The sequence below is a fragment of the Pistacia vera genome, unplaced genomic scaffold (genome assembly GCF_008641045.1).
Source record: "Pistacia vera cultivar Batoury unplaced genomic scaffold, PisVer_v2 Contig21, whole genome shotgun sequence".
Classification (NCBI taxonomy): Eukaryota; Viridiplantae; Streptophyta; class Magnoliopsida; order Sapindales; family Anacardiaceae; genus Pistacia; species Pistacia vera.
Window position 1 is genome coordinate 470,539 of NW_022196013.1, and position 72,089 is coordinate 542,627.

General features: G+C 36.9%; 1 protein-coding gene and 1 non-coding gene across 2 annotated transcripts; both read left to right on the forward strand.

Annotated features, from left to right (window-relative positions):
- The first annotated feature begins 8,552 nt into the window (after positions 1-8,552).
- LOC116129250 (protein HGH1 homolog) lies at positions 8,553-34,992 on the forward strand. Its single transcript, XM_031415000.1, has 12 exons — positions 8,553-8,606; positions 9,174-9,296; positions 9,981-10,178; positions 10,362-10,440; positions 10,932-11,077; positions 11,797-11,910; positions 12,958-13,089; positions 13,676-13,789; positions 32,978-33,086; positions 33,171-33,520; positions 33,810-33,870; positions 34,634-34,992. Exons 1-12 carry the CDS (start codon positions 8,553-8,555, stop codon positions 34,990-34,992), a joined length of 1,839 nt encoding a protein of 612 aa, XP_031270860.1.
- Positions 30,279-30,385, forward strand: LOC116129272. Its single transcript, XR_004127880.1, has one exon. It is a non-coding gene; the product is annotated as a small nucleolar RNA R71 (small nucleolar RNA).
- Positions 34,993-72,089: the final 37,097 nt, after the last annotated feature.

A 72,089-nucleotide genomic window follows, 5' to 3' on the forward strand; every position in this document is an offset into this window, starting at 1 on the left:
CCAAAATTCAGCCAGGAATCCTTCTGCGAGGGGGATTTCAATTTCGGTTTTGTAACAACTAATAGGGCCCAAACGACTCGGATTCTTGCCCATAATACCTTCCTAGAAAGCTTGATTTGTCTACTTTATTTTTTTTTAAGAACACTTTTGTAATCGAGAAATCTGACTCCATGAAAAACCTGAAAAAACGCAGCATTGGTCCAATAACAGAAATCTGAAATTTCCTAATCTTTTCTCAATTATTTCATAAAGTCTATCCAAATATGCCAAACTTACAAATAAAATCTAATCAACTCAACTAGGCATAAACATAAAAAAAACATATATGGAGAAATAAAAATATATAAATATACACTCTTATTAGCGATCGACTGGAGAGGGTGCAACACACAGGGAGGGAGATCGAGTGATGGTGCGATAGATTGGCAAGTTGGGCATCCCGGAAAATGGCAGATCGGTGTGGAAGTCAAAGGTCGGTGACTTTTTTGGAGATGACTTGGTTCTTTGAAGATGGCAAGGGACTTGGGAAAGGTAGATCGGTGCTGAGAGGCCTCTCGATGTCGAGAAGGTCGATGCGCGGAAATGGAAGAAAATTATTGGACGAGAAACATCGCACGGCGGTGGGGAGTGAAGTGTCACGCACTGAGAAAGTCAAAAGGTGTTTTCGACACAAGGAAGGTGGAAGTCTCGGAAAAGGGTTCATCGTTGATTTGCATTTGGCAGAGTGTGTTTGTTAGATTTCAAACCTTCAGGGCTGTTTGTATTAATAGGGGTGTTTCAAGATTTCAAACTTGAAACAAGTTGAAAGTGTAACCCGACTCGGAGGAGGCCTCGGGTCTCGGTTCAACCGGTTAAACTGGCCAAGCTGGTCCGGGTTTTAAAACCATGCTTGGAGGTTGATTTTCTCTAATAAAAATAATATTAATGAGACAACTTAGTAAATTCTTTAAGCATATTACCATCGGTTCCCTATTAAAAAAAGCAGCAAGCCTCTTTCTGGGTAGATTATGGATTTAACCTTATGGAGTTTACGTATTACAGCCTAGCAACTTGCTATTAACAGTATCACCACCTCCTTGTAGTGACGGAGTCACGGAGCCAACTATTTGTTTCAGTGGGAGCAAATTAAAAGAAATAATCGATATGTTAAAAATTAAAGATTAAAAGTAGGAAAAACTGAACATAAAATCAAACTTGAGGCACCAATTAATACTTCTATTTTGAATAGGTGAAGAATTTAATTATTAGAGAAAAATAATAATTTGAAATTATAAAATACAATGGTTGTTTTATTGATAAACTCTATATTCAATCATAAGAGAAAATTGAATCGTTCTTTCTCTTTATTATTATTATTATTATTTTGTTTGTATTCATTTCTTGCTTTTCTTTTAAAAAGGAGAATGAATGATACTACCATCAAGGCATGGAAATTGTTGACAAACTTTTTGGAATGAAGAAGAAAAATACAAAACATATACATTGACATGCGAGTGCTTTATAATAGAAGAGTTGAAAGAAAATCAAAGGTTAATAATATTTTATATAATCCAATCTTATAATTGTGTGAGGTTGTACTAGAGAACTGGAAAATAAATGGTTATTAAGACATTGAATCTTAAAATTTGTAAGCAGTTGAATGCGAAGAGGCCAAAAGTTAGGTCCAACGAAATCCGTTGTTTTTTTTTTTTTTCGGCCTATACTGGGTAATAAGGGGTGGGCGAGTTTGGGAACCTAGCCCAAGCCCTTCGAACTGGAATCGGTCCATTCCAGGTACCCGACCATGTTCCATCAAATTACAAATACACCCTTACTATTCAGAAAAATAATAAATATACCCCATACTATTTACATAAATTTATAGATATACCTGATAAACCAATATTTGTCTTAGTATTTTGTTATGTTTTTTGCTTTTATTTGTGTGTTTTATCGAGAATATGTTACTTTGAGGTGGTTTTTACCATTTTTTAGGTACAGGGGCTTTTGAAATGCATTTGGAAGAAATCGTGCAAAACGAGTCGAGAATTGAAGTCGAAACGTGGTGTTTTGAAGATGAAATTTGAATCTTGGAAATTTCTTCAATCGTGTACGTGCTTTAGTATTTTTACCATAACTTGAGCTTTGGACCTCGGAATTGGATAATTCTTGTGGCATTAGAAATCTGATTCAAAGATCTACAATTTTTATGTTGATGACTTTGTCTAATTTTAAAGATATCGGGCTCGTTGGATGAAAAGAACGATCATTGCAGCAGCCATTTTTGTTGTCGCAGCGAGCGTGTTTTGAGAAGTCAAATGTGAAGCCAATTGAGTGATCGCTGCAGGACAATTTTAGTCGCTACAGTGAGTGTCCAGAAACCTTAAGTGGGCATATTTTGTTAGTCTTTACCTGATTTTTCCTTTTGTTTTATTCCTAATCATACTCTTAGAAAACCCTAGGCTATAAATACATACTTTTAACACAAGAGGGGACGTGTGTGGATTTTTTTTTGGATGTCTTTACATTTTTGAGAGTGTGTTCTTAGTGTGAAAAAATTGTGAGTTTTCAACCACAGAGAGAAGGAAGAGGATCACTCTACTTCGATTCCTAGGTGACTTATTTTCAATTTTATCTTAATTTGCAATATAATTAGTTCTTCATTCATAATTCATTGGTTTGAGTTTAATTATGAGCAATTAAATATATTGTGGGTGTTTAGTTTGACTACCATGATTATATTGAGTATTTGGTGATTTGTTTTTTGAAAGTTTTAGATTGTATCTTGTTTAATTGTACTTCATGATCTTAATTATAATTTGTTGACTGGCCGACTACTTTTTATAATTAAAATTGAGAATTAAGGTTCTAGTGATCATCTTGTCTTAATTAAGTTTCATTAAACAAGAGTTCAAATTGAATACATGATCAGTGTTTTGATTTGGATTGTTGTGTGATTTCCTTGTGCAAATTAATTACGATTAATTAGTTAACAACTTGATCATAGAAGTTAATTAGTTAATTATAAACGGAAAATAAACATGATCATTGGAATTCTCTGTGGCTTAGGGGAAAAATCAACAATCTGAACTTAGGATTTAATTGTTTTATTTGCCAAATATTCCAATACATGATTGAGAAGTTAGCTAAATCCCCACTATCGCTCTCATAGATTTAATTTGCATTCAGCATATTGCATTTGTTAATTTAATTAATTTACAATTTTATTTTAGATTAATCTAATCAATTTTTTGGTCAGAGTGTTTAGGATTTAATTAATTGTTTATTTTGGTTGTTAAAGAAAATAAATACAGAATTTTGACCATTGCAATTCTGCGAGAGATTGACCTTGGGAGTATATTTATCACTAGCTATTAGTGATTTGTGGCTTGCGAGCATTAAATTTGCACATTAATACCCCTAAGTGCTTACAAAAATTACAAATGTAGAATACAATGGATCCCTAAATTCAAAAGCTTGTTACTACTTTGTAAATCCAATGTCATTCTCGGCCATTTCAAGTCGTTACCCAAAAGCAACTCCATATACTCCACACTTTTCTAATTCGGCCATGAATCATCAACCGACGTGTTACCACCTCTTGAAATCCATCTCACTTTCGCTTCATCGGAACATAGGTGTTGTAAGGTATAATTTGATCAAAATATGCAGCGGAATAGTCTTTTAAAATTTTATTAAACCTTAATCCCATGATCCGGGTATTGATTTAATTATTTTACATGTTAATTCACATACAAGGTAGTGAATTACTTACTTTCGTTTGGAGGCTCCTTCTCTTTGATTCTTCGCAACTCGATTCAAGGGCAGAATCACATTTCAGTAACCACACAGAGAGCCTTCCAGATTAATCAAAGGAAATCCCAATTGCTAGGGTCTTTCTCTCTAAAAAATTCTCTCAATTTTTGATTGAATGAATTCTCTTATTAAACCTACTTTTAAGTTGTCTTATATAACCAACTTAAAACCCTATCCAATTTGGAATATGATACTATTGGTTGTGTTTGGTAGAGTATTTAGAATAGTATTTTCGAAAAAGTTAAGTTGGGTTGTTATTATGAGAATAGGATTTGAATTTGAAAATGTGTTAGGTAAATTTTTGGAAAAAAATTTCTGAAAATATTTATATTATTTTTACTCCCCTACATTTGATAATTTAGCTAAACACCCTCTACAATAACAGTTTTAAAATTAACAAAAACACCCCCACCCATCCATTAAATGTCGGTAGCCGGTCACCACCATAGGATGGTGGTTGGAAGTCATCGGAATGGTGCACGATCGGTTGAATCTGGCCAGTAGTGCGTTGATCTGGCCGGTAGTGTGTCGATCTGGCATTTTCTAGTCAAATTCACCATGGATCTGGCCATTGATGACAGCCATATCTTGGCCGTCGTTTAGCCGTCAACAACGGCCAAGATATGGCCGTCGTTGACGACCACATGTGGCCAAATCTAGCCATCAACGACTAGATCTTTGGATGTAGATCTGGCATTTTCTGGTTCAAAAAAAGCCAGATCGGTGCACAACCAGCCACATCCAGTCGGTCGTGCACCATTTTGTCAGATTCCGATCACCTTTTGGTAGTGGTGGCCGGCTGCTAGGAATATGTGGGTGGGTGGGGGTGTTTTTGTCAATTTATAAACTTTTATTGTTAAGGTGTTTAGTTAAATTAACAAAACCTAAGGGGTTAAAAAAATCTAAATATTTAGAGTTGGATAGAATAGGATTGGATTTTGAGAATATTGAAACAAATATGTATTTTGATAGGATTGGATAAGACAGTATTTTGAATAGGGAAACAAATATAGCCATTAGGGTCTGTTTGTTTAAATATTTTTAACTATCCTATTCATACTATTTCCAAAATACCAGTTTGTTTCCCTATTCTGAAAATACTATTATATTTTCTTCAACTGCATTTTAAACCCCTTAAATTTATTAATTTAACTAAACACCCCCTAAAAAAAGTTTAGAAATTGACAAAAATACCCCCACCCACCCACATTTGTCAAATTCCGACCACCACCACTAGAAGGTGGTCGGAATCTAGTATAATAGTGCACTACCGCCTGGATTGGGCCTGTAGTGCGCTGATCTATCATTTTGCTACCAGATCTACCGTGGATCTGGCCAGAAAGGGCCAGATCCAAGGCTAAAGATCTGGCTATTGATGGTCAAATCTTTAGCAGTAGCTAGTTGTCAACGACGACCAAGATATGGTCATCAACGGCCAGATTTGGCTATAGATCTAGCCTTTTTCGGTCAGATCCACGTTGGATCTTACTGGAAAAGGCCATCTCAGCGTACGACCGACCAGATCCAATCGGTCATGTGCTGATACGGCAACTCCGGCCACCCTCCAACGGTGGTGGCTGGCTGTCGGAATTTAATGGGTGGGTGGGGAATTTTATAATTTTTAATGTTTTTAGTATAAGGGTGTTCAGTTATTTAACAAACCTAGGGGGGTGTTTTTGTTAATTTTTAAATCCTACCTCGTTATTCCCACCCAACTCTAAAAATATCAAAAATACTAAAACAAACTCACCCTTTGGAATTGATATATCAATACCACATGGAACAACACATCATTTAAAATACAAAATTTCAAACATTTTTAGAAAAGAGTAACATTACTGATTACACTAAACTTTATTTAATTAACATTAAGTATTCAAAAATTGGTTGACACAAGTCATTAGCAAGAAATGCCTCCAAGGACTTAACCTTGTGGTTTTATAGCCACTTTTAGGGATGATAAAAACCGAGGTTAAGGTTGAGACCACTATCCTTGAATTCAATCCTAGTGTATTGTATTACTCTATGTATCTGGGAAATTATCCAGGGTTTATTTTTTATGGTTGGGACCAAGTATACCTAACCTTGACTTTAATACCCAATAAGGGTATGCAAATTTGTAGGGTAGAACCAAAATCGACGGGCACCCAAGGTGTCGATTCTAGTTCCTACCCGAAATTGACCCTTTATAGGGTCAATTCTAGTTCCATATTTGGTGGAACTAGTACTATGCAGTTTCGGTACAGTTCCACCACTTCAAGAACCGAAACCTAGAACTAGGGGCAAATGTAAGTTTTGTAAAAATTGGGGTTTATTTTGTAATTTTACATTTCATATAAATTAGGAATTCAATTTCATTTGTTCTTCATCTTCCTCTCGGATCTCACATTCTCACAGTCACATCTCCTTTCTTAGAATCTCTGCATCCACCTTTTCTTATCTTATTGATTTCATTTGTTCTTCATATTCCTCTCGGCTTTCACCCTTTTTCTACTACAATTTCATTCTCAAGAAACCTAACCCTAGTCGTGCCCTTTTTTGTCAATAACAGTTCCCTTCCCGATATTCATCTTTCCTCCCTTAATTCGATTTGTTTTCTTCTTCCATTCTTCAAATCGATCACTGATTTGATTTTTCCTCTCTTATATCTGTCGATTGATTCTAGTATCGGCTCTGGTCATGGCTTGAATCAAATTCTAGGGTTGGGGATTAATTGTTAACCATCATCGTTATCATTTCTCTCAATTTAAAATTTGAGCCCTCATTGGCCCAAACGATCATGACTTGCCATTTAGCAATAGCAACTCTCGCACTCCCAACTTGCTACTAGTGTATACTAGGTTTTCACATGACACACTTAAAAAAAAAAAACCTCCAACGAATTATTGGCCTTAGCTAGTGCGCACTACACATCACTTTAGCACTCAAGCTCAATAAAGCTCTCACATTATACATTACTATCTCTTTCTTTTTCACTCTCTGTACCTAAAATGGCGAATCATCTAGTTATGTTGCTAGTCTCGTTGTTTAGTTACTTGTTGTTCGATAGGTCGGCTATTGTCATGTTTTCTTCGAAGCTGATACACCTATTAGAGTAGGTGACCTAGAGCCAATCAATTTATTATAATTGACTCTAATGTATCATGTTTATATATTAATAAAGGCAATATTTATATTATGTAATTCGTATCTCATGTATGTTATAATATATATCCATAGGATGGTAGAACCACAACGAGGGAATCAACCGTTTTAAGTTTTGATTGTGAGATCCCTATAAGCACATATGGTGGTCGTTCTACAAACGTCCATAGCCTAGTATTATTTTGACCTATGGCATAGATAATGTGGTAAGACTACTACAGTGTTGAACGGCCCTATTGAAAGGTAGTGACAGGTCTCATATGTCAAAGTTGTTAGGTGACAACTTGGTGCAACGCGTGGGTGTTTGCTAGATGCAAGTTCTCTGGACTGACCCATTAGAGAACTCCATGTAGAAGGTAAACCTAATATCTATGGAACAAATCCTCTTATGGATGGTGGTGCATGTGATCATAAGATTTAAGATCATCGGAGTGTCATGTGTACGTAGTAGTGTGGTTTGACACTAGCCTAGCATAATCCTTTTTAGGGTTACCAATACGATGGTGATTGGCTACATCATGACATATATCATGGCTATGATGGATCAACAAAGGATTCATCACTCTTAGTTACAGGAGAAGTTATCTCCTTGCGTAGTTTGATTATATGGCAATGACCATAAATCCGTGACCACAATGGAATTGAGTTGTTGCTCAAATCCAATTTAATTTCGATTGTTAGTTCGATAACCAAACACCAAATATATCAAGATGATCAGAGGATGACATTATTTTTGTACCTCCGCCTTGATGAGATAATGTATGATGAAATGGTTGATTGCATGGTAACCATACTGTTGACAAGTATCAGCTCTTCGCTGATCTCTACCTGTTGAGTGGTCGTGACGTCTTGGTAGATGCCAATCTTGGCCTATAAATAATGAGACGATCAATTGGTGATTAATCGCGATATTACTCATTATCAACATAATAAGGAACCTACGGGTCACACACATAAGGAGAGTTTGATTGTAGAATGTGTATTTAATCAAAGAAGGGTTCAAATGTATTTTGATCTTTTCACAAAGACAAGGGTGATTTGGTAATTCTAGCCTATGTGTATTTATTGTGTAATAAATAAATTACCAAATTAATAGTTAATATATGTATTAAATATATTAGTATTAATTATATTAATTAAATTACCCTAATTAATATTAAATGTTTATATTTAATATTAATTGAAAAATTTGATTAATATATTTAATATATATTAATGCTATTAGGAATCCTAATTAATAATATTCTTATTTGGTTTAGAATTAAAACCAAACAAGGAAAATAATTATCACTATATAGTATAATTGGATTATACATAATTTTGTATGAGTTTTTTTGGCATCTATATAAAATGAGTAATATTATAGAAAATTTATAAGTGAATAATTGATTATTTTAGTTGCTTTTTTTTAAAGTATAAGGGAATATTTTACTTTTAAATTTGGATTTAGTTCACCTCGTTTCATTACTTCATTAGTTCATTTATCAAAATTGTGTAAGGACATAATAATTGAAACGCTGCGTTTAGCTGATTGGACGTAGCAACCAACACGCAGTCGTTTTGACGATCGATAAATACATGTAAAATTTGCACACAGCGCCAGAGGAGCAGCAATGGCCACCGAGATGGAAGAGTTGCTGGATTTTCTATCTTCTCCATCTCCTCCAGTAAGTTTCTTTCACTCCTCTAACACTCTGTTTGGTTTCTGAGAAGCTGCAGTAAAGTAGTTGTGAAAAAAAAAATTATATAAACTGATGTAGCTCTAGTTTCTTATGAGGTTTTTTTTTTTTTTTTTTTTTTTTTTTTTTTTTTTTTTTTTTTTAATTTTTTTGGCATTGGCTAGGGTAGAATTTTTGTTCTGGTGTCTAATTAATGGAATTCATGTGTAAAATCCTCCCTATATAAAGAAGGTTCTTTGATTCACTTTTAAAATTTTTGGTGATTCTTATATTAATTTGTTAATTCTCTCTTTTTAATTTAATTAATTCTGCCTTATGTTTTCTTTTGTGGTTGCTTAATTTGTTAAAATTCATGAGTTGGATTCTCTTTGTCTGATCATATTGAGATTCATACGGCTGGGTTGAGTCACTAGTAGAAAGAAAAAGAACTTATTTATTGATCTTTTAGGAAATTAGCTTACTAATATTTTCATGATTATTCGATATCAATAATTGTTTCTTGATTTTTGTTTGTAAATTTTGTAATGAATGTGTTGTTTTATGCAAATAAATTAGTTGAAGAAGGCAGCTGTTGATATTATTCGGGGATTAACCGGGTCTGATGATGGCCTGCAGTCGCTTTCCAAGTATGCCAAGATGGCGTTGCCACCACTGTCTCGGCTTTTGAGTGAAAATAAGGTATTCTCTTTGTGAAAATTAATGTTACTTTAATATTGATTTACAGGATGATGCTTCTAAATCTCATTCTCATCAACAAGCTCTAAACTTTTGAAATCATTGTTTCATTTATATTTTTTTGAAATTCTGTTGATTTTGGTGGAATACTAAGCACATTTGAAGAAATTGATAGTGTTATTTGTATTTACAGCATTAAAATTTGAAATTCTGGTGGATTCTATTTTTTGAGTCTTTTGGTGACAAAAAGTTAGAAGCAGGAAAAGGAGTATCTAAATTTATCAGGACTATCCAAATATGTCATTTTTTAATTGAGATTTTGTTCATATAGTAAGACTCCTCCATTTTTATCAATTTAGAGTGTTTGTTATTCAACTTGGATAAACGGTGAATTTCATGGGAAAAATATTAAAGATCTAATGAAAAACTTACAGCAGCTTGCCAAACAAAATAAGAGCAAAAGGAAAACAAATATTGCTGGCATAACATCTATTGGATATAGAAAATTTTAGGCCTGTGGCAATTTTGGCATATAAAGAACTGCTTGAATAAGGAACAGAATTATGGAAGATATAGATCAACTTAGTTTTGGGAGTTTGGTTTCATGAATATGATGCATAGCATTGTGTTGTTGTTATCATTATCCCTTGGGTAGGATTTTGGATTAATTATTTGTTAATATTTCAGGAGGTTTCAGAACCTGCAGCTGAAGCACTTGTAAATCTATCCCAGAATTCTCAATTAGCTGTGAAGATGGTTCAAATGGGTATGATTAAAACGGTTATGGATTTGTTATATAAGCCAGACTCAAGTATTACACGATTGCTGGTTATGCTTTTAGTGAATCTCACACAGTTGGATGATGGCATCTCTTCCTTGCTTCAGGTACTTTCCTTCATTTTATGCAAGTGTCAGTTTATCACTGATGCTTTTGTATTTTTTCCAATTTAAAAGAGCATTATCTTTTAAGTAATCATGATCTCGTATATGCCTAAAGATAGTGAATAATGATTATGTATTTTATGCCAAACATTAATTATTGACAGTGTGAATTTGCCTGTGTAGTAGACTGACGATGAGCGGATTCAAGGATTGTATCTTATGAAGCTTGTAAGATCTTTCTGTAGATCCTCCGGTGAAACTAGTGGTAGGTTTTTCTTCTTTCCTGTTATACTGAATTTTATCCTGTTTTGTAGCCTCAAAAATAGAGAAGGTTATTTTTATAAAAAATTTAGTGTTTCTGATAACTGGATTGAGTCCTAAATGTATCCTAGTTGGTGAATGACACCTTATTTGTTTCTACTTTACATGGTTGTTCTATTAGAGATATTTAGGTGGTTATGGGACTGGCTTTGAATGGCGGTCTTAGCCTTCTAATTCTGTGGAATGTTCAGAACTTTTTTTTTGAGATTTTTGATAAAATTATAGGCTTCATCTGGTAGGAGTCCCAATATCTGGCAGTTGATAGGCACCTTGTTTTGAGGTTATTTCCTGAAATTTACAAAAGCATGAGTTCATTCCTTTTTTTTGTGTGTGTGTGTGTGTGTGTGTGTGTTTTTACCCTGCACTTACAACTCTATTAATCTTTTACTTATCCACAATTTGGTCTAACATTTTATGTTTCCTCTTATGAACCAGATGATCCATTTGAACATGTTGGTTCCATACTGGTAAATATTTCGAAGAAAGAAGCAGGAAGGAAGATTTTATTGGACCAAAATCGAGGACTGCTAAAGCAGATTATTAGACAATTTGATTCAACTAGTCCGTTGCGAAAGAAAGGGGTATGAACGAAAGATTACTGCAAAGTATTAAATTTCTTCCAGAGGACTGTTAATCAGCAAAATTTTCACTTATGTATACGTTTTTTAATTGGATGAGCAACTTAATAATGGAAGAAAATAAACCTAGCAAGTGAAGTTCACAAATTGTAGGTCTCTACTTGTTCTTCTTTCAACTTTAGGTTCTGTTATTTAGGCTTTGTCTTGTTATGATGCTTAGCCAATATATAAAATTTGTTGAACAAAGCCATTGTTCTTTAGATCATCCATAGTGATGTAGGGGTTTATAATCTCTTTGGCTGCTGTGAAATTTGATAACTATTGGCCCTTACTAGGACAATGTCTGACTTTCTGCCCTCTGTAGCATTTTCTTTTATAAGAATGGCTCTGAGAAGCTTTTCAATGTATTAACCATACTTGATGTTGGCATTCAGTTGTGAGAGTGTCTCGTGATGAGAAATTTAATGAAAGATAGGACTATAGTATCAGAAGTTAAAAAGAATAGTGCACGAGGAAAAGAGATATGTAAACTTTTGGTGATTGCTGGATTGACTGATTACTTGATGTCTTGTGAAGATTCCTTGCTCAACAAATTATCTAGTTTAAGGCTTACACTAGTTAAGCTTGAGTAGTAAAGCTCAAGATAGATTCAACTAAATTAATTGTGATTAGCCCATTGCTGATCTGGCTTGACTTTTTTGGTGATGGTCCTTTGCTTGCAGGTTTCTGGAACAATTCGGAACTGTTGTTTTGAAGCTGAGCATCAGTTGCAGAATCTGCTTCTGATTTCTGAGTTTCTTTGGCCAGCTCTACTACTTCCAGTTGCTGGCAACAAAGTAATGTCTTTAGCATTTTCTTGATCTTGCAGTTAAAATTATAAGGGCGTGTTTGTTTTATTATTTTGAGTAGTATTTTTGAAATATTATTGGTAAATAGAGTTGGGTGATTATTACGAGGTAGAATTTAAAAATTAACAAAAAAAACCTCTAAGTTTGCTAATTTAACTAAACACCCCAATATACAAAAATTTTGTAAAATGACAAAAACACTCCCACCCACCCACAGTTTCCAGATTCCAGCCACTACCGCCGAAATCTGGCCGAATTTTGGCATTATGGCGCACAACCGGCCGGATCTGGGCAGTTGTTCGCCAATTTGGCCTTTTCCGGCCAGATCTACCACGGATCTGGCCGTCAATGACGGCCAAAGATATGGCCGTCGTTGAAGGCTAGATCTAGGAAAAATGGAGCTGGCCGGAAAAGGCTAGATCAACCCATTACCGGCCGGTAGTGCGCCGTTGTGACAGATTCCGGCCACTACCAATGGTGGTTTGCCGGAATCTGGCAACTATGGGTGGGTGGGGGTGTTTTTGTTAATTTATAAAAAAAAAATTGTTGGGGGTGTTTCTGTCAATTAACAAATTTAGGGGGTTTAAAAAATTTCTTAATTTAGGATATGATTTTGAAAATAAGAAAACAAACACGCATTTGTATTTGGAATAAGGATAGGATAGTGGTGAAATAATGAAACAAACGCAGCCAAAGCTCTTTCTTCAAATTTTTTTTTGGTGGGAAATATTTGCTTCACTGAATCTCATTGGCTGTTAGGTTATGTTCTGCTTACATATTATGCTATCTGGTGGTATTATTCCAATTATCACTTTACAGAGAATGTAGCTGCTAGTCTACAGCTGCATTAGTGATCTTAGAAGATACTTTCATTCTTTGATTTGATCTGAAAATTGTATCATTGGATTCCTATGTTCTTAATTTGAAGGTAGTTTATTGTTTCTGCCAATATTCTGCAATCTTGGATGTTTTACAACCTTGTTTCTTGTTTCTATGCAACACAATAACTTATGAGATCTCGCTGCTTCTGGCCAGATATATAGCGAAGAAGACATATCGAAAATGCCACTTGAACTTGGAAGTGCTCTAAGGATTGAGCGTGAACCAGTTGATGATCCTGAAATTCGTGTTCAAGCACTGGAATCTATTTACCTTCTCACATTGCAGGTTGTTCAGTGACTTCTTTTTTTTAGTAGCTGTTTAGTTATTATTTGATATCAAGAGGTGTAGTCCACCTCCCTTTTTATTTTTATTTATTTATTTCCTTCTTCATTGTGATCAAGGATAATCAATCATATTACAGATAATTGGTTGTTTAAATCTTTTAGTCTTTTATGTAGATGTAGGATAATGAAACATGCTATGTTATTGGTTTTACTGTCAAGATTTTCTGGGCTTAGGTTATGTTTTGCAGTTTAGTTAATTTTTAATATCAAGAGGTGTAATTTACCTCTTTTTTCTCTCCATGGTGACTTAGGGTAATCAATGATAACAGATAATTATGTCGATATCATCAAATCGAACCAATAAATTTGAAAGTGGATAATTACTTTGGATGTAGTGCTTAGTGCTTACTTATGTGGGCCACTGAAGCTGTGTTCTCAAGAGGACTCTCTCGTGTTGAGTCCAGGGAGAAGCATAATTTTTTCCTGAATAGAATTATGTTGTTCTTCCTGTCTGCTTTCTGTTGTATTGACCTTCTTGGAGAAATCTTATCTTGATGATAAGTCTCATGTCTTTTTTTTTTCCCCAGGAGGCAGGCCGGAGAGCCTTTTGGTCTTTAAATGGACCAAGAATATTACAAGTTGGCTATGAGGATGAGGAAAATCCAAAAGTTATGGAAGCATATGAACAAGCTGGCTCCTTGGTATGAGCAAATTATTCCTCTGTTGTATTTATATTTTGTGTTCTTCATTTGACTACAACTATTAATTGTCTTCACCATTTCCCAGCTGGTTCACGGTGGTGAAACAGAAGAAACATTGACAGAGACATCAAAGTAGCATTAATTAGTTGTAGATTCAAGCAATTCCTCACCCTGAGGCTGAAGGGGCAAACTTATCATTGTGAAGTTGTTAGCACTGAAGCTTCTGCTTTTTTGGTTATTACCTTACTGCTCTATTCCCGTTCAGCAACTCCAGATCATTATTTATAGGTTGTTTTGTGGTAGAACAACGTTTCTGAAATATATCTGCAATTTCCAGTCTACAGTTTAGCCAACATTCTAATGTAAGCCCATGTATGATGTATCCGAGAGAAGAAACGGAAACAGGAAAAATATTGTTATTTTTTAATGAGTAAACGACATATTCCCACTTGAGGTTTAACGAAATCCTAAATTGGTACTCGTTCTATTTATTCTAGATTCTCACCCGTAAAGTGATGAAAAATTGTTGAATATAAAGGTTAAAGGGTAAATTGGTCATTTTGTAGGAGGAGACGTATGTTAGCAGATCGTTGCTCCTAACAGTGCTTTGACACACGTTGGCTGACGTCACTGTTGACGTTTTTCGCCTTTTTGCAATGATTCTTCCACCCAAAATCACCTTTGTCACTACCATTCGAACCCACATCCTCCCCTTTACAAAACCATGCCCTTTATAACCCCTCATCACTCGTCGATCGCTAACCACCACTTCACCAAAAATTAAGATGAACACGAACTCTTGACCGGTGAACGATGATTAAACGGTTGCTAGGAATATAGGGGTTTTGTAAAGTTGGAGACGCTGGTTGCAATGGTGATGTCCAATTGGATTTTCATTGTTGGAATCGATCGGAATCCAGCAAAGAACAGTGAAACCCTAAGCCTAATGGCACCGACGATCGAAGAGGCCAATGAGTTGGGAACCAGAGGGGTTTTGGACGACGGACGATGGGGAAGGTGATGGAGGTGACCAGGGGGTTTAACGCTATCGAAAACAACCCAGATCTGGCAAAAACCGAGAGAATACGCAGTCACCGAGTGTGTTATTGAAGTAATTTAAAAATAAGATGGTTAATTTTACAATTTTAGTAATTTAGGGGTTATAATATAATTTATTAATTTATTTGTTAAGGGCATTATGATAATAGCACCATCTGTAACTTAAAAATTGCTAATAGTATTATTTTAAGGGTGTAAATCTTGAATAAATGGAAATAAAGGTACCAACATAGGATTTTGTCAAACCTTGGGTGAGAATATGTCATTTACTCTTTTTTAACTTGGATTTTGTTTTGATTTGTGCTGTTGGATTGAGTTGCATTGCTATACATATTTTATTGATTAATTTTATTAATTTCATTGGATGTGGTTAACGTCCTAATTAAGTGATGATCAGATGCACTAGAGATTGTCAGAAAGAGCCACTCTGAATTTTAGATACATTTTATTACTTTAGTCTCAAATGCATTTGTTGGAGAGATTTGTCGGTTGATCATTCTACGAAAATTTTGTTCATAATATGTAAATTTGAGGCATGAAAATAAAAAAATAATTGTTTCTTTCTTAATAATTGCTTTTTTTTTTTTTAATAGAAAAAAAGCAAATTACAGTTAAGAGATTAACTTTATGAAACTATAAGATTATTTATTTTAAGCACTTTTTCTATTATTTTATGGTTTAAGAGATTCATATATATATGCGTTGTAATACGGGGAGGAATATTAATTTTAAAGTTAGTTTTTAAAATGAATAATATAATATGGGTTTATTTTATTTACCATTGTTATTGAAAAGTATTGGATGTCCGTATCATAATATTGATACAATTTTTTAAAGGGATATTTATGGAAAACCTCTATATATTTGCCACTTCAACGGTAATACAGAAAACAAAAATGATTACTCATAACCCCCATTTCTTAATAGTTATTAACTCTTAGAATGACTTTTTTTTTACCCTTTAATTAACCTATAATAGATTGCCCTAAACTAATAAAATTTACAAAATTTTCTTTTTCATCCTCCCACACTTTTCATCGTCACCCTGCACACTTTCTACAGAATTTTAATTAACTTCTTTAAAATTTCTTTCAATCCAAACAAACTTCATCACCAACAATCCAAACAATATAATCCCAACATATTCTATAAAGTATTAACCGATCTAATATGTTTAATTTGAAACTGTGAACACCCACATGGAGGTACGTAATTTAATTTATGCTCTTATACCTTTAGTTGATTTTTTGCTAAAGTTATTTTGAGAAAATGTGAAGAAAATACTTTAAACTTGCGTTAAGGGTAAAATAGTCTTTTCACTCAAAATTAGTTGAAATTGTGGGGAGCGAAAAGAGATAGAATTTCCTGGAGAATGCAATAAAATGAGGGCATTGTGGTAATTGACTAAGGGACATAGATGAAATTTTAGAGAAAGTGCAAGGGCAAAATGGGAACACATGCTTATATTAATTGATATAAGGCTTTATTTGAAGAAACCCTAACCCATATCCAGCCCTTGTTCACGCCACTGTACCCCATTTTTCTCTCAATTTTCTTCACTAAACTTCAAAGGAAAATTATAGGATTTGGTCTAGATTTTTGGAGATTTTCAATCTTCAAGCATCCTAAGGTGAAATTCTAGCAAAAAGGAGTGTGATTAAACTTTAAAGTTTTAAATTCTTATGGTTTTTATATGATTTAGGTCCAAGAGAAAGAGATTTGGAGAAAAAGGGAAGTGATCTCACATATTCAAGGTAAGTAAACCTACTTTGAAACTTAATTTGAGCAAAACATGTGTTGAATGAATTTTTGCATGTTTGTATGTGATGGTATAAGAGAATTATGGGCTGTTTTTGATGTTTATTGATGTCTTAATTCTAGCCATGAGAAGTAGTATATGGTTATGTCAAAGATTGGTGAAGTTGTGGAAGATTTGGTGTTGAAATTTTTGAAGTGTAGAGAATTGTGAAAATGGACAGGTTGATGCATAATTAGTGAGTTTTTGGCTCACAATTTGGTTGAATTAGAGAGTTGTGGAAGTGTAGCCAACAAGGTAGTTGCATGTGCATATGAAGTGTTTGATGAAATCCAAAGAGAAATTGCATGCATGAGTTGGCTAAACCCTAATGAGGAAAGGGTTAGAGAAAGGAAAGCTTGAAGTTGAATGTATTTTAGTGATCTTTTAACCTGTTTTCACAGGGTAGAATGGTTAGGAAAGGTTAGGGAGTAAGTAGAGGTAATAGGTATAGAAAAGCCTTAAAGTAGGCATGTTACCAAGGTTGCCCTGTCAAACCCGTGACCTTCTGAGTGATTTTTGGGTATCTTATCTTTCGAACTGGGTTGAGTCATAAACATAAAGTTGTAGCCCTTTCTCTAAGCTTTAAAATGGACCAGATCATAGCAATCCTATGTGTTAACTGGAGATATGCCTTTTTGAATATGACATGTGCAGAATGACTATTTCAAGAGTGCTTCCACTTTATTAGTTTATTTGTAGTCTAATAATCTATAATTGATTCCAAATACGAAAATGATGCTTAAAGGGTGTGAAGCATGTTTGAATGAGTGGTCTTTGTGATTATTTAATGATTGTATGAACATATATGTTTGATTGAAGAATGACCATGGAGGCTATGCTCATATTAGAAGTGTAGTTTTTTTTTTTTAAAGAATGCAAGTGTAGAATTTCATAGCTTGGAAAGTCATGTTGAAATGTGCATAGTATCTCTTTCTATTATGTTTCTATATTATACTATGATATAAGGTTTTTGAGATGGGGAACCCGTGAGTGATAGAGATGCCCACATACACGCTGCCACAAGCGAGGGCATCAGTAGAGAGATATAGTATTTGTCAGTCCGTGAGTAGTGTATGTGGATGAGGACTGTACCCAATAGAGCATACCTACATGCACGCTGCCACGAGCGAGCAGCCACAGTAGAGAGTACAGTACTTGTACAGTCCGTGAGTAGTGCATGTAGATGAGGACTGTACCCACTTACATGGCCAGGGTTCCAAATCCATGCATCAACCTAGTCCGATCGGCAAACTAGAAAGAAGAAATAAAAGAAAGAGAATCAGAAAAGAAAAGAAAGAGTACGCATAAGAGAAAGAGAAACAGAAAAGAACGAAGAGTATAATCAAAGTATAAAGTGAGAAAAGAAAAATCAGAATATGAGTAAGGAGAAAACAGTAGTGTAGTTTGGTTACTACTGAGCAATTAGTGCTCACTCCGTTAATTTACTGTTTTGCAGGTACTAGATGATTTGCGATCGGGTGGGACATCAAGAAGTGGTGGAGTTTGCGGCACTGGTCAAGATTGCCTTATGTTACTAACGTATATCAATGTTATGTGTATATATATATATATTTATGAATTAAAAATTAGAATTTTTGGATTTACATTATGTATATATGTTTGTAAACGTTATCTAGTAAATTTTATCTTATATTTCTTACAGAATTACTAGTTATATAGTATATTACAAACTGAAAAAAAAAATTGATAATAAAAGAGTATACTAAAATTTTGGTGGGGTGTTGAATGCCGGTTGGAATCCGGCCTAAGCAGCGGCCAAATTGAAAGGAAAGAATGCACTAACAAAAACCTTTCCTACTTGAATGAATCTGTGAGAAGCAAAGCCTTTAGCAAATATGCTTGAAAAACAACCACCAAATTCACAAGGGACATAAGCAATTTACGTGGAAAAACCTCTTCAATATGAAGAGATTAAAAAACCACGGGATCTAATGATCCACTTTAGCCCACTATCATAAGAAGTGTTTACAACAGCCACAATCCACCAAAAATATTCCACACAAATTTTGAGTTTTATCCTAACTCCAACAAAGTGAAATACACAAAAGAGTTACAAAGATATGAAGTAAACTCACTAGGAAAGCATCTGAACCGCATGTTGTATAACTCTAAACTTAGCTTTTAAAATCGAAAACGAACCGTCCAAATTGAAGGGCCAAACATCCTCTACGTGTTGACCGAAAATCAGGTTGATTAGATTAGAGATGACCTTCTGATCGTTAGGCTGAAGAAGGACAAACATAATGAAATTTTGTAATTCAAACTCTTTGATTTGACTATCTTTCTAGAGGCCAAATTCCACAAAAATGGCTAACAAGAAATTGACAGAGCAAGATTTACCATTGGATCGTCGTCGGAATAACCTTGTGCGGCTGCCTCTCTCGCACTTATGCTAATGTTGTTTTTGTGAACAATACCCTATTTTTTTACTATTCACCCACTCTAGAAAAATGAGTGACCACTTACTGCTACTCTACTCCACTCTTTTCTTTTCATTTTTCTTTTCAATTTTATTTTGGGCTTTTGGGTTTTGGGTGATCCTCCACATGAGGGAAACTCGAGCCCAACAAATCTCCCCCTTTCCTGACTATGTGGGGGAACGGACCATACCGACGATAGTGCAACAAACCTCAAGCTTTTCCCTTACTAAAGCCTTTGTCAACATATCTGAGCCATTGTCATCTATATGGATTTTCTCGAGTTAAAATAGGCCATCGTAAAGAGCATCGCTTATCTAATGATACCTCATATCAATATGTTTAGATCTCGAATAGAATGTAGAATTCTTCACAAGATGAATAACACTTTGGTTGCATAAAACAAAACATACCGTTGTTGCTTAACATCAAACTCTCTCATGAACTTCTTCATCCATATCAACTCCTTGCAAGCTTTCGTTATTGCGATAAATTCTGCGCCTGTCATAGAAAGTGCAAAACACTTTTGCAATCTCGACTGCCAAGAAACAGCTCCACCAGCAAAGGTAATCAGATAACCAGAAGTAGACTTATGAGAATCCATGTCTCCAACCATGTTAGCATTTGTGTAGCCAACCAAAATTGGTTTATCACTTCCAAAATAAAGTTTTAATTTGGAAGTGCCTCGAAGATACCTCATAAGCCACTTAATTGCATCCTAATGCTCTTTCCCGGATTTGACAGAAATAGGCTAACAGCCCCAACTACATAAGCTATATCTAGTCTTGTACACACCATTCCATACATCAAGCTTCCTACGACTAAAGCATAAGGAACTCTTTCCATTTCCTCCTTCTGACTATCTATAGAAGGGCTTTACTTTGCACTTAGCTTGAAATGTTGTTTCTAAGCCTGATTTTGGACGTTCCTAATGTCAGAAATTCACACCCCAACCACAGTTAGAAAGCTATTAAAATCCTCTTTTTATTTGTGTGCTTCACGTCACTGTTGGTCTTGCTGTTTGCCAAAAAATTGCACTTCTTGTCACAAAAATGGTCGTTTTTCAATCTCTTTTTCGGTCAATTTTGCAATCGGAAACGACTGTGGTTGATACCATTCAAACCATCTTGGATTGCTCTTCAAAACTATGGTCTCCAATTGCCTTGGTTGTTCACAATTTGCCAATGTCAAAGGACTGTTTTTGGTAAGGGACAATCCCTTTTTGGCCATTGACATCTAGGTTTTTTTGGATTTTTTTGTTGTTTTTTGTTGTTTGTACAACTTCTTGAAGTGTGTGGATAGTGTTGGGTGGTCCAAAATCCCTACAAAATTGCCTAGGCTCCATTGCACCCCACCTGCTCACTGCTTTTTCCCTACAGTAGCACTAGTGCGCAATGCTCCTTGTCCACGTTCTGCACGCCCAGCGTCTGCTATAGGCAGTTTTCACAAACTGCTTGCTTTTTCACCTCCAGCCTTCCCAACCTATTCCCACTACCTCAAACGCAACACCCCTAGCCTCTAAACACTCACCATTTTTTCCACCTTTCATTTTGCCTAAACAACACTTTTTTTTTGGCCGGCCACCACCTGCTCGACAAAATGCCTGAACCAATTGCATCACCCCCAAACAACCCCATTTCTCCCCCTATCACATTGACTAAAGGAAGGAAGAAATGGTTTAGAGGTCCTCCCGCAGGCTCGATAGAATCCTGGAAGCAGCTTGCCTCATTGTTCCTTCAAAATTTTCAGGTGAGCAGACAATTTTCCATGTCTTTGAATTACCTCATTAACATTTGACAAGAAAAGGGTGAGCCATTAAGATCTTACCTAAAGAGGTTCAACCGGGAAAAGAGCAGGGTCACTAATGCCTTGCAAGAGTTAATCCAAACACTCTTCATTGTCGGAGTTTGTTTGCAAACCGACCTATGGAAAGAATTACAAGCCAAGGATAATGTGTCTCTACCTCGCTTCTAAAAGATGGCGGAAAAGCCCCTGCGAGTTGAAGACTCCCTGGTCGCTCTAAAGCAAGGCGACGACAGGAATTCGAGTGGAGCCCCTGCTTAAGATGAAGATAGAGAAAAGGGAAAAATGATAGACAACCGAGATCGAGGTGATAGGGATAGGCACCAGTCCTCAAAGAGGTAGTGCACAGAACACAGGGGAGAATGCAGGAAAGAGCCAAGAAAAACTCCAACGTTACTCCCTAGATATGGTGAGTATACTCTTTTGGTCGCACCCCTCGATCATGTCCTTGCAATGTTAGAAAATGTTAGGTTACTCCCAAACCCTAACCAATGGTGGGACTGTGAGAGTAGGTGCCCTAGAGCCAATCAATTATTGTAAGATTGACTCTGTAATAAATGTTTATTTATCAATAAAAAAGGCATATTCTTTTATATCGTGTATGTAATTATATATGTCATTAGGATGGTAGAACCGTGACGAGGGTATCAGTGTTTCAATCTTGATAGTGATAACCTTATGATCACATATGGTGGCCGTTTTAGAAACATCCATAGCCCCAGTATTATTCTGACCAAGGACACAGATAATACGGTAAGGCTATCATAGTATTGAACGACCCTGTCGAAAGACAGTGACTGATCTCACTTGTCAAGGTTGCTTACTGACAACCTGGTGCAACACATGAGTGCTTGCTAGAGGCAAGTTCACTGGACAGACCCACCAGAGGATTTCATATGGATGGTAACCCTAGTGTCTATGGAATAAATCCTCTAACGGATAGTGGTGCATGTGATCCTTAGACTTGAGATCACCAGAGCACCTTGTGCACCGATTAGTGTAGTTTGACACTAGCCCAATGTAGTTCTATTCAGACCTGTCAATATAGTAGTGATTGGCTGCATCAAGGAGTGTATCAAGACTATGGTGGATCGATAGAGGATTCATTACTCCCGGATACAGGAGAAGTTATCTCACGGTGCAATTCAGTGAATGACAATGACACTAAAACTGTTGCCATAGTGGGATTGAGTTGTTGTTCAATCCAATTTATTATTCTGGTCATTGGTCTAGTAACTGAATACAAAGATATCGAGGATAGCTGAGGTTGACTCTATTTCTGTACCTTAGTCTCAATGAGATAACTGATGATGAAAGGATTGGATTGCACTATATATTAACATTTTATTAATAATTAAATGTTATTATTATTATTATTAATTGATTTTAATTATATTAATAATCAATTAAAATTAAAATACCATAAAGGGTGTGTTTGGTTGCAAGGATGGATTAACTTAAGAGTCCATGGCTATTCTTATTGGGATTAGGGTTTTTAATTAAGTGACACTATATAAGTGAAACTTAATTAAAAACATAAAAGAATAATATTCATTGATTGATTAAAAAGAAAACCCTAGCCACATTTTCTTCTCTCTTTCACATTTTTCATAGTGTGTGAATCAAAGAATTTTTCTTTGATTCACTTGATTCTTGAAGCCTTTTATTAGTTCTAGCAAAACTATAGTAGGTTCTGCAGATTATCTTTGTGTGGACGACGTTCGTATGATTCTCTTCTTGAATCGACAAGCGAAATCAAAGTATTGAAAGAGCTTCCAAACGTTGGTAATGTGTTCTTAATCCTTGTATGGATTATTTACTATGATTTATATTGCACATATTTTTCTGTTTATTAAAATGTAAGCAATTTGATCTATTCTCGGATCTGGGCGTAGAAAGTGATTGATTTTTGTGTTTTTTCCTGTGATTCCTAGAACTAGAAGGCTTTTTCATTTTGAGGAAATGTGGGTAGGGGCTAAGTGATGTGTGTTTCCTACAACATGCAAATGTAGCAAGTATACTAGTCGCACAAGTAATAGAGTGATGAGTGAGTATCGTTCCCATGAGGATTGTTGCTAAGCACTAAGTTTTCTACCGTTTTCAAGTTGAAGCAATCGAATTCTTTTGGATTCAAGGGAGCAATTAAAACTAAGACTAAAACAAAATATACTAAAATAAAAGTAAACTATGAAAGCAAGATTTAAAATATGGATAAAATCAATTCAAACAAACGGGTAGGGTTTTGACTTCATTCGGACTCTATGGGTTCTTTCTAAAGAATTAAACTAAATTCATATTCACATGCATTGATTGTAAATCAAACTCTCTAAAGTGTCAAACATACCTTCTTAGGCTATGTTTTCCTACTCTTCCCTATTAACCTTCCGCACCCAACAAATTGAAGGATAATAAATCTAAGCTCATTAAGCACAAGAATCCTAGATTGATTTCATTGGTTCTTGAATCTATCTCTAGCATCCAATACTACAATGGTGATTACCCAAGAAGCCTAACATGATTCATTTCTCAATCTCATCATGTTCATCACATAAAAGCAGTAAATTCCGAGTAATCACACAATCAAGCAAAATCATATGAAAAGAAAAACAATCTATTACTTAACCCATGAAATTCTGAATTACAATCAGAACCCTAACCCAAAATAGGTTAGTTCATGGCTAAATCAACAATACAAACAAAAGAAACGAAAATACCAAAGTTCAACATAATGTAAACAAGAGAAAAGAAAAGAACTCTCCCCAAATGACGAATCCACTGGTTTAATCTCGAATCTTCACCCTTTTTCAATCTCAGTTCGCTCAAAATGAATCTAAGAAAATGTAAGCAGCTACTCTCTCTCAAAAACGAACTCCCCTTTAACAAAAAGACTAAGTATTTCTTTTACACCTCCCCCAAAATCCTAAAACTTAGCCTAAAAACGAAACTGTGCGTTTTACAAAAACTGGAAAATGCAGACTTCGCCGCGGCGAAGAAGGAATCTCGTCGCGGCGACAAAACAAGCTAAATTTGGTGCGTGACTGACTCATTTCGCCGCGGCGAAGCTTCATGAAGAATTCTAAAATTACAAAATCACCCTCCGCTTGCTTCTTTGCTTGAATCTTTGCTCTTTGGTGCTCTCCCTTGGGAACAAGCTTCATAGTGCTTTACTCTGCTTCAGACTCTCCCATCTTCTGAGATCCACTTACTTCTGAGTCCAGACTTTCCAATTCTTTCTTTATTCGCTCAAAATGTCCATTTAAACCTGAAACACGAAATGTAAAGAATTAAGTAGCAATTCAGGCATAAATGAACTAAGAAGTATCTAAAATCCGACTAAAAAGTCTAATAAAAACAGTATAATCCACGGATTATCAAATACCCCCAAACTAAAGATATGCTCATCCCCGAGCATAAGGTACAAAACTCACAGAAACAAAAACAACAAACAAACAAAACACGAAACACAAACACAACAAAACTGAAAAGTGAACAAACACAACAAGACTCAAACTCAACATATGAATTGCCTAGAATTTACACAAGTCTCAAAGGTTGTTGAAAAATTATTATCAGAAAATGTTCAACACTCCAAGAAGTTATAAGCTACATCGACTGTCTTCCTCTATCGGTCCACCGAGTAGGTGATCCCCACTTCAATCCACATTCCAACTTCCCGGATTATTTTATGCAGAATGCAAAGTTTATCAAATGGTGGCAGACTCCATAAGCCTAAATATCGAACTACTCTCCACTAATGTGGACTAGATATAGATAAGAATCAAAAAGTCTTTATAAGCTTGTAACGCTAGGCTCAGGTAGTGGGTTCCAAAAAAAAGGATAGGAATAACAAAGTAAGAGAACTCGGTTTTCCTCATGCAAACACTAAACTCACATCAATCTCCACTTCTTCTCAACCACCAATCAACGTGTCCACCCAATTACAACCCTCAAACTTGTATCTTTCTTATTTCTGATTTTGACTTGAACTAATTTTTTTTTTTTTTTTTTTTAAGAGAAAAACAAATCAATTGAATTGAGGTGAACTACCTCTTTTGTTTTTATTGCCCTTCTCACAACCCCCAAACTATTCTTTTAGTTTATTCATACAACTCTTTCCGTTCTTTGTGTTTGCATTAAGACCGAATTCTCCTAAGGGTACGACAAAGTGTTTAGGGTATAAGGATCGGGCAATTTTTGGTTTGCCAAGAAAAATAAAGCAATAATAATTCAAAAGGCTCAAATGGTTGGCTAGGGACAATTTCATTCATGGGTCGGCTAGAAAGGCTCAAACGTTCTGAAAAATGCCTAAATCATTTCCTCAACAATGTCTAATCCTAGAATTTCGCCTCAAGCACTTCTCTACTAGGTTTTAGAGTCCACCAACATTATCAAAACTTTACCTAAGTATATAAAATGAATCTAAGCATGCCGAAAAAGTGAAAATGGTGGTTGAACCACTTAACAAACCTCAATCAAAATCCAGTCAATAAACCTAAACTTGAAGAAATGCTTAACATTTCTCAACAATAAAATCGCAACAATCCAATTCTCATCATTGATTTATACAATTCATCATCGGCAAAAACAATCAAACCAAAGTAAAATAAACAAAATCAAAAATTTCTAATTTTTCCTACCCCCAAACAAAAGATGACATTGTCCCCAATGTCCCATTACGCATAAATTAGGAATAGAAAAACAAAAATAACAAAGGTACGAGATAGTTCCCTGATTAATCCGTGAAGTTTTGCTCCATAGTGCACACCCGATCTGTGACTTTTTCATCTCCCAACATCTGTCAAAACAATTGAANCCCAATGTCCCATTACGCATAAATTAGGAATAGAAAAACAAAAAAAAAAAAAAAAATAACGAAGGTACGAGATAGTTCCCTGATTAATCCGTGAAGTTTCGCTCAATAGTGCACACCCGATCTGTGACTTTTTCATCACCCAACATCTGTCAAAACAATTGAAACCGTGGTGTCCATTGCTTTAGAATAATTCACTCACGAAATTGAAATTATTACAACCTAATCTCGTCCTTGCAACAACTACCACAATCCAAAACAAAATATAAACTGAGTTTACTGTTTGAAATGAAAAAAAAAATCAACTAAAAACAAGTAAAAATAAAGAAAAACAAAAACAGGTGCTCCGGTGCTCATTCTTCGCCCTCCTCGTCTTCCTTGTCGTCGTCCTCTTCTGACTCAAAGTCCATCCACTCATCTGAATCCTAGTCAGCCTATTGGAATTCTGTAGTGTCAACGTTGAGCTTGTTGAAGTTACTCTTCTGCATATCATACATCATCTGGGTCTGATCAGCCAACCAATCCTGACGTTTTGCCATACATTTCATCATACCCATCATCTGCTGTATCATCTCCTTCTGTGTAGCTGTGGAGCTGGAGGATGTGACAGGGCCTTGTGTGGTTCTTTGCCGTTTTGTTCCTGCTCTTGGTTGCTCAGCTTCTGGACGTTCAAGATGCTTTTGAAAATAATCTGAATCGGGGATTGGGGTAGCATGAATACGTTGCTCATCATCATACGCCTCGGCTCCAGCTTTAATGCACAAGGCTGTAATGAGATGTGGGAAAGAGTAACTTGATTGCCCTGGTTTGGCGGCATGATGAATGTTGTTCAAGATAATTCGTCCCACATTTATACTCTTTCCTGTGGCAATAGAATAAAGCAATAATGCCTTCTCGTAAGTTACCGTGCTATAGTGCGTTTCCCGCATCAACCTCGCACTAACAAAATACTGCCACAGTCGAGCCATCGGTGTCAAATAAGTTCCCTTAATGGTCTTCTTTTGTTTCTTCGACACTGCCCAAGTTGCATCTGGTTTTGCAATGACCGGAAGAATGATACTATCCTGAAACTGTGACGTCCTAAAGCTTGCGTACTCATCCTGATCAATCCTAGGCAGGGTATAATACTCATTGATCACGTCTTCCATAAATGGCACATCAGCCTCTCTTACAAATGTAGTACCCTCTTCACAATCCGGGAGGTTGGCATAAAACTCCCTTACTAGCGGCTCCACAGCCGGTTGTGCAGGAGCACTCATAAACAGTTCCCACTGTCTCCCTCGACTCTAGTCCAAAGCCTGACTCGCGGTCAATCCGCGCTCAGGAATAAAGCCCTTATCTTTTCTTTGGATAGCCCCTTGATATCGTTTCCGGGCCTCCTCACTCACGAAGCGATTGTCCACTTTCTTTCCTTTTCCCTTGCCCTTGGATGGAACCTTAACTTTGAGCAGCATGTTTTCAAAAACTATATGTTAACTCAACAATGCAACCCCACAAATTCAAACCTAGGTGGCCTATGACAAATAATCCAATCCTGCAAAAATTTACAACACTTCCAAAAATTCGCACTTAGACCCCCAAACTATGATTTCTCCAAATTCAACAAAACACTCCAAAACTCAAAATCCACACTCCTCAATGTCACAACATGCACAATCAACCCTTCCTCAAACAAAATCGAACTCACAAGCATCCAAAAATTCACAACTCAACCAAACTTTTTCAGATCTACAAATCAAAACTCGAAATTGTGCGAAAAAAAAAAAGCTTAGGGAACTTGAGATCTTACCAATACGAAGGATTATTCACCACAAATTTACCCAGAATCAGCCCAAATTGGAAAGCCCCAAATTTCTTGAACCTAAGAATTTCGTGAAATTTTCGCAAAAATTGTTGTTGAAATGAGTTGTTTTGGTGTTTAGGAGGGTTAAGGAGTGAGAACTTTGGTTGGGAAAACACTTGGAAGGCAAAGAATTGAAATTGGAAAATTTTTCTCTCGATTGGATTTGAAAAGTCGCTTGAAGAATGAAGGAAGAAAGTGGGTATTTATATAAAACAATTGTCACTGTGGCGAAGAACAAGCTTCTTCGCGGCAAAGTTCTTCGTTCGAAAACCCTAAATTTAAACCTAGGTTTCGCCGCGGCGAAGACAAATTCTTCGCCGGGGTGAAAACTTACAGTGGCTACTCGCCTTGGCGAGGAAAACTCTTCACCGCGGCGAACTTGCCTTAGAGAAATTTCGTCCAACCTGCTTCGCTACGGCGAAGATAAATTCTTCGCCGAGGCGAAAACTTACAGTAGCTGCAACATATTATTCAGGTTGCTTTGCCCCGGCGAAGAATAATCTTCGCCGCGGCAAAGTCTGGGACTTTTCAAAACTCATTTTCACACAATGTGCTTCGCTGCGGCGAAGAATTCTTCTTCACCCCGGCGAAATCTGGAGCATTTTCTTTCCTTGCATTAGTTGAAAACTTCACTTGAAACACCCAAAAACACACAAATTAAAAATCATTCAAACTCATAAGAAAATCAAACACATTCAAACACAATGAAATGAAAAATAGAAAAAAATTAAAACACTTGGGTTGCCTCCCAAGAAGCGTTTGTTTATAGTTGGTAAGCTCGACTCTCTCGGTTTTTCACGTCAGTCTGGATTATCCAAGTACATCACATCCCGAAATTTTCCCTTGTGCTTGAGCTTCTTTTGTTGATGATCTTTTTCACGTAGGGTCCTTGTTGAGAGTTTCACCACCCATTTCCATCCCTTAGTCATTACTTTGGTGGTTCGACTCTTCTCACCGACTGCTTTCCGTTTTCTTGACTTTCCCTCACCCTTTTTGAGCTGAGAGATCTATTCCTTGTGAAAACACAATCTCGACTGTGGTTTATCTCGGAATTTTGTGCAACCCTTTTCGTTATGGTCCTCATTCTCGAACTGATTCGGTTTGACAATGCAGCTCTTAATTTCCACCTTAGGATTGTTCAGTTGGAAGGTTTCAATTTTTGCCTGGTCCACCACTTCGATTTTTAAACATGACTCTTGTTTAGGTGGAGCTCTCATTGATTCAAGGACTTTAAATGTTATTTCTTCATCTTGCATCCTCATGATCAACTTCCCTTCTTGAGCGTTGATTAAAGCTCTTCTGGTAGCCAGAAATGGTCGTCCTATGATAAGAGGAATCTCTTTGTCTTCTTCCATATCCAACACAAAGAAATCCGCAGGAAAAATAAACTTGTCCACCTTAATCAACACATCCTCTACAATGCCCCTCAGATGCTTTATTGATCGATCTGCAAGTTGCAAGCATATGGTTGTCGGCTTCACTTCACCAATTCCTAATTTCCTGAAAACAAAAAAAGGCAAAAGGTTAATGCTAGCACCTAGGTCACATAAAACTCAATCAAAGGTGATATCTCCTATAGTGCAAGGAATAGTAAAACTCCCTGGATCTTTAAGTTTCGGGGGCAGCTTCTTTTGTAAGATGGCACTGCATTCCTTCGTGAGCATCACCGTTTCCTCATCTTCTAACTTCCTCTTGTTTGATAAGATTTCCTTAAGAAATTTTGCGTAGCTCGGCATCTGTTGCAATGGATCTGCAAAAGGAATGTTAATATGCAGTTTCTTAAAAACATCAAGAAATTTAATAAACTGCTTATCCTGATTTTCTTTTCTGAGTCTTTGAGGAAAAGACACGGGTGGTGTGTGATGCGCCAACTCTGGTGGTATCTCAGGGAATGGCAATTTCTCTTTCCTTTTCTTTTTCCCCTCTTCCTACTTCTGTTAATCTTTCCTTGATTTTTCCACCTCTTCTAAAACTGTCCCACTTCTCAACGAAATTGCATTTACTTGCTCACATGGGTTGGTCACCGTGTTGCTTGGTAGAGATCCCTGCGGTCTCTCATTTAACTTCTCGGTCAATTGCCCCATCTGTACCTCAAGATTCCGAATGGATGCCCCTTGATTTCTAAAATTCGTCCTCGTCTCATTCATAAAACCCGTGGTCTCTTGCATGAACTTCCCAAACATGTCCTCCAACTTTGTCACTCTTGGATCTCCCATTTGATTATTCACCCCTGGTTGGTTATTTGGCAATGTTTTCTGGTTCCATTGATTATTTTGCTGGTTCTGATTGCCCCAAGCCAGATTTGGATGATTTCTCCACCCTGGATTGTATGTGTTGGAGTACGGATTGTTTGGTTGCCTCTGATTTCCTGCCAAGTAGTTCACTTGCTCCGATGATGAAGTTGACACTCGCTGCTCACATGGTTTCCTGTACAAAAATCACAAGTTAGTTGAGGTGCTTGAATAGAGTTTACCTGCATACTTCCCAACTGTCTCTGAAGTGCCGTGAGTTGGGCTGAGATGGCTGTGAAGGCATCAACTTCATGAAGACCCGTAGATTTTCTTGATATCGCTCTCTCATTTAGTCTTTGATAGTTGTTGCTTGGCAAAACCTCAAGCAACTCATAAGCCTCCTCTGATGTCTTATTCTGCAAGGCTCCTCCCAATGTTGCATCCACCATGGTTTGCACGTTACCCATCAGTCCATTGTAGAATGTTTGGACTTGAAGCCAAACTGGCAATCCATGGTGTGGACATTTCCTCATTAATTCCTTGTACCTCTCCCAAGCCTCATACAATGACTCGGATTCATCTTGTAGAAATGATGTGATATCATTTCTCAGTTTTGCTGATTTTGTTGGAGGGATGAACTTTGTCTTGAACTTCTTTGCTAGATCATTCCATGTTGTGATAGTTCCCGATGGTAGTGCCATTAACCACCCCTTTGCTTTATCCCCTAATGAGAATGGGAATAACCTCAACCTAATGGCATCATCTGACACTCCGTTCGACTTGAAGGTGTCACAAATTTCCAAGAAGTTCGCAATATGCTGATTCGGATCTTCCTTCAAATCACCATTAAACCTTACTGACTGCTGGATCATCTGGATGATTGCCGGCTTTATTTCAAATGTGTTGGCTTGGACCGCTGGTCTCGTAATGCTCGAACCACTGCCATTAACCGTGGGAATTGAGAATTCCCTTAGTGTCCTGTTTTCTGGTTCTGCCATTTCAACAGCTATTTCTTCTGATTCAAGCACTATATCCTCTCTTTCTCTTCTCTCTCTGTTAAGTCGTCTGGCGGTTCTCTCAATCTCAAGTTCAACAGGAACCACTGGCTAACGTCTCACTCTTCGTATATACTGCACAAAATAAAACAAAAGAAAGTGAGATCACAAACCAACTGAAAATTAAAAACAAGAGTAAAACAGACAATGATGAAATCAAAAATTAAAACTCCAATCTAGCTAACTATAGAAAAACTCAATGTTAACTTAAAACTTAATCCCCGGCAACGGCGCCAAAAACTTGATACGTGTTTCCTACAACATGCAAATGTAGCAAGTATACTAGTCGCACAAGTAATAGAGTGATGAGTGAGTATCGTTCCCACGAGGATTGTTGCTAAGCACTAAGTTTTCTACGTTTTCAAGTTGAAGCAATCTATTCTTTTGGATTCAAGGGAGCAATTAAAACTAAGACTAAAACAAAATTTACTAAAATAAAAGTAAACTATGAAAGCAAGATTTAAAATATGGATAAAATCAATTCAAACAAACGGGTAGAGTTTTGACTTCATTCGGACTCTATGGGTTCTTTCTAAAGAATTAAACTAAATTCATATTCACATGCATTGATTGTAAATCAAACTCTCTAAAGTGTCAAACATACCTTCTCAGGCTATGTTTTCCTACTCTTCCCTATTAACCTTCCTCACCCAACAAATTGAAGGTTAATATATCTAAGCTCATTATGCACAAGAATCCTAGATTGATTTCATTGGTTCTTGAATCTATCTCTAGCATCCAATACTACAATGGTGGTTACCCAAGAAGCCTAACATGATTCATTCTCAATCTCATCATGTTCATCACATAAAAGCAGTAAATTCCGAGTAATCACACAATCAAGCAAAATCATATGAAAAGAAAAACAATCTATTACTTAACCCATGAAATTCCTAATTACAATCATAACCCTAACCCAAAATAGGTTAGTTCATGGCTAAATCAACAATACAAACAAAAGAAACGAAAATACCAAAGTTCAACATAATGTAAACAAGAGAAAAGAAAAGAACTCTCCCCAAATGACGAATCCACTGGTTTAATCTCGAATCTTCACCCTTTTTCAATCTCAGTTCGCTCAAAATGAATCTAAGAAAATGTAAACAGCTGCTCTCTCTAAAAAATGAACTCCCCTTTAACAAAAAGACTAAGTATTTCTTTTACACCTCCCCCAAAATCCTAAAACTTAGCCTAAAAACGAAACTGTGCGTTTTACAAAAACTGGAAAATGCAGACTTCGCCGCGGCGAAGAAGGAATCTCGTCGTGGCGACAAAACAAGCTAAATCTGGTGCGTGACTGACTTATTTCGCGCGGTGAAGAACAACCTTCGCCGCGGCAAAGCTTCATGAAGAATTCTGAAATTACAGAATTGCCTTCCGTTTGCTTCTTTGCTTGAATCTTCGCTCTTCGGTGCTCTCCCTTGGGAACAAGCTTCATAGTGCTTTACTCTGCTTTAGACTCTCCCAACTTCTGAGATCCGCTTACTTCTGAGTCCAGACTTTCCAATTCTGTCTTTATTCGCTCAAAATGTCCATTTTAACCTGAAACACGAAATGTAAAGAATTAAGTAGCAATTTAGGCATAAATGAACTAAGAAGTATCTAAAATCTTACTAAAAAGTCTAATAAAAATAGTATAATCCACGGATTATCACTAAGGATTGTGAAGAAATTATTAAAGCACAATGGGGAAGGAGTACTACTCAGTCTACTATGGTGGATGTTGTGGGTATGATTAGAGAGTGCGGGTTAAAACTGGATGCATGGAATATGACTACTTTTGGTCATGTTCAAAAGAAGCTTCAGCAAGCTAAACAATAGCTTAATAAACTCTATGAAGCTGATTGTGGTTCTGATGTCTCTGTGTTGAATAAGGCAAGAGAAGAGGTACAACTTTGGCTGGAAAGGGATGAGGTTATGTGGCGACAGCGATCAAAAGCATTATGGTCAAAAGAAAGTGACTAGAATACTAGATATTTTCACATGAAAGCATCGTAAAGAAGTAGAAAGAACAGGCTGGTGCGAATTCAGGTTGATAAAGGACAGTGGCAAGAGGGTTCGAGTAAGGAGAAGGTGATTCTTGATTATTTCAGTGATTTGTTTACATTAGCCAATCCAAATGCTTCTCTGGATTTTCTCATTGTTTTGCAGGGGAAGGTCACTTTTCAGATGAATGAGGCGTTATGTAGGGAGTACACTGAGGTGGAAGTGAAGGACGCTTTGCAACAAATGCATCCTTCAAAAGCTCCGCGACCGGATGGCATGTCTCCAATATTTTTTCAAAAATATTGGCATGTGGTAAGGTGTTTTGTTACTGCTATTGTCCTTCATGCTTTTAATTCAGGTTCTTTCCCTTCAACCCTGAATCACACCTTTATTACTTTAATCCCCAAAAAGAAAACTCCCATCAGAGTGGCTAATTATAGACCCATAAGCTTGTGTAATGTAGTTTACAAATTAGTTGCTAAAGTTCTTGCAAATAGGCTGAAAATGGTGCTAAATGATATTATTGGGGAAACTCAAAGTGCGTTTGTACCGGGGCATCTAATTATTGATAATGTTTTGATAGCCTATGAGATCATGCATTTCTTGAAGCTGAAGAAAAAAGGAAAAAAAGGTTTTATGTCGTTGAAGTTAGATATGAGCAAAGCATATGATAGGGTCGAGTGGGGTTTTCTGAAAACTATTATGGAGGTGATGGGATTTAATTAAGGTTTTGTTGATTTGATTATGCTGTGTTTTAGTTATGTGTCCTCTGATGTGCTAATAAATGGTGAGCCTAAGGGGCCTATTATTCCATCTAGAGGACTTAGACAAGGGGATCCATTGTCCCCTTATTTATTTCTTCTATTTACTAAGGGGTTGACTACTTTGCTGAAGGCTGCTGGTGGAAGAAATGATATTTCAAGAATTAAGATATGTAGGGGGACCCCCAAAGGTCACTCATCTGCTATTTGCAGATGATAGTTTGGTTTTTTGTAAGGTTGAGATAGAGGAGAATAGAAGAGTTCAAGCCCTTTTGGAGCAGTATGAAGCTGTTTCTGGTTAGCGTATTAACCGAGAAAATTTTAGTGGGAATGTGCCAAGAGGAGTCTAAGAAGGGATCAAGCAGCTGTGGGGAAATTCTTATGTTCAGCAGTATGAAAAGTATTTAGGTCTTCCTCCAATTGTTTGGAGGTCACGAGCTAATGCTTTTAGATCTATTAAACAAAGAGTATGGCAAGAACTTCAAGCTTGGAAGGAAAAATTGCTCTCGCAAGGGCGAAAGGAAAGTGTTGCTTAAGGATGTAGCTCTCTCAATACCCTCTTATTCTATGAGTTGTTTTCTTCTTCCTTCGAGTTTGTGTGCTGAATTGGAAGGCATGATGGCTAGGTTTTGGTGGGGGCAAAGGAAAGATGAGAGGAGAATCCATTGGCTGAGTTGGGATAAAATGTGTGTTAGGAAAGCAAGCGGAGGGCTGGGGTTTAAAAATTTGAGAGTTTTTAATTTGGCAATGCTTGCGACACAAAGGTGGCGCCTGCTCAAGGAGGAAAATTCTTTACTACACAAGTTATTGAAGGCTAAGTATTTTTCGGGTTCTGATTTTTTTCAAGCAGGGTTGGGTAGATCTCCTTCTTATACTTGGCGAGGCATTTGGGTGGCAAAAAAATGGGTTCTAGAGGGGTGTAGATGGAGGATAGGACTGCTGTTAATATTTGGTTTGATAATTGGATCCCGAGTCACAATGCTTTGGTGAAGGAAGGGTATGTGGTTAGTGACGGGAATCAGAATGAGTGTGTGAATTCTCTTATGTGTGAAAATTCTAGACTGTGGGACTTTGGAAGGATATTCAGAAAAAATTGTTTTGTGTGATGGGAATAGGGCTGATAGGCAAATTTGGGGTCGTGAAAGGAATGGGGTGTTTAGTGTTAGAAGCTATTATAAGTTTATAATGGCTCAGCAGACTTCACAAGTTGCTAAATCCTCTTCTTCGCGTGTTCAAAGTGTGGTCTGGAAAAACATTTGGAAAATGCCGGTGCTTAATAAGATCAAAATATTTGCATGGCGTGCTTGTAATGATGGATTTCCTACGAAGGAGAAGTTATTAGGAAAACAAGGCCCTACCGATGTGCGATGTAATCTGTGTCATGGTGAACCTGAAGGGCTATATCATGCTTTGGTGTAATGTGTGGATGTGCAGAAGCTTTGGACCGATTATCTTCCTATACTTGAGAGAGATAAATTCTTGAATGTGTTTGAGTTGGCTTTTCATTTCTGTACAACCAAATAATTTGAAACTTTGTCTACTTTTTTTGTTTTGGCATGGGGGATATGGTATAGGAGAAACAAATTTATCCATGAACAAGCTCTAATTTCTATCCATCAAGTTGTTGTACACGCTCTCTCTTTGCTGAAATGTTATAAAGGGGCAAAGCGACAATTGTGACAACAAGTGCGAGATGTCTACAAATGGAAGCCACCGGATCATGATGTGCTGAAATTAAATGTTGACGGAGCCGTTTTTGAAGACATGGGGAAAGCTGGTACAAGTGCAATTTTGAGGGATAGCTCATGTAGAGTACTAATGGCTGCTAGCGCTTTGGAGGAAGGTATTGCTGAACCAGAGCAGGTGGAGTTGCTAGCTATTCTTCATGGACTTCAGTTTTGTGCAAGCATGGGCATTGTGAAGATTCAAGTTGAAAGTGATTGTTTCCTTGCTATTGATGCATTGCTTCAAGACAACATGGACAATTCAAAATTTAGTGGTCTTTACTATGAAATTAAACAATTGTCCTCTTGTTTTGGTGAATGTATGTTTAGACATGTTATTAGAAAGGCCAATGAGGCTGCTCATTATCTTGCTAAGTATGCTAGAAATGTTGATGGAATCAACATGTGGTGGGATTGTGTTCCAGACTTTTTATCTCAAACCTTGTGGTTTGATTTCTGTCTGTAATTTCCCTTTTCATTAATGAAGTTTTGTTATCAAAAAAAAAATAAAAATTGTCAGCTCTGTAGTGGCTGCTTCAACTACTTGTGAAGACGAATTCAAGGAAAGAAAGGCGTGTCTCCTTTAGCTACGGAGAACAAACAATTCTCTCAATTAAGTGCAATTAATCTTGCTTTCACCAACATGATGCATTGATCGCTATGAACTAAGAGGGTCTTTTTTTTTTTCTCTTCCATTTCTTTACTTACTGGGAAAACAATGCAAATGCATGAAATACAATAAGAAAGCTGGAGCGTGAAAAAAATGCTTGAATAAAGAAAAAGAAAAATTGAGCATTAAGAGAAACGATGATATGGCAAATCCAAAGCATCATCCGTCAATTTTTTTTTTTTTTCTTTGGGATATTATCAATCAGGGTATAACATTTTTTAAAATAAGCAAAAAAGTGACACAAAATTCAAAATACATAGAAAATAGACAAAACATAGTTAAAGGGTGTTAAATTTAACCTCTAGTAAGGGCAGAAATAGCATTTGATAAATTTGTAATATCTGATTGTTTTGAAATAATTTTATTATAGTAAAAAAAAATGAGTTTCAATTAAAACTATAATAATTTCAAATTTCAAAAATCTTTGAAAATAAAAGAAAAATAAACAAAGTGTTGTGCGATAAATTTGGAAACGATAATTCTTATTTTGACCTGGAGGTATCTTGCGATATGGACTCCACGATTAAAGTCAAAGATCTCGTTATTTCTTGTTTGAGTTTATTTCCAATTCAATCTTGTAATGGATGCTATATAAACTCAGTTGTAATCTATTTTGGGGGATTCCTCCGGAGAGAGAATCTAAGATAGAGACTCAGAAAAGAGAACTCAAGAAGGTTAACTCATTAAGATAACTCTTTGTAACTTAGAATAACTCTTCGTAACTCAACTCGTCAATATACTCAGTAACATAACAGTGGATGTAGGTTTTGCATTATAAGTAACCAAACCACTTTAAAAAGTTTTTCTTGTTTCTTTGTTATCTTATGATTTTACTGCATAATCACCATCACACTACTTCCATCATTGATTCATCAGGATCACATGCATATCTTATGTGGTTCTAGCACTGTTAATCACATACTTCTGGTTGTTGCAAATTTTCTCATCAATACAAATAAACATCCTTATATATGTTTCATGCGTAAGGAAATGGATACATTTTAAAAAAGAGGAAGCAAAGGGGAAATGAAGGTTTCCCCAATATCCAATGGTTTGATGATTCACCACAAGAAGCCTATCGGGCACCAAGAACCGTGATTTTTTTTTGGCCTTTAGTATGAGAGAAAATGAGATCCAAATTCTGATATTTGATAAGGCATTCAAAATAACTTTTCTTGGCAATGAAAAATTGAAAACTGGTGAAGCAATCGGTTGCTATGAATACAACAACAAACAATACCTTAATATTGTGTTGGCCATCAGCTAAGCCATTGACGCAGATTTAGGTTTATTTATTTATTTTTTTGGACTTTATTTAAATGTTTTATTTTTTTATATTTTATTTTGTTGGTCTCTCAATTTTTTTTCTTCTTAGTATTTCTAAATTTTTATAATAATTTGATTTTATTATTTTTGGTTTTTTAAATTTTTACTGTAATTTCAATTTTTTTTTTTATATTCTTTATGTTTTAGTTAAGAGGCATTTATGTCTTTAATTTAATATTTTTTCGTTAAAGTTAAACAGTAGCTAATAGGTTTTTGTCCCTTTTTTTTTTTTTGCTTCTTTAAAAAAACATTGTCCCCTAATTGATAATATTGATACAAAAATTTGTACCAACCCGAGAGTGAGAAAGTAAAGTAGTTTGGGGGCAAAGAAAAATCAGAGAAGAAGAAAGTAGAAGATTCGGGTTTTTTTTTTTTTAAATTCAGTTAAGAGTAAAGTTGTTACATTGTTCTTTATATACAAACATAAACTGAGTTAAGTAAGTAGAATGAGCTGAGTTAACAGTGAGCTCTTAGTGACTATCTAGAGGTCAACGGGTCAACAATGTTAAGTTTGATATCCTAAGATCCTCTCGTAAACCAAACCTTCTTAATTTTGACAATTTCTGAATTTGCTCTTTCTGAATATGCTCAACATCCTCCCGTAAACCAAACTTCTTTCAACAGACATGTGGTCTTTAATCTGTCAATTCTGCTAGTATGCAGCTGCTAATCTTGCTCACTGACAAATTGAGCTGAAGAAACACATTGCATACTAAGTTGAAGAAGCATTATTCCACCAATTATATATTTGCTGAATAACTTTTAAAAACTCATCATTGAACCTTCAGTCAAAAACAACATACATTGCTGCACAAAATAGCATACACTTGACATATATTGCTACACAAAGTAATACTTTCAGAACATTCTTCAAGCACCCTTTAGAGAAGTAAAATCACAAACTCCAACAACCAAAACTTCACAAATTAGCATCACATAATCTGCAGCATATCAAGCAAAAGGAGTATACATTCTCACACAACTTGCAACTTCTCACACAACCTGCAGTATATTAGCCAAAAAAACATATAGTACTGCACAAGCAGCAGCAATACATTCTATAGTATAGCCAAAATAGCATATAGTCCTGCACAAGCCAAAAACAACATATAGTCATGCACAGGAATACATTCTAGCACAGAAACATAACCATAATCCTGCACCAAAATACCGTATATTTTGCATAGAGCCAACATATAACCAAGATTTAGCCAGTCATTCATTCAAATGTACATAAGATTTATGCTTCAGACTAAGAAGTAGAAACACTGTCACCAGGAGCCTGTACTTTAAGTTTGTCTTGCAAGGCTTCAAATTTAGATGCTGAAAGTGCTTTAGTAAAAATGTCAGCTATTTGATGTTCAGTGGGAACATACTGAACCCTTAGTTTATTTGCTATAACTTGTTCCCTTACATAATGAGCATCAAGCTCAATATGTTTAGTCCTGCCACGAAATATAGGATTTGAAGCAAAGGAACATATGCTTTGATTATCACACCACATTATAGGAATTTCAGCTAAAGAGACTCCAATTTCAATAAATAAACTACAGAACCAGGCCAACTTAGTAGAACCTTGTGCAAGGGCCCTATAGTCTGCCTCCGTTGAAGACAAAGCCACAACTTTTTGCTTTCTAGAGTTCTATTGTATTATGTTGGAACCAAGGTACACACAACAACCACTAGTGGATCACTTATCCTGAACACTACTGGCCCAATCTACGTCGGTGTAACATTCCAGATTCAATCTTGTGCTTTTGTTGAACTGCACTCCAAAGTTGACAGTCCCTTTGATTTATCTTAATAGTCTTTTGCAAGCTTGCCAATGTGATTGAGTAGGGGCCTTCAAAAACTAGCTCAACTTATTAACATAATAAGAGATATCAGGCCTACATAGAGTGAGGTACTGCAGGGCACCAATGGTGCTTTTATAAGAGGTTGGATTGTCATGTGCTGCACTATCCTCAAGTGCTAACCTTGTGCCTACAACCATTAGAGTAGCACACAGTTTATAGTCCATCACTTGTGTTTTATTTAACAAATCCTTTGCATACTTTTCTTGGTTCATGTGAAGACCTCAAAACCAAGGAAATATTTGAGAGAACCCAAGGTTTTTAAGGCAAACCATGTATTGAGCTTTTTGACAGTTTCTTGAACCAATATATCATCATTTCCTATCAAGAGTATGTCATCCACATATGCCAAAACATAGATTAATTTGCCTTGTTATTGATATATGAACAAACTAGGATCGGCTATAGAATGCACAAAACCCCACTTAACAAAAGCCTTCTTAAGCATTTCAAACCAGGCCCTTGATGCCTGTTTTAAGCCATAAAGTGCATTGACCAATTTGCAAACATGATGAGGATATTGATTATGAACAAAACCCTCAGGCTGAACCATATAAACCATTTTAGTGAGTTCCCAATTGAGAAAAGCATTATTTATGTTAATTTGCAATATATCCTAATCATAATGTACAACAAGACTGAATATTAGCCGAATGGTGGGTGACTTGACTACAAGGCTGAATATTTCAAGGTAATCAATTCCAGGAGTCTATTGGAACCCTTTGGCCACTAACCTAACCTTAAACCTCTGAATGGAGCCATCGAGATTAGCTTTTATCTTGAACACCCACTTACAACCCATAGGATGAATATCAGGTATAGCAGGAACCAAATCCCAGGTGTGATTAGCTATTAGGGCATCAAATTCAGCTTGCATAACAACCTTCCAGGCTGGATGAGAGAGAGCCTCTATCACAGTGACTGGTTTTGTTGTGTCAAGAGAGGTTGGAGGAACTAAAATGGTATTGTGAGCCTTTGCCTTAGACCTAGTAACCATAGGGTGAGTGTTTGACACAAGTGGGATAGGTTTAACTAAGGGTAGATTAACTGTAAGAGGGATAGTGTCATAGGATTGTTTCGAGGGAATGGAAACAAGAGGCAAGGCTAAATCTAAAGATATAGGACCTGAAGTTGAGGGACTAGCAACATTTGGACTAGTAATTTTTTTGGACTTTAGTTAAATGTTTTACTTTTTTATGTTTGATTTTGTTGGTCTCTCAATTTTTTTCTTCTTAGTATTTCTAAACTTTTATAATAATTTGATTTTATTATTTTTGGTTTTTTAAATTTTTATTGTAATTTCAAATTTTTTTTTTTATTTTCTTTATGTTTTAGTTAAGAGGCATTTATGTCTTTAATTTAATATTTTTTCGTTAAAGTTAACAGTAGCTAACAGGTTTTTGTCCCTTTTTTGTGTATTTTAAAACTTGTGCCATTTTTCTGCTTCTTTAAAAAAACATTGTCCCCTAATTGATAATATTGATACAAAAATTTGCACCAAACTGAGAGTGAGAAAGTAAAGCAGTTTGGGAGCAAAGAAAAATCAGAGAAGAAGAAAGTAGAAGATTCGGGTTTTTTTTTTTTCAGTTAAGAGTAAAGTTGTTACATTGTTCTTTATATACAAACATGAACTGAGCTAAGTAAGTAGAATGAGCTGAGTTAACAGTGAGCTCTTAGTGACTATCCTAGTCAGCAGGTCAACGAGTCAACAATGTTAAGTTTGATATCCTAATATCCTCCCGTAAACCAAACCTCCTTAATTCTGACAATTTCTGAATTTGCTCTTTCTGAATATGCTCAACATCCTCTCGTAAACCAAACTTCTTTCAACAGACATGTGGTCTTTAATCTATCAATTCTGCTAGTATGCAGCTGCTAATCTTGCTCACAGACAAATTGAGCCGAAGAAACACATTGCATACTGAGTTAAAGAAGCATTATTCCACCAATTATATATCTGCTGAATAACTTTCAAAAACTCATCATTGAACCTTCAGTAAAAAACAGCATACATTGCTCCACAAAATAGCATACACTTGACATATATTGCTACACAAAGTAATACTTTCAGAACATTCTTCAGGCACCCTTTAGAGAAGTAAAATCACAAACTCCAACAACCAAAACTTCACAAATTAGCATCACATAATCTACAGCATATCAGTCAAAAGGAGTATAAATTCTCACACAACTTGCAACTTCTCACACAACCTGCAGTATATTAGCAAAAACAACATATGGTCCTGCACAAGCAGCAGAAATACATTCTATAGTATAGCCGAAATAGCATATAGTCCTGCACAAGCCAAAAACAACATATAGTCCTGCATAGGAATACATTCTAGCATAGAAACAGAACCATAATCCTGCACCAAAACACCATATATTTTGCATAAAGCCAACATATAACCAAGATTTAGCCAGTCATTCATTCAAATGTACATAAGATTTATGCTTCAGACTTAGAAGTAGAAGCACTGTCACCAGGAGCCTGTACTTTAAATTTGTCTCGCAAGGCTTCAAATTTAGATGCTGAAAGTGCTTTAGAAAAAATGTCAGCTCTTTGATGTTCAGTGGGAACATACTGAACCCTTAGTTTATTAGCCATAACTTGTTCCCTTACATAATGAGCATCAAGCTCAATATGTTTAGTCCTACCATGGAAGATAGGATTTGAAGCAAAGGAACCTGCGCTTTGATTATCACACCACATTATAGGAATTTCAGCTAAAGAGACTCAAATTTCAATAAACAAACTTCAGAACTAGGCTAACTCAGTAGAACCTTGTGCAAGGGCCCTATATTCTGCCTCGGTTGAAGATAATGCTACAACTTTTTTCTTTTTAAAGTTCCATTGTATTATGTTGGAACCAAGGTACACACAACAACCACTAGTGGATCTCTTATCCTGAACACTACTAGCCCAATCTGCGTCAGTTTAACATTCCAGATTCAACCTTGTGCTTTTGCTAAATTGCACTCCAAAGTTGACAGTCCCTTTGATGTATCTTAATAGTCTTTTGCAAGCTTGCCATTGTGACTGAGTAGGGCCTTAAAAAATTGGCTCAACTTATTAACAGAATAGGAGATATCAGGCCTAGATAGAGTGAGGTACTATAGGGCACCAATGATGCTTCTATAAAGGGTTGGATTGTCATGTGCTGCACCATCCTCAAGTGCTAACCTTGTGCGCACAACCATTGGAGTAGCACACAGTTTATAGTCCATCATTTGTGTTTTATTTAAGAAATCCTTTGCATACTTTTCTTGGTTCATGTGAAGACCTGAGGCAGTTCTTGTTACCTCAAAACCAAGGAAATATTTGAGAGAACCCAAGGTTTTTAAGGCAAACTATGTATTGAGCTTTTTGACAGTTTCTTGAACCAATATATCATCATTCCCTATCAAGAGTATGTCGTCCACATATTCCAAAACATACATTAATTTGCCTTGTTATTGATATATGAACAAACTAGGATCAGCTATAGAATGCACAAAACCCCACTTAACAAAAGCCTTCTTAAGCATTTCAAACCAGGCCCTTGGTGCCTGTTTTAAGCTAGAAAATGTCGTGACCAATTTGCAAACATGATGAGGATATTGATTATGAATAAAACCCTCAGGCTGAACCATATAAACCATTTCAGTGAGTTCCCCATTGAGAAAAGCATCATTTGCGTCAATTTGCTATATATATCCCAATCATAATGTACAACAAGACTGAATATCACTCGAATGGTGGGTGACTTGACTACAAGGTTGAATGTTTCAAGGTAATCAATTCCAGGAGTCTACTAGAACCCTTTGGCCACTAGCCTAGCCTTAAACCTCTGAATAGAGCCATCAGGATTAGCTTTTATCTTGAACACTTACTTACAGTCCACAGGATGAATATTAGGTGTAGCAGGAACAAATCCCAGGTGTGATTAGCTAGTAGGGCATCAAATTCAGCTTGTATAACAACCTTCCAAGCTGGATGAGAGAGTGCCTTTGTCACAGTGACTGGTTTTGTTCTGTCAAGAGAGGTTCGAGGAACTAAAATGGTATTGTGAGCCTTTGCCTTAGACCTAGTAACCATAGGGTGAGTGTTTGACACAAGTGGGATGGTAACTAAGGGTAGGTTAACTGTAAGAGGGATAGTGTCATAGGATTGTTCCGAGGGAATGGAAACAAGAGACAATGCTGAATCTGAAGATATGGGACCTGAAGTTGAGGGACTAGCAACATTTGGACTAGTATGATTTGGACAAGGAGCAATAGAGATAGAAGGCCTAACAAGGTCTGAAGTTACTACATCAGGAAGGGTTAAAGTTAAAGTTGAAGTTGATATAGGGATGATAGTAGGTGGACTAGACTGGGAAGTGTTTTGTGAATGCAACTGATCATATGCAGATGGAAAAGCAGTGTGAGAATATTGGATGCAGAATCATGAGGCAAAGAGAATGCAGAATGAGGAACATGCCAAATTGAAGTAGTAGGGGAATGCAAGGTAGAATAAGATAATAATGGAGTGTGTGTAGTATGGGAACTGAAAGAAGAAGTATTTTGAAATGGAAAATCTCACTCATCAAATTTAACACTTTGGCAAATATATAATCGACCAGAAGAATCAAGACACTTGTATCCCTTATGTTGCAAACTATAACCAACAAATGTGCATTTGCTAGTGTGAAAATTGAACTTATGTGAACTATAAGGCCTAAGAAAGGGATAAATAGCACATCCAAACACCTTAATGACATAGTAGTTAGGAGCAACATGAAATAAAGTTTGAAATGGAGAAGAGTTATCTAAAACAGGAGAGGGAAACCTATTAGTAAGATATGCAGCTGTTTGAAAAGCATACCACCAAAACTTGAGAGACATACAAGCTTGAGCTAACAAGGTTAACCCTTGCTCTACAATATTCCGGCAATATTTCCTCTCAAATCTACCATTTTGTTGGTGAGTGTGAGGACAAGGATGTCTAAATAATATGCCATGATCTTTGAAATAAGGGATTAGACTTTGGTACTCACCCCCCCAGTCAGTTTGAACACATTTAATGGAAGCACTAAACTGCCTTTCAATTAGCTCATGAAAATGTTTAAAAACAGTTGAAGTTTCAAACTTAGTTTTTACAAGAAAAATCCAAGTAAACCTAGTGTGATCATCAAGAAATTGGACATAGTATCTAAAGCCTTCGGGAGATGTGATAGGAGAGGGACCCTAAAGATCAGAATATATTAATTTAAGGGGTTTTGATGCCTAAAAAGTAGACCTAGGGTAAACAGATTGATGTAGTTTACCATATTGACAAGCTTGACAAAAGGTAATGTTGGTTCTAGCATGGTGATTTAGTTTTAAGGTAGTGAGAATCTTGGTAAGTACAAAAATATTGGGATGGCCTAGCCTTCTATGCCATAACATAAGATCAATTTTTTGTGCAGGGAAAGATTGAAAGGAAATATTATTCTGTTTATTGGTAATATTTGTAGCATCAATAGATACAACAGTGGATACATGCAACTCAATGTAGATATTACAAACTTTATTAACAGAAGACATAACAGTAGATACAAAAGAATCAGTGTGAGTGTTACAAGGTTGATCAATAGGAGAAATACAAGCATGAGTACATTTATTAGACTTTGAAGAAACTAACATTTGTTCATAGGGAGTAATGGTAGCCAAATGCTTATGCAAAAGAGTAGGGAAGAACTGAATGCAGTTGCTGTGTAACTTGGAATGAAATGGACGAACCAAAGCTGCGGTAGAACTAGGAGAAGAATAGGCTATAATTTGAAGTTGATACAGACCAGCCTTAAGCATTCCTTGAAGAAGAATTGCTTTGGATGACTTGTCCTTAATTATGCAATGATTAGTAATGAATTCAACAAAAACACCGTTATCACGTGTAAGTTTAGAGACACTAAGTAAGTTTTTTGTTATACTAGGAACATACAATACATGGCTAAGATGTAAGACTCTAAAAGGGCAATTTAAGACAGCAGAACTAGCATGCGAAATTGTAAGTAACTCACCATTCCCAACTTAGAGCTGTTCACTGCCAGAATAGATGTTGCTTGTTGTTAGTTGAGAGAAATCTAAAGTTACATGATCTATAACTCCAGAATCCATATACCAGGCAGTGTCTTGGACACTAGATGGAGTTGTAATGTCGTTGATAGCAGTAGGAGGCTAAGAGTAATTTTGAGATTGGGTCAACAAGGCTTGATTATGCATATTAACAGTAGTAGAACTGGACTGAGTGCTAGTAGGAGTATGTGATCCTCCAGAAAGTGGTGCAACCTAATTCGGATAGTTATTCTGAAATTGCATTACAGATCCTGGATGAGTGTTCTGTGTAAAGTGCGAATGAGTGGCTAGGGTGTATTGTCCTCCAAAGTGAAGCTCAAGTGGTCTTGCAAAATTAGGAGAACTGAAATTACTCCTTATCAGGGGATTATTACCATTATAGTTCACATCAAACTTGTGGTAACAATTAAGATCAAGATGCCCTAACTTCCCACACACTTAACAAATGAACTTGCCCCTGCCTCCTGTTCTACCTCTGCCTCTACCATCGGTGTAATTTCCGCCAAATTGACTCGAGTAAAATTGACTCTGAGGAGTGGAGAACATAGGCAGAGGAAAATATAATGAGTTGAATGAGGGTTGTTGATCAAATAACACCCGAGTGTGAAACTGAGAAGGAAAATATGATGAGTTGAATGAGGGCTATTGATCAGATAACACCCGAGTGTGAAACTCAGAATAGCTAACAGGAAGTGAAGGCATCTGATCTGATTGTAGCTTCTTGTTTACATTATTAGTGGTGAGATTGGCAACATTAGTAGTACCTCCTTGAAATTCAGAATGAGCCAATGAAGTCATTGTAGAATTTGCATTTTCCAGTCTCAACTCAAGTTTTTGAAGCACAATCTGAGCTTCTTCAAAAAAATATTGGATCAACTCCAGACTCCAATCTAGTGGTAATGTTAACAACAGTAGCATCATATTCTGAGTCTAACCCATCCAGAATATAATTCAGTAGTTCTTCATTAGAGAGAACAGTGCCACTGGCAGACAAATTTTTAGCAAAACTCTTCATTTTGAGGAAATAATCATGCATACTTAAATTGTCTTTCTTTGTGTTTTGTAAAAGACTTTTAACGTGAAGAGTTTTTGTCCTACATTCAGTAAGAAATTCATTCTCTAACATAAGCCATATATCAGTAGCAAATTGACATTTGAAGATAATAGCAAACATGGATTCAGAGATGGAAGACAACAACCAGCTAACTAACAGCTTATTAGTCTTCTTCCAAAGAGAATAATCTGGATTAGGTTTGTTAATTACCTCCGAGTTGGATTCAGCTGATTGTACTCTAATGAAGGGAGCAGGACAAGGAATTAATCCAGTCAGATGCTCTTCAAGGTCATGAGCTCCGACGGCGAAGAGAATCTGAGATTTCCATAATCGATGGTTATCTCTGGTTAATTTGGACGAAATTGCTGGGAGAGTTGAGGAAGACATTGAAGCTGAACTATTGAAATTTACTGCATCAGAACCTTGTTTAAGGCTTGAATTTTGGTCAGACTTGTTAATCGGCGAAGAATTTGAAAAAGTATTAGCCATTCTTGACGTTTGTTAATGGCTTTGATACCAAGTGAGAAAGTAAAACAATTTGGGAGTAAAGAAAAATCAGAGAAGAAGATTCGGGTTTTTTTTTATTTCAGTTATGAGTAAAGTTGTTACACTGTTCTTTATATACAAACATGAACTGAGCTAAGTAAGTAGAGTGAGCTGAGTTAACAGTGAGCTCTTAGTGACTATCCTAGTCAGGAGGTCAACGGGTCAACAATGTTAAGTTTGATATCCTAACATTGAGAGATCTGATTGACCTTGGTGGAATCGGAATGGATGTGTGTGTGATTTAAGGAAAATCAGCAATTGAATAATTAAAGAGCAAAAATGAGCAATGATAAGAGGCAATTTTTAAAGTGGTTCAACAAGTTTGAATCTTGAGCCTACATCTACTGGTTCTCTTATTGAATGAAAATTACAAATGATGAATCTTTTCCTAGAACAATTGCCCAGCCCCTTAGAAAACAAGTTATGATGGGTTTATATAACACCCATTGACATGATAGAGTTGAGGTAAGATTCAAATACGTAGAATTAGGAAGTTGTATGATCTTCGACTACGTTAGTTGGAATATATGTCAATTTGAATATCTTCCTTCCAAATTGAGCCAATCTAAATATCTTCTCTCCTAATAGGGAATTATCCTCTCCGAATTTCCTGTACAACAATAGCTCCCCAATTTTTGGAGTGCGAGTTCAGACTTAAAAAAATATGAGCTTCAGAAACGACGAACTATAAAATGGCGAGCTCTGAAATGACGAGCCATAAAATGGCGAGCTCTGAAATGACAAGCTATAAAATGACAAGCTCTGAAAACGAGCTCTCAAAATGGCGAGCTTGTTGTGGATTTTTGCAAGTTTACGAAATCGTGCAAGTAATAAAGTGTATAAATACGAATATCGAACCAAGGGAATTACTATTATCAATTACAAATTTAAACCATCCTATTACTATTTAATTAATTGAAATTGTATCAAGGAAAACCTAAATTAAAAAAAAATAACAATTGAAATTAAAAGAGAACTGAAAAGAAAACAATTAAAATAAATCTTTGGGCTTAAAGCAAGATGACTAGGCCTAGGGCATAGATTTCACACCAACTTTTATTCATATGTATTGATCACTTATGCTAATTTTATTAAGCTCTTCATAAAGGTCAAACTCCCTAAATTTCCAATAACTTTCTCTCAAACAATTATCAAATTAACCCCTAATTACTAACTCGAATTATCTCTAATAAGATTTAAGCAATTGGAGATCATTACGCTCTATGGAGTTTACTAGAACCTCACAAGTCACGGTAACCTATTTCTAGCGTTCGCTCAACTTATGGTTTTACTACCGTAGACCAGCTAAGTATCATCTCTTGATCTCAACTTAGTCCATTAATTCATTCAATTCTTGGGCCTCTAAGAATCAAAAGCATTAGGCATAATAGTAAAAATTAGGAAAAATTCTTAATAAAAATTAACTTGCACAAATCAACACATAATCAGGAGATTGGGCTATATCTTAGTCCTGGAAAATAAAGTTAGTTCATAATAATCATGAAAGAAACAATCATCTTTATTGAAACCAAAACATGAGTTCAAGAAAGAAATAAGAAGAGTTCTCTATATTGCAAATCTAAAGCTCCAGAAATTCTGTCACTTTGATCTTCTCTTCTGTTAGCCTCCTCTAATTCTCCCCCAAAGAATCCCTAAAATAATGCTAAAAGACTTCTATTTATATCCCACAAGGCTTAGGGTTTTATTTTCCTTAATTCTATTTAGTTTAGGACTCTTAACCCCATTTTCCTAATAAAAAACGGAAGAAAAATTCCTAATTGTTGTGATTGTGCCCTGGCACTATGCTATGGCATGGTCGATTCTGGACAAAGTGTGCTGCGGCGCAAAGATAACTCTTCTTCTTTAGTTCAAATCTCGCATCATTCCTCAGCACTATAGAGATAGTGATTTTTGAGTATGATAAAGATGGAATCTAGAGAAGTGGTAAGCATAGAAATATAACCCTTTGAATCAGCTTTCCAATAGTCAAAGAGTCATCTTAATCCAAGGTCTACATATCAATTTATTGTTGAAAGACCGAGGCGTGCTCAAACTAGAGCATAATCTAGAATCTCCTCTTTTACTTCAAAGCTCCATAACTTCTTCAATTCAACTTTGATTCTCGATCCGTTTGTTTTTACTTATCACTCATTCCATTTTCGACATGATTCTCCATCTAAGCATAACATTTAGCACTAATAACCTAAAAAAAAAACTCAAACGCACCTGTGATCCCATAAAAGACAATTATAAAAATATTAAGCAACTTTACCAAATTAAGCCTAATTTCTCACAAATAATCCCCATAAACCACTAAGTAAATGTGTATTTTCAAGCTCTTATCAAAGCTTTGAAATGACGAGCTACAAAATGGCGAGCTCTAAAATGATGAGCTACTAGCGAGCTCTGAAAACTAGCTCTAAAATGGCGAGCTTTGAAATGATGAGCTATAAAATGGCGAGCTTTGAAAACAAGCTCTAAAACGACAAGCTTTCAAAACGAGCTCTAAAATGACGAGCTCTCAAAGGGATGAGCTCTCAAAGCGAGCTCTAAAACGACGAGCTCTAAAATGACAAGTTCTTAAAACGAGCTCTAAATGACGAGCTCTCAAAACAAGCTTTAAAATGAGGAGCTCCAAAAACGAGCTCTAAAATGACAAGCTTTCAAATTGAGCTCTAAAATGACGAGCTCTCAAAACGAGCTCTAAAAATGATGAGTTCTCAACAGGAACTTTAAAATGACAAGCTCTCAAAACGAGCTCTAAAAACGATGATCTCTCAAAACAAACTTTAAAATGACGAGCTCTGAAAACACGAGCTTCGCACTTTCGTTAATGAGTTTGGAACATACCTCAGTATTTTGATGATAACTTGAGCTGTAGACCTCAGATTTGATGATTCTTGGACCCTTAGAAAGCTCTTATGTTTAACATTTTGCCATATTCAGACTATATCATGCTTGAGTTCACGCTGTCATCAACAAGTTATGGCGAGTTCGCTCTCTCATTAACGAGTTATGGCGAGTTCGCGCTCTCATTTACGAGTTATGGCGAGTTCGCACTCTTATTTACGAGTTATGGTGAGTTCACGCTCTCATTTACGAGTTATGGTGAGTTCACGCTCTCATTTACGAGTTATGGCGAGCTCACACTCTTATTTACGAGTTATGGTGAGTTTGGAACATGTTTCAGTAATTTGAGAATTACTTGAGCTGCAGACCTCGAATTTGGACGATTCCTAAACCGTTAGAAGTCTTACTCAAAGATCTACAACTATTATGTTTACCACTTTGCCAGACTCATATTTTATCATGCTCAATACTCCCCATCTATTAGCAGCTTTGATTCTAGAGTTAGATTTGGTGACATGGGTTGTAACCATGGTTGGGATTTTGCTGTTGGAAGATGGAAAAGAAATTGCTGGAAAATAAAGAGAGCTCGGAGTGTTCAAGCCCTCCTTCTAGCACCAAAATGTTGATGCAAAAAACTTTTTAAAGTGGTTCGGCACTGATGTGTGCGTGATTACGGAACTGATGTGTGCGTGATTATGGATAACTAGCAATGAATAAATAATAAATGCGCTAAAGTAAATGGCAAGAAACTTTTTAAAGTTGTTCAGCAAGTTTGAATCTTGAGCCTACGTCCACTGCTTCTCTTATTGAATGATAATTACAAATGATGAATCTTTTCCTAAAACAATTGCCCGACCCCTTAGAAAACAAGTTATGATGGGTTTATATAGCACCAATTGACATGATAGAGTTTAGGTAAGATTCAAATACGTAGAATTAGGAAGTTGCATGACCTTCAACTACCTTAGTTGGAATCTAAGTCAATTTGAATATCTTCCTTCCAAATTGAGCCAATCTAAATATCTTCTCTCCTAATAGGGAATTATCCTCTCCGAATTTCCCACACAACATATAACCTTTTTTTTTTTTTTTATGCTTTGTTGCAATAAGTCCCACCAGGTAAAGAATGTAAATTGGAGGTTAATATTAACAAGTTTATCTGCAACAACATTCCCTTCACGACAATTATGAATATAATGAAAGATCATAGAGTGGAGAGATAATAAAAAAATTCAACCATCGAGTACCTAACTACCATGGAGGAGAAAAATTGGGATTGTGAAAGCATTAGATAGCTATGAAAATCACTTTCAATCCAAATAATAGACCAACCTTTTGAAGCTACTTTTTCAATTCTCAAAGTAATTTCTTGAGATTCAGCGAAAACATTTGTATGATGACCAAGGGCAATAGCATAAAAACCCAAAAAAAGCAGCATTAAAGCCTAAAAAAATAACACTAAAAAGAGATAGGCCAAGATTAACTATGGCTAGACCATTAGTATTAATTTTGATCCAACTGCGCGGAGGAACCATCCAAATGATGGTTTAAATTGAAGCCAGAACAAACAAGAACAATACTACACATACAACATTCTCATACAACATTATGTGGTAAAAGATGATTGGGTGAAAGTTTAATTTAAATTTAAATTCAGCCAATCATATTTTGCCACATAAAGTTGTATGAAAAATGTTGTATGTGTAGTATTACTCAACAAACAATAGGCGGTTAACCTTGGACATAGCCTCTGTTAGGAGACTGGAGGAAGATGCAGATGACAAGGCTGACAATGAAAGAAAAGTTTCAAGAAGAGTGTGGCAGCCTCTAGTGTGGTCCAAGGATTATGCGACAATGGAAGTAGTTTAGTTGTTTTTGGATTCTGATCAGACTAGTAGTTAAGTAGGAGTTCTTTAACATTAGGAAGGATGATTATGTTTTATCTGTAGTTTACATTAAATAGGATTCCTAACTTCATTTGGAAGGCGTCGTTTGTGGGGTATTTAACAGAGTAAAGGTTTGGAAAGTGAGTAATCAGTCAATTAATAAAAGTCTCTTCTTTCTCTTTATTCTTGGGAGGTACTGTTCACTCATACAGAGCAGACTTTACGTAACAATTGGTGCTTTCATCCAATGGCCGACGGTACTCGTTTGAAAACTCTTGGTACATAGGTTAGCCAACTGATGACAAGTCAGGCCGCTATGGTTGAACAACTGGAGTCCTTGGGGCAATTTTTAAAAGAACTTGGTGGGAAGGTTTCTGTTTTGGATGCATAACGCGTGGACAGGCAGCAAAGTGCACAAACGCTGATAAGAGGTACGAATGGTAATCAGACAGGCGGTGCTACTTCTTCTTCTGCTTCAGGATCCCAGCACACGAACTCAGGGGGTATTCCTTTCAAGCCTTTTCGGTTGGAAGTTCCTCGCTTTAACGATACAGACCCTGACGGTTGGTAGTTTTAGGCTGAACAATTTTTTGATTATCATGATACTCCATATATGCAATGCTTAGCCATCGCTTCCTTCTGTATGGAGGGACCGGCCTTGTCTTGGTATCGTTAGATGCACACCAACGGACAACTGCGCTCATGGCGATCCTTTCTACAAGATTTACAAACTTGATTTGGTCCATCGGCTTCTGTGGATTACTAAAGGTAGTTGGCCAAGATTTCATAGAAAGGGTCAGTTGGTAAGTATTAGAATCAATTTGAAGAGTTGTCTAACAAAGTCGTAGGTGTTTCTAATTCCTTTCTCTTTAGTTGTTTTATTTCAAGACTCAAATATGATATTTAGCATGAGGTTCGCTCGTTTCAGCCGACTTCTTTAAGGCAAGCAATGGGTTTAGCTCGGCTTCAGGAGGATAAATTGGGTTTATTCAGATAGCAGTTGCGTATGGCGGGTTCGCATAGTTAGGATTCTCAGAGAATAGGATATACTCCATTATCCGAGCTATCGCCCCTTCTACCCACACTAGAGCCGTTTCGAAGTTCAGAGGTCTCATCGAATGGGCGTACCAATTCGCTTCCCATTAAGCGTTTAACCTCAGCTCAAATCCAGGCGCACCGCGAAAAAGGACTGTGTTTTAATTGTGAGGAACGTTTTCATCCTGGACATCGCTGTATGGCTAAGTTCTACTTACACACGGTTGAGGAGGATACAGATGTGTTACCGGAGATTGAAACCACGAATGAGGCTGACAATCTAGGGGATCCAGAGATGGCGGCAATTAGTCTGCATGCCTTACTGGGACAGCGCAATCCAAGTACCATCTGGATAAGTGGGCGTCTTCAAGGCCAGCAAGTAGAAGTGTTAATTGATGGCGGTTCTACTCATAATTTCATACAGGAAAGAGTGGCCATTCATTTGGGTCTCCCTATAGTGGCTTCTACCAATTTTAACGTAATGATTAGCAATGGAGATCACATGTGCGGTTCTGGGGTGTGTGCAAATGCTTCTCTGCAACTGGATGGCCATGAATTTCCAGTGGATTTATTTGTCCTCCCAATCCGTGGCGCAGATCTTGTTTTGGGAGCGCAGTGGCTGGCGACTTTGGGTCCTATTCTTATGGATTACAGGGCTTTAACCATCTCCTTTGATTGGCAGGGCAAATCTTTGACTTTGCAAGGCCGACAACCTCAACGCGTTACCCTAATTCAGTTCCATCGATTGGAATGTTTGCTTAATATGAATTCCATTGATGAATCTTTCCAATGTTTTGATATTTCGGGTTTCTTTTCGTCCTGTACACAACTACAAAATCATGCTCCTACACCAGCCATCAGCAGCGTTTTAACACAATATGGGTCAGTCTTTAACATCCCTATAGAGTTTCCTCTTCAACGCCTTAATGATCATCGGATTCCTCTTCCTGCCGCTGCTCCACCTGTTCAGGTTAGGCCATACCGGTATCCCCATTTTCAGAAGGGTGAGTTAGAGCGCATGGTATGCGAAATGCTAGACAGCAGGTTTATTCGTCCAAGTTGCAGTCCGTTTTCCTCACTGGTATTATTGGTTAAAAAACGTGATGGTTCATGGTGTTTCTGTGTGGATTACAAGGCTTTGAATAAAAATACCATTCTTGACAAATTTCCCATTCCTACGGTGGATGAGCTTCTAGACGAATTATTTGGTGTGACTATTTTCTCTAAAATTGATCTTCGTTCTAGGTACCGTCAAATCAGAATGGCAGAGGAGGACATTTTCAAAACGGCTTTTCGCACCCATGAGGGCCATTATGAGTTTGTGGTGATGCCGTTTGGTCTTACTAACGCTCCCGCAACATTTCAGAGCACAATGAATGATGTATTTCACCCGTTCCTACGTAAGTTTGTTATTATTTTCTTTGACGACATCTTGGTGTACAGTCGTGGGCTAGAGGATCATGTGTACCATCTTTCAATGGTACTACATGTTAGAGTAAGTGCCATAGAGCCAATCAATTATTGTGGAATTGACTTTTTGTAATAATGTTTATTAATCAATAAAAGGCACTTTATACTATATTGCGTAAATCATTATTATTGCAATATGTATTGATATATGTCCTTAGAATGGTAGAACCATGACGAGGGTATCAAGTGTTTCAAATCTTGATAGTGAGAACCCTATGAGCACATATGGTGGTCATTCTAGAAACGTCCGTAGCCCCAATATTATTCTGAAGTAAGGGCACAAATAATATGGTAAGGCTATCATAGTGTTGAACGACCCTGTCGAAAGACATGGCTGATCTCACTTGTCAAGGCTGTTTGGTGACAACCTGGTGTAACACATGGGTGCTTGCTGTAGGCGATTACACCGCAGCAAGTTCGTTGGACTGACCCACCAGAGGTTTCCATATAGATAGTAACCCTAGTGTCTATGGAACAAATCCTCTAACGAATGGTGGTACGTGTGATCCTTAGACTTGAGATCACCAGAGCGCCTTGTGCACCGATTGGTGCAGTTTGACACTAGCCTAACGTAGTTCTATTCAGAGATGTTAATACTGTGGTGATTGGTTACATTAAGGAGTGTATCAAGACTATGGTGGATTGACAAAGGATTCATCACTCCCGGGTATGGGAGAAGTTATCTCACGGCACAATTCAGTATATGGCAATGACATTAAAACTGTGGCCACAGTGGGATTGAGTTGTTGCTCTATCCGGATTATAATACAAGTCATTGGTCCAGAAACTGAATACATAATATCGAGAGTAACCGAATGTTGACACTATTTCTATGCCTTCGTCTCGTCGAGATAACGTATGATGAAAGGATCAAATTGTACGGTAACCATATCATTGACATGGATCTACTTTGTTGAATCCGAATCTACCAGATGGCCATGATGCCTTGCTAGGGGCCAATCGTGGTCTATGTATTAGTGAGACGATTAATTGGTGTTAATCGCGATACTATACACTGCCGGTATGATGAGGAGCCTATGGGTCACACACATAGAAGATAATGTAAGATCCAAGAAGAAGGAAGGGCGTTTTCATATTTTTTAGGCGAAAGGGTATTTTGGTAATTTCACGGTGCAATTAAATTTGCTGAGGTCGTAGCCTTTATTTCATTTATTAGAAAAATTAAATAAGTGAAATTACGTTTGAATATGTGTTCACATATATTTAATTAAATCATCATTATTGTTAAATGTTAATATATATTAAATATATATTAATTGATTTTAATTGAGATAATGATGGAAAATAAAATATCAAATTGGGAGTGTTTGGTAACATGGGGTGTTTAGGTTGGAGCCCAAGTCTATTCCATATGGGAATAGGGCAACTAAAGTTTTAATATAAAAGAAAAACTTTAATTGTAAAAGTGTGTGATTTTTCATTATTCACCAGCAGCCCCATATTCCCTCTCCCATGGCAGACTTGGTTTTTGCTTGAAATCAATTCTTTCTTTTCTTCTTTAATCTAAAAGCTAAGGAGGATCTAACAAATCCCTCCTTAGTTCTTTGTGATTGTCTTCGTGTGGACTTCATAAGTTCGATCCTACGCTTGGATGGGTAGCAAATACGTACAAAGACTATTTTGGAGGAGCCTCCAAACGTGCGTATGTTATTCTAAACTTAGATTATTTTTCTGTAGATTCTTGTATTTATATAAACTATAAAAAATTTGTACCTTTGATCTTGGCTCAATAGGAACGATCCGAGAAATTATTGTTTTGTTTTCCGCTGCGTTAATAGGTCGTTTCCTAACACTACAGTGTTTGAAGGAAAATCAGTTGTTTGGTAAAATGGAAAAGTGTGTATTTGGCGTCAATCGTTTGGAGTACCTAGGCCATATTGTTTCGGCTGAAGGAGTAGAAGCTGACCCAACAAAGATTCAAGCCATGTCCGATTGGCCTATCCCAAGCACAATACGACAATTGCGTGGCTTCTTGGGGTTAACAGGGTATTATCGTCGTTTCGTAAAGTCGTATGCTACGTTGGCGGCACCACTTACCTCCCTATTGCAGAAGAACAAGTTTGCATGGTCCATGGATGCTTAGAACGCTTTTGATAATCTAAAATTGGCAATGACTAAAGCGCCTGTTTTGGCCTTACCGAATTTTCAAGACTTGTTCGTGGTTGAAACCAATGCCTCAGGCACAGGCATAGGGGCTGTTCTCATGCAACAAAGCCACCCGATAGCTTTCTTTAGTAAGAAACTGTCACCGCGATTGCAACAAGCTTCTGCGTATGTGAGAGAGTTATTTGTAGTAACAGAGGCTGTGACGCGTTAGCGTCAATATCTTTTAGGGCGTAAATTTCTGGTCCGCATTGATCAGCAGAGTTTACGAAATCTTCTCTCACAAGTGATCCAGACACTCGAATAGCACAACTACCTTATCAAGTTGCTCGGCTTTGATTTTACTGTCACTTACAAACCAGGAAAAGACAATGTTGCCACCGATGCCTTGTCCCGCCAGCATAAAGAAACTGAGGAACCGAAAGGACTTGCTTTAGCAGTCCTGGTTTTTGACATTTTACAGCAGATTCAAGCGGCCCTTCTTCAAGACACCACATGTGCCGAGTTGATCAAGCAAGTAAAAAGAGATCCAAGCTTGCACTCGGGGTATTCTGTGTTAGAGTAGATGCCCTATAGCCAATCAATTATTGTAGAATTGACTCTTTGTAATAATGTTCATTAATCAATAAAAGGCATTTTATTCTATATCGCGTAAATCATTATTATTGCAATATGTATTGATATATGTCCTTAGAATGGTGGTATACCAGGTTAGCTAAGTAAGTGCCATAGAGCCAATCAATTATTGTGGAATTGACTTTTGTAATAATGTTTATTATCAATAAAGGCACTTTAATCTATTGCGTAAATCATTATTATGCAATATGTATTGATATATGTCCTTAGAAGGTAGAACCATGAGAGGGTATCAAGTGTTTCAAATCTTGATAGTGAGAACCTATGAGCACATATGGTGGTCATTCTGAAACGTCCGTAGCCCCAATTATATCTGAAGTAAGGGCACAATAATTGGTAAGGCTATCATAGTGTTGAACGACCCTGTCGAAAGACCTTCCCATTCCTACGGTGGATGAGCTTCTAGATGAATTATTTGGTGCGACTATATTCTCTAAAGTTGATCTTCGTTCTGGATACCATCAAATCCTAATGGCAGAGGAGGACATTTTCAAACCGGCTTTTCACACCTATGAGGGTCACTATGAGTTTGTGGTGATACTGTTTGGTCTCACTAACGCTCCCGTAACCTTTCAAAGTACAATAAATGACGTATTTTGTCCGTTCTTGCGTAAGTTTGCTATTATTTTCTTTGATGACATCTTGGTGTACAGTCGTGGACTGGAGGATCATGTGCACCATCTTTCAATTGTACTACAATGTTTGAGGGAAAATCAGTTGTTTGCTAAAATGGAAAAGTGTGTATTTGGCATCAATCGTTTGGAGTACCTAGGCCATATTGTTTCAGTTGAAGGAGTAGAAGCTGACCTAGCAAAGATTCAAGCCATGTCCGATTGGCCTATCCCAAGCACAATACGACAATTACGTGGCTTCTTGGGGTTAACAGGGTATTATCAGCGTTTCATAAAGTCTTATGTTAAGTTGGCGGCACCCTTTACCTCCTTATTGTAGAAGAACAAGTTTGCACCCCTTACCACCCGATTGCTTTCTTTAGTAAGAAACTGTCGCCGAGACTGCAACGAGCTTCTGTATAGTGAGAGAGTTATTTGCGGTAACAGAGGCTGTGACGCGTTGGCGTCAATATCTTTTGGGGCGTAAATTTCTTATCCGCACTGATTAGTAAAGTTTATGAAATCTTCTCTCACAAGTGATCCAGACACCCGAACAACACAACTACCTTATCAAGTTGCTCGGCTTTGATTTTATTGTCACTTACTAACCAGGAAAAGACAATGCTGCCGCCGATGCTTTGTCCCACCAGCATGAAGAAACTAAGGAACCGAAAGTACTTGGTTTAACAGTATTATTTTTTGGCCATTTTATAGCATTCGGGAGGCCCTTCTTTAAGATACCACATGTGCCGAGTTGATCAAGCAAGTAAAAAGAGATCCAAGCTTGAACCCGGGTTATTCTGTTCATGATAAATTATTGTTTTACCAGGGGCGTATTATGGTGCCACCTCGAGACTACTTACAGCGGTAGTTACTAGAGGAATTTCACTCTTCTCCCATAGGAGGTCACAGTGGCATTCGCAAGACGGAAAGCAGGATTGCCTTAAATTGTTATTGGAAAGGATTAGGCTGTGATGTTAAATATTTCATTCGAAATTGCCACATTTGTCAACAAGCAAAACAATAGGCTCTCCCTCCAACTGGCCTTCTTCAACCCCTGCCAATTCCAGCTCAAGTTTGGGATGATGTTGCGATAGATTTTATCACCGGGTTACCTGTGTTAGCAAGTTACATAGTGATCATGGTAGTGATTGATAGATTGTCGAAGTATGCGCATTTTGGTCCACTGCGCAAGGGGTTTACAGCAGCCAAAGCTGACGATTTATTCTTACATATGGTCCATAAATTACATGGCCTACCCAAGTCCACATTGAGTGATCGTGATCCTGTTTTTCTAAGTAATTTTTGGAAAGATTTATTTCGGCTCAACGGTACTACACTTAGCCATAGTTCAGCGTATCATCCACAGACGGATGACATAACGGAAGTTACCAACCGCATGTTAGAGTAGTACCTCCGTTGTTTCACTATGGACCAGCCACAGAGGTGGTTTGGCTTCTTACCTTGGGCGGAACTTTCTTACAACACCTCCTTCCATTTAGCTGCGGGCACTACGCCATTCAAGTCAGTGTATGGTCGTGACCCTCCTTTGATCCGTCCGTATGCTACAGGGGAATCTAAGTTAGATGTAGTGGAAAGTACTCTTGCCACACGTGATAGCATTCTACGGGAATTGAAGTCCAATTTTCTTCGCACACAACAACAGATGGCACAGTCAGCCGACAAGCACAGGCATTTCTTAGAGTTTTAGGAGGGAGATTTGGTCTATTTGAAGCTGCAACCATACCGGCAGCTCTCTGTTCGTGGTGGTACATATTCAAAGCTAGGGAGACGGTTCTATGGTCCATTTAAGATTCTCAAGCGAGTGGGGAATGTTGCCTATAAGCTGGAGTTACCACCGGACTCTCGGATTCATCCCGTATTTCACGTGTCCTTATTGAAACCCTGTGACGCTATGCCACCGCAGGATGCAGTACGGCTGCCGCCTTTGGCGTATCAAGGACAACCTCTGGTTTCGCCTTTGGCAGTGGTTGGCCATTGTGTGGTGTGACAGAAAGGTGGGTTGGTGGAGCAGCTATTGGTGCAATGGGAAGTACCACCTTTGGAGGATGCGTCCTGGGAAGATGTTGCAAATTTAGTTACTGATTCTGGGATGTTGCCTTCCNGCACATATTTAATTAAACCATCATTATTGTTAAATGTTAATTAAATATTAATTGATTTTAATTGAAGATAATGATGAATTAAATAAATATCTAAATGGGAGTGTTTGGCAAATTTGGGGTGTTTGGGTTGGAGCCCAAGCCCATTCCATATGGGAATAGGGCAACTGAAATAACACTATAAAAGAAAAAAGGTTTTAGTTGAAAAAATAAGTGTTATTTTATTATTTACTGTTTCATTGAAAAGAGAAAACCTCCAGCCCTAAACACTCTCACTCTCACGCCACTTTTGCTTTTGCAAAGAATCAAAGTTCTTCTTTGGTTTGTTCTTCTTGATTTCTTAAGGCCAAGGAGGATCTAGCAAATCCCTCCTTGGTTCTTGTTGATTGTCTTCGTGTGAACCTCTACGGTTCGATGCTACACTTGGATCGGTAGCAAACACGTTCAGAGACAATATTGGTGGAGCCTCCAAATGTGCGTATTGTTTCTAAACATAGATTATTAATTTCTGCAGATTCTTGCTTTAATATGAATTATAAAATTATACCTTTGATCTTGGCTCATGTAAACGATCCTGTTATATTAATTTTTGTTTCCGCTGCGTATACGGGACCGTTTACTAACATTCTGTTCATGATAACTTGTTGTTTTACCAGGGGCATATTATGGTGCCACCTCAAGACGACTTATGGCAGCAGTTACTAGAGGAGTTTCACTCTTCTCCCATAGGAGGTCACAGTGGCATTCGCAAGACAGAAAGCAGGATTGCCTTAAATTTTTATTGGAAAGGATTAGGCCGTGATGTTAAAGATTTCATTCGAAACTGCCACAATTGTAAACAAGCAAAACATCATGCTCTCTCTCCAGCCGGCCTTCTTCAAGGCCTGCCAATTCCGGCTCAAGTTTGGGATGATGTTGCGATAGATTTTATCACCGGGTTACCGGTATCAGCAGGTTACATAGTGATCACGGTAGTGATTGATAGATTGTCGAAGTATGCGCATTTTGGCCCACTGCACAAGGGGTTTACAGTAGCCAAAGTTGCTGATTTATTCTTACATATGGTCTATAAATTACATGGCCTACCCAAGTCCATATTGAGTGATCGTGATCCTATTTTTCTAAGTAAATTTTGCCAGGATTTATTTTGGCTCAGCGGGACTACACCTAGCCATAGTTCAGCGTATCATCCATAGACGGACGGCATAACTGAAGTTACCAACCGCATGTTAGAGCAGTACCTCCGTTGTTTCACTATGGACCAACCACAGAGGTGGGTTGACTTTTTGCCTTGGGCGGAGCTTTCCTACATCACCTCCTTCCATTCAACTGCGGGCACTACGCAATTCAAGTTAGTATATGGTCATGATCCTCCTTTGATTTACCCGTATGCCGCAGGGGAATCTAAGTTGGATGCAGTGGAAAGTACTCTTGCCACTCATGATAGCATTCTACGGGAATTAAAATCCAATTTGCTTCGTGCACAACAACGGATGGCACAGTCAGCCGACAAGCACAGGCGTTTCTTAGAGTTTCAGGAGGGAGGTCTATTTGAAGCTGCAACCATACTGGCAGCTCTTGGTTCGTGGTGGTACTTATTCCAAGCTAGGGAGACGGTTCTATGGTCCATTTAAGATTCTCAAGCGGGTGGGGAAGGTTGCCTATAAGCTGGAGTTACCACCGGACTCTCGGATTCATCCCATATTTCACGTATCCTTATTGAAACCCTGTCACGCTATGCCGCCACAGGATACAGTACGGCTACCGCCTTCGGCGTATCAAGGACAACCTCTGGTTTCGCCTCTGGCAGTGGTTAGCCGTCGTGTGGTGCAACAGAAAGGTAGGTTGGTGGAGCAGCTATTGGTGCAATGGGAAGGACTACCCTTGGAGGATGCGTCCTAGGAAGATGCTGCAAATTTGGTTACTGATTTTGGGGGTTTGCCTTCCAACCTTGAGGACAAGGTTGTGTCGGATGGGATGGGCAATGTTAGGAGACCGGAGGAAGATGCAGATGACAAGGCTGATAATGAAAGAAGAGTTTCAAGAAAAGTTCGACAGCCTCCAGTGTGGTCCAAGGATTATGCGGCAATGGAAGTAGTTTAGTTGTTTTTGGATTCTGATTAGACTAGTAATTAAGTAGGAGTTCTTTAGCATTAGGAAGGATGATTATGTTTTATCTGTAGTTACATTAAATAGGATTCCTAACTTCATTAGGAAGGCATCGTTTGTGGGGTATTTAATAGAGTAGAGGTCTAGAAAGTGAGTAATCAGTCAATTAATAAAAGTCTCTTCTTTCTCTTTATTCTTGGGAGGTATTGTTCACTCATATAGAGCAGACTTTACGTAACAGCCTCAGCATAAAGTGGTAAGGAATGCTATATGGTTGGTGCATAATGCTCTAAGTCCTGGGACGTAACCACTTTATTGAAAATTGGTTCACTTGAACTCGTTGAATTTGAAATAAATTAAAAGAGGTTTATACTTTATAGTAATTGACAATTTCAACCCCACTTAAATTTATATTGGCTCTACAAGAATTTATATTAATTAACTATTTTTCACCTTTTCTCTCATCTTCTCTTATACTTTCTTTTTTCCTTGGTTGGATTCATCAAGAAAGATTACTCCTTTGGAGGTCAGAAGATAAGATAATGCTTATTTTGTGTTATTTTGCTTAAAAATCTCTTTTTTTATCTTTCTTTATTGATGAAAGATTATGACCTATGAATTTTTGTTTAGTTTAATAAATTGGATTGAAATTGGAAGATGATTTTTCTAGATTTTGATGCGGGTTTTGATTTAGTCTTGTTTATGTTGAGGTATGGATTAATTAGTTGTTGTTTAAAGTTGGGTTGGATAAATTTTGGTTAGTCATTGAGTTAATTTTGAATGGATTTAAAGAATTGGTGAAACCCTAAGTTGTAGAGATTCGGGGAATTGATTTAATTTTGATCTATTATTTAATTGCTTGATATTTAGAGCTGGATTTGATTAGTTTTTATGGGTTTATGAGTTGAATTTCATTGTGTTAGTAAAAATTGTTTGAAAAGCCTAAGTTATAAGTTTTAGGCTTTGGTTTATAGTTGATGTTTTGAACCCAATGACTAAAAATCCTAACAGCGTCCTTATCTCAGTCTATAAATGTTTATTTTAAGTCCTGCAAATATGATAAATAATGATAAGCTTAGCCACTAACCAAAGATTAGAAACATGGGAGTTAAACCTGTTACTGAAAAAAAAAAAAAAAAGCCACAAATCTTCCAATGTTCTTGTACTTGGTAAAGAAGTATGAAATAGACCAGTAATCCACCTCCAAAGACTTTGGGCAAAGTCACATTCAAGTAGCAAATGATTTACAGTTTCCTCATAATTAAAAGAATTACACAAGAGACAAGCGGCCCAGCTAATAATTGAAGAAGTATCACCACTTGTAGCCATGTAACAATCTTTAAAAAGTGAGGTGACCATCGGAAAATGCTTCCCACACGAGCTTATTGTCCAAAGAATCTTTAGGTGAAAAAATATCCTGAATTTCTTTGCAATTGTAGGAAATTGTTTAGTAAAGATATTAGGAATCTTCCAAACCTTATTATCACTTCGGTCAACAGCCATAGTAAAAAGAATAATGCTTTCGGTATGAATGTCAAGTGATTGAATTATGGAATTATTCAACCCCTTGTCCTCTTAGAAATTAACTGAAAGACCATTACCAATTAACCATCCATCTCCATCAGCGAGAATGTGCCAAATACATGACATTTTGTAAGCTCGGGAATAAGAATTCAAAGAGAGGTCAAACTTTAGTTTGGAAAAAAAAAAAAAAAAAAATACTCCAAATCGAGACCTGAGTCATTAAGTTCCAAGCTGATTTCAAAAGAATGGATGCATTAAGAGATTTCAACTTACGAATTCTTAACCCTCCGTTTTTGTTAAAAGTGTGTTTGTGACCATGGAACAGTCACCAATTTTCATTTGTCACAATCACTACTCCAAATGAAAGTACAAATCCAACAATTAAGTTATTTTTATGAGACTTTGAGGCCATTTGTTGATTATGGAGGAATGAAGAAGCATAGAGTGAATTATCGATTGAACAAGTTGAACTCTACCAGCCATAGATAAAAGTCTCCCCATCCAGCTTTCCAACTTAGATTTAATTCTATCCATAAGCTTTTGAAAATAAATTCTTTGCTGATATGCTGACTTGAAGCCTTACCATAATCATCCTAAAAGCCATCAAGATCTTAAATGATCTAGAATCTCCTTTAGAGAAAATGAAGACATCATCTAAATATAAGGCATGAGAAGGAGTAGTGTTAGGATCCCACATTGGAAGGATAAGGGGTGGGCATGTGGGTTATAAATGGCTTGGGTACCCTCTCTTGGCAAGCCAGTTTTCTAAAGAGAATTCTACCCAAGCCTACAAAAGGCATATTGCTCAACCCAATTTCTATTAAAGGCCCACTACCCAGCTCAATTCCTATAAATTTGGGAGTAGGTTCCTATAAATTGGTATCAAAGCATGATCCTACACCTACGTGGCAAGCTGACCCATGTAAGATTGACCTTGGGTCAAGGCTACTACCGTGAAGAAAGGCGGATCACCCCGAGGTAAGGGGATCCGTGAAGTCACCCAAGGGGTAAAGAGGCCGACATGGACGCCGGTTGCGGAGCATGGTTGAATGTTAGGATCCCACATTGTAAGGGAAATGGGTGGGCAATGGGCATGTGGATTATAAATAGCTTGGGCACCCTCCCTTGGCAAGCCAATTTTCCAAAGAGAATTCTACCCAAGCCCACAAAAGGCATATTGCCCAAACCAATTTCTATTAAAGGCCTACTACCCAGCTCAATTCCTATCAAACCCTTCCTTGGCAAGTCGATTTTCCAAGGAGAGTTCTACCCAAACTGATAAAAGGCCTATTACCTGACCCAATTCCTATCAAAGGCCACTACCCCGCCCAATTGTCAATTTGGGAGTGTGTTCCTATCAATTAGCTGGTTTTCTAATGAGTTCTACCCAAATACCTAAGCCCTTGACCTAAGGTTTAGGCCCTGGTTCCTATCAATTGGTATCAGAGCCAAAACCCGCCCGAGTTGACGTTTCGGAAAGGGCAACTTTGGAGAGGACTACTACTGAAAGGCAGTAAGTGAAGCTGCCTAGAGTAGGCCATCTAGAGTAAAGCAGTCCAGAGTGGGCCAACATGGACGTTGTTGGTCTTTGGATTGATTATGCAGAGGAAAAATAAAAAATTTTTGATCACAAAACCATAATAACAATGATCCAATTACGGATCTACATCAATTTAATACAAGAAAAGTATTTAAACTAAAGTTTAATGTCATACCAACGTTTGGAGGCTCCTCCGATTGATGTGATTCACTCTCACTCCAAGTTAGGAATGAACTCTTGGTATCCACACGAAGACGGGACAAACGCCGTTGAGGAATTATTTGGCTAGGTAATTCACTCAACTATGAGAATAAAAATCTGCAAAATTTTTCTTTGAGAGAAAAATTCTTCTCTCACCAATGGAGGCTCACGGTTTTGAGAGAGAGAGAGGAGGCCAGGGTTTCTTTTAATTTTGCAATATTATTTCATTCAACTTAAATGAATTAATTTTAGTTGCACTTAAATAGTGCGCACAAAAACCCTATTCCAAATTGGAATATTGGAATAGATTACTCTTGCAACCAAACATGACATTTCAATTCAAATTTAAAAACAAAATTTGAATTCACATTATCAATATTAATAATAAATATTAATATTGGATAATATCTATCATATATATATATAAACTAAATATTTAAATATATATAATCTCACTAATTTAATTTCCATGTGAAATTAAATTTAGGCAACAACCTTAGTAAATTTAATTACACTGTGAGATTACCAAAGTGCCATTTCATCTTAAATTACGAAAATACCCCTCTCATGAATTTTATTCTTAATCCGTCTTCTATGTGTGCGACCCGAAGTCTCCTGATCATATCGGCAGTGGATAGCATCACGATTGACAATCAATTAGTCTTCTTACTAGACACAAACCAAGATTGGCCTCTAGCCAAACATCATGGCCACCCGATAGATTCGGATTCAGCAAAACTACTACCTATCAATGGTATGGTTACCGTGCAATCCAATCGTTTCGTAATCTATTATCTCATCAAGGCTGAGGCATAGAAGTAATGTCAACCTTGAATATCGTTGATATCTCGATATTTGGTTATTAGACTAATGACCAGAATATATTGAATTGAGCTACAACTCAATCTCATTGTGGCCATAGATTTAATGTTGTTGCCATCAACCAAATTACTCAGTGAGATAATTTCTCTCGTACTTGGTAGTGATGAATCCTCTGTCGATCTACCATAGTCTCAATACACTTTTTAATGCAACCAACAAGTACTGTTCTGATAGTCTTGAGAGGACTACATTGTGTTAGTAATCGAAAAACAATGGCTGCAGAAAAACAAAAATTTTTCACTCATTGATTACTTTGATTTTGCCAAAATTAGGATCTGATGTGTATATATTTTACATGCTTAAATAGAAATAAAGAAAATCCATACAAGGACTCAATTATACCTGCGATTGGAGGCTCCGTCAATGTCTCTGAATGTGATTCACTACCGATTCGAGAATGGAATTGAACTGACATTATCCACACGAAGATAGTACGTCAACAGCCAAGAATTCATTTTGCTAGAATTAATTCTTGGCTTTAAGGAGTCAAGTAATGGAAGAGAGTAGATAGAGAAGAAAAGATAAATTCTTCTCTCAATTTCAATGCACAACCAGGGAATGAATTCGGTTCAATAAACCTAATTTTGCTTCATTTATATATTGAGGCAAATATCCCTTCCACCCCTCAAGTTTAGCAACAACCCAAACTTAGGTAGAATTGCATATAAACCCAACTTAATTATTTAGTTTAAATATTAATATTAACTCTAATAATTAAATTTATAATTTTACTAAATTACTCCAATAATAAAATTGACATAGGCTACAACCTTAGTAAATTTAATTACACAGCATAATTACCAATATTCCCATTTATCTAAAAGATGAATATACCCTTCTAAAAAGTCACCATCCTTAAACTGTCTTCTAAGCATGTGATCCATAGGCTCCTTATCATATTGGCAATGAGTAGTATCACGATTGACACCAATCAACCATCTCACTACACACAGACCAAGATTGGCCCCTAGTAAGGCATCATGGCCACCCAATAGATTCAGATTCAGCGAAATAGCTACCTATCAACGATATGGTTAATGTAAAATCAAATCCTGTCATCATATATTATCTTATCGAGGCTGAGGTACAGAAATAATGGCAACCTCAATTATCCTCGATATCTTTGTATTCAGTTACTGGACCAATGTCCGGAATAATAAATTGGATTGAGCAACAACTCAATCCCACTGTGGCCACAACTTTAGTGTCATTGCCATTCGCTGAATTGCTTCGTGAGATAACTTCTCTCGTACCCAAAAGTGATGAATCCTTTATCGATCAACCATAGTCTTGATACACTCCTCGATATAGCTAATCACTACTGTATTGATAACTCTTAATAGAACTACGTTGGGCTAGTGTCAAACTACACTAATCAGTGCACAAGGTGCTCTGGTGATCTCAAGTCTAAGGATCACATGCACCATCATTCGTTAGAGGATTTATTCCATAAACATTGGGGTTGCCATCCATTTGGAATCCTCTGGTGGGTTTGACTAGTGAACTTGCCCATGTGTTGCACTAGGTTGTTAGCAAACAACCTTGACATGTGAGATCAATCACTGCCTTTCGACAAGGTCATTTAACACTATGATAGTCTTACTGTATTATTTATGTCATTGATCAGAATAATAATGAGACTATGGATATTTCTAGAATGGCCACCATATGTGATCATAGGGTTCTCACTATCAAGATTTGAAACACTTGATATCCTCATCACGGTTTAACCATCCTAAGGACATATATCAATACACACAATTATGATTTACACGATATAGAATAAAATGTTTTTTATTGATTAATAAACATTATTACAATGAGTCAATTCTACAATAATTGATTGGCTCTAGGACACCTACTGTAATACATTGGGCTAGTGTCAAACTAACCAATCAGTGCATAAGGCGTTCTGGTGATCTCAAGTCTAAGGATCACATGCACCACCATTTGTTGGAGGATTTGTTCCACAGACACTGGGGTAACCATCTATGTGGAATCCTTCAGTGGAATGGTCTAGTGAACTTGCCTACAGCAAGCACCCATGTGTTGCACCAGGTTGTCACCAAACAACCTTGACAAGTGTGATCTATCACTGCCTTTCGACAGGGTCATCCAACACTATGATAGCCTTACCATATTATCTATGCCCTAGGTTAGGTTAATACTGGGGCTACATACGTTTCTAGAATGGCCACCATATGTGCTCATAGAGTTCTTACTAGTGAGATTTCAAACACTCGATACCCTCATCACGGTTCTACCATCCTAAGGACATATATCATTTTCTTATACAAATATAATCAAATAACATGATATAGATAAATGCCTTTATTGATAATAAAACATGATTACAAAGAGTCAATTTACAAAATAGGATTGGATCTAGGGCACCTACTCTAGCAATCTCCCATTTGCAGTATAGCCAACCATTCATGTATTTAATACTGAATGACCTTAAGTGCTTTTCTTGCTTTTGCTATGACAAAGGCTTCATTATTGGATCGGGGAGATTGTCATCAGTATGTACTTTGCTAATCTACACATCTTTCCTCTCAACTATTTCTCTGATGAGATGAAAACCCCTAGTATGTTTGGATCGTTGGTGAAACCGTGGCTTCTTAGGTTGAGCTATTGCTCCATTGTTGTTACAATAAATATCTACTGGTTCAACAATAGTGGAGACCACACCAAGTTCGTTGACGAACTTCTTGATCCAAACCACCTCTTTGGCCACATCAGATAATGCGATATACTCAACCTATATTGTAGAGTCTGCTACAATAATTTGGTTCGAGCTGTTCAACCTCACTGCAACCCTATTGAGAAAAAAATACAAAACTTGATTGTGATCTATAATCGTCTTTGTCCATTTGGAAACTAGCATCATTGTATCATCTTACAGTGAGCTCATCTTCCTCTCCATAAACCAAGAACATATCCTTAGTTCTTTTTAGGTACTTAAGGATGTTTTTGACAGCTATCCAGTGTCGCTTACCTGGATATAATTGATATCTACTACAAGTGCTTAATGTACATGAGACATCTGGTAACGTGCCGAATGCTCTAAATTAATAACCTTCCTAACCTAACTATTGAATTGTATATAGGGTAAGCAAGGGTCGATCCCACAGGGAATGCTTCGATCAAATTCTATGTTCTAAAACAATAAAAACAACACAATAAAACCCTAAACAGTGAACAGGACAACACAACAGAGCAATGAAAGGGGTTTGTAATCAAGGCAAACTAAAGTAAAACAGAGAAGTCTCTAATGGAAGAAAAATTCAGGTTAAAAACAATCAGTTTTCAGTTCAAGATCCACCTAAACATGCATTGGACATGAACTAACCGTAACACTATTCTATCTCGTTATTATGGAACTACTAACCCTAGGAAACAACAAGCTTTGTTACTCGAATTCTCCCTTAATCGTCACTACTGAAATAAGCTCTTCAAGTAGATCCTAACCCTCGAACAACCTAGAATAAGCTCTCTAAGTTTAATTCAATGGCAGCCTTAAGAATTAGGAAAATAGATCAATCTAAGCAACAATCACACAAGCTCGGATTATTTAACTTAGGTTATGTTATTCAAGATGACAGAATGAAAACTTGTCCATAATCATCTATCATCATGTGTTACCATTGAATAGAAAAGGACAATGTGGATCACAATTCCTAATTCTAACAGATAAAATCCGATAAAATAATTCAGCAGGCCATACTAAATCACCCAAACAGAAAATTAAAACAATTAAAACAGAATAACATAAACAATTCCAATAAAAACGAGATTAAGAACAATGTTACTGAAGTTAGGTTACACCAATGACATGAATTTAGGCTTCAAAATCCCCTTGAACTGAAAAAGAAAGATCAGCCGCACATCTTCACCTAGAAAGTAAAAACTCTGAAAATAAAACTCTACTCTTTTTTTTTTTTTTTTTTTTTTTCGTTTGACCTAACAACCTCAATTAAATAACATGTGTTTTCCTCAATTCTTCCAGGAATCACGGAAAATCTTTCCTGGATCCTTCCTAAAAGATAGACTTCCATATTGTCAAAATCTTATTAGACATGGAAAGCAGAATTCGTCTCCGCTTGCACCAGGATTCTCGCTTGTAAAAGGTCTTTTCTGGGCTTGGTCACTTCATAAAAATTGTAGTCCCAGATGTGTAGATGAATCTAGCTTTTGAATCACCTGTTTTCGATATCTGACGCTCCAATTAGGCCTGTTCGAAAATTCAATACTCAGCTAAGGAATCCTTCTGCGACTAGGATTCCAGGTCGGTTTTGCAACAACACTGAGAACCCAACGAACTCGGATTCTCACCCATAATATCTTCCTGAAAATCTTGATTCGTCTAATTTAATTTCTCTGAAAACACTTTTGCAATCGAGGAATCTAGCTCCCTGAAAAACCTAAAAACGCAGCACTGGTCAACAAAAATTCTGAATTTCCTAATCTTTTATCACTTATTTCCTAAGTCTATCCAACTATGCCAAACTCACAAATAAACTCTAATCAACTCAATAGGCATAAAACATAACAAAAAACATAATATGGAAGGAATAAAAATATATAAATTACACTCTTATCAAATTCCCCCACACTTAGCTTTTGGCCGTCCTCGGGCAAACTAATTCAAACACTAAAGAAAAGCTACACTCAAGTCATATCCAGAACACCATCATGATGCATAAGCAACACTATTAATCCATGCATATTCAACCTAACTTAGGAACAACAAAGATAAAGTAGAGTTAATGACATTCGTACTCTTCATCATTTTCCCAATTACTCTCAATCAGTCAATGCAAACAAGGAAACTAATCACAACCAATTCATGACAACTCACCCCTCAACTTTTCCTCAACTGTTTCTCTTATTACTACAAACTGGGTAGCAAACTAGGAATTTTTTTTTTTTTAAACAATAAAAATGAGTTGCATTTTATGCTCCATCTCATTTCATGGTTGTGTTTATGAGTGAGTGCGTTTTACGCTCCATCTCGACTCACCACATACCTTTCTTTTCTTTTTCCTATTTGCTTAAACCCAAATTTAGGACTAGCTTAAGAGAAACAATTTTTTTTTTCTTTCTTTTAAGGGTTGTTATACACTCCTCAGTCATGCTTCGTCACCAAGTTCACACAACTTATCAAGACATATTGTTTCAAGACTACAAAGATTCAAATATGATTAACTCTATTTTATGAAATATTGCTAACGTCCTAAGTCAAGGAATATGCTCAACAACAAAGTCAAGTTACTATTTCATGCATCACTAGACGTTCAAAGACATGACTTAAAGCATAAACCTCCCTAAAAACAAAAACTTTTTTTGTTTTTTTTAAACAGAAACATACTCCTAAAAAAAAAACAGAATAAAACACACACCTAAAAAAACAGAAAAAAAAAAAAAACAGAATATAAAAAACAAACAGAATATAAAAACAGAATATAAAAAAACTAGAAAATAAAAACAGAATATAACAAATAGAAAATAAAAATAGAATATAACACCCATCCACGCCTAACTTCTCCCCCACACTTAAAACTTACATTGTCCCCTAATGTAATACCCCAAATGTAGAGACAAGCAAATAAAACAAATAAAACAAAAAAATTATGGCAAAACATAAAAAAACTAAAGTCAAGGGAAAAGAAAATCAAATCTGGATTCTTGGGTTGCCTCCCAAGCAGCGCCTTTGGTTAACGTCGTTGGCTTGACTCTCTGCATTGTCATCACTACTCATGTATCGACTCCTCCAATCCCACCTCCTCAATAGTGTAAACTTGGAACCCTTCATAGTAAGGCTTAAGCCTATTTCCATTGACCTTAAACACCTTGTTTGTTTTCAAACTCTATATTTCTACTGCACCATGAGGAAAAACATTAGTCACAATAAAAGGTCCCACCCAACGAGAACGTAACTTACCCGGAAATAACTTCAGCCTTGAATGAAAAAGAAGGACTTTTTGTCCAACTAAAAAATGTTTCCTTGAGATCATCTTGTCATGAAAGGCTTTAGTCTTTGCTTTGTATATGTGTGAACTCTCGTAGGCATCATTCCTCAACTCCTCAAGTTCTTGCAATTGCAACTTCCTATTAACGCCAGCTTCTTTCATCTCCATATTGCAATGCTTGATTGCCCAATAAGCCTTGTGCTCTAATTCCACTGGAAGATGACACGACTTACCGAACACTAATTTGTATGGGGACATGCCAATGGGTGTCTTATATGCTGTTATGTATGCCCATAATGCAT

Bases quoted from the DNA above. Each gene is read 5' to 3' on its own strand.
- LOC116129250 (XM_031415000.1), top strand. From the start codon at position 8,553: ATGGCCACCGAGATGGAAGAGTTGCTGGATTTTCTATCTTCTCCATCT. The intron at 13,090-13,675 runs GTTGTTCAGTGA...TTTTTTCCCCAG, and splicing joins TTTACCTTCTCACATTGCAG to GAGGCAGGCCGGAGAGCCTT. The intron at 33,521-33,809 runs GTGATGGGATTT...GTTTTTTGTAAG, and splicing joins TTCTGAAAACTATTATGGAG to GTTGAGATAGAGGAGAATAG.